The sequence below is a fragment of the Tursiops truncatus genome, chromosome 21, assembly GCF_011762595.2.
Source record: "Tursiops truncatus isolate mTurTru1 chromosome 21, mTurTru1.mat.Y, whole genome shotgun sequence".
Classification (NCBI taxonomy): Eukaryota; Metazoa; Chordata; class Mammalia; order Artiodactyla; family Delphinidae; genus Tursiops; species Tursiops truncatus.
The window spans coordinates 30,828,228-30,900,316 of NC_047054.1; the positions used below are offsets into that span (position 1 = coordinate 30,828,228).

The 72,089-nt window shown below is 42.6% G+C and overlaps 2 protein-coding genes across 2 annotated transcripts in view; both read left to right on the forward strand.

The window, feature by feature from the left end:
* IDO1 (indoleamine 2,3-dioxygenase 1) overlaps positions 1–5,979 on the forward strand; it is a 12,707-nt gene extending 6,728 nt beyond the window's left edge. The window contains exons 6-10 of the mRNA XM_019921635.3: positions 1,224–1,323; positions 1,878–1,995; positions 3,073–3,124; positions 3,576–3,724; positions 4,887–5,979. Coding sequence (XP_019777194.1) covers positions 1,224–1,323; positions 1,878–1,995; positions 3,073–3,124; positions 3,576–3,724; positions 4,887–5,251 — 784 coding nt within the window. The 3' untranslated portion in view covers positions 5,252–5,979. The remainder of the gene's footprint in view (positions 1–1,223; positions 1,324–1,877; positions 1,996–3,072; positions 3,125–3,575; positions 3,725–4,886) is intronic.
* Positions 5,980–20,308: 14,329 nt separating this feature from the next.
* On the forward strand, positions 20,309–55,973 carry IDO2 (indoleamine 2,3-dioxygenase 2). Its single transcript, XM_073798746.1, has 12 exons — positions 20,309–20,324; positions 21,473–21,588; positions 21,854–21,901; positions 23,467–23,562; positions 30,855–30,974; positions 33,132–33,250; positions 34,195–34,209; positions 35,645–35,744; positions 37,034–37,151; positions 47,364–47,415; positions 53,429–53,577; positions 54,840–55,973. Exons 1-12 carry the CDS (start codon positions 20,309–20,311, stop codon positions 55,193–55,195), a joined length of 1,305 nt encoding a protein of 434 aa, XP_073654847.1. The 3' UTR covers positions 55,196–55,973.
* The last annotated feature ends 16,116 nt before the right edge of the window (positions 55,974–72,089 follow it).

Below are 72,089 nucleotides of genomic sequence, written 5' to 3' on the forward strand. Positions count from 1 at the left end.
ATCATTGGAATAAGCCTGCCCTGATGAACCTGGGCTAATGTGGAGGAAAGAAGATATATGAAAATTATGTAAATTACTATATGATTAAGAGAAGGATTAAGAAAGTAAAGTGCTAAGAGTTCTAACCAAACAAAAGGCATGAGGGAAGAATCCTTACAACAAGTTATTGAAGCTGAGTCCTGAAGAGTGACTAGGCATCAGTTAGAAGAAGGAAAGCCTGAGCATGTTCACAGTGGAGAAAACAGCAAGAGTGAGGGCTTTGAAGTAACAAAAATCTTGGTGCATTTCAGAACCGAAGGAAGGCTAGTGTCGCTGATAAATAATGAATGACGAAAGTAACAGTACAGGAAACGGATGAAAAAATAAACTTAAAAATATTATGTAGGACTTTTGGCTCTGATATGGGGTTTAAACAGTATCTTAAATGGGAAGTTACGGAAGGTTTTCAAATGGGAGAATGATATCACCAGTCCCATTTGACAGATGAGAACGCTGAGGCTGAAACTGATGAAATAATCTTATTCAAGGTCACACAGCAAGTCGTCTGGGTTGAGACCATAAATTTAACTGCCATGAAACTCAGATATATACAGATAACTGAGACCACGTTTGCATCAATGCAAAACTTCAGTGAAAAAGAAAATAGGGGGTAATCAGTTATTTGAATTTCCCAGTCAATTCCTTTGTTAGGCAGATAAATCACTGAGAAATTGAATCAGGCTCACAGATAAAAATATGGATATGAATACACTTATTTAAGCCAAAATTCTACTTTTAAAAACCATACCTCACAGATCTCTCTATAAACATTGAGCTTATATATATATATATATATATATATATATATATATGTATGTGTCTATATATATATACAGTAATACATGTGTATGTGAAAAATTGATGGGATAATAGAGAAAGAACTAGTCTTAAAGTTTTTAGTTTCAAGTTCTAGAAAGGAATTTCAAGTCTCAGCTTAATCTACTGTTAATTATATGACCTTAGACAATAGACCTAACACTACTACTCCTAACTACATAATGGATATAGTAAAACCTGCCATACTTATCTCACAAGATTATTTTGAAAATGTAGGATAAATAAAAAGACTTGAAAACTAATAAATATTCAACAAATATATCAATATTTTTGTTAAATTCTTTTGTTTTTAGTGTTTTTGTTTTATATTTTTCTAAATTCTTGACTTCCTGGATTACTTTTCTTAGGAACATGGACATCCTATTCTCATTTCCTGGCGGAGACTGTGGTAAAGGGTTCTTCCTGGTCTCTCTGGTGGTGGAAACAGCAGCTGCTTCTGCAATCAAAGTATGTCCGTCTATCCTGGAAAATGTGTATCTTGATTCACATAAGCAGAGCAATCACTTAGTAGCTGAACTATATTGTGCATGAAATAACTTTATCCTGACTGAATAGAGCGTTTGATGACTGAATTGGAAACAAGGGATCATCTGGAAGAAATAAATATTTTATTTGGTTTTGTGTATTACCTAAAAGATAAAATGTAGAAGCCATATATTTAGAATAAAATTTGAAACCCCAGTAAGAGAGAAGTATTCTCAATGAAACTTGGCATTGGAACTCTATCACACAGTGACATAAATCTAATGGTTTCATCCCTCAGAAATAGAAATATATAGAATTATATAAACTTATCTCTAAGTGATAAGTGAATAAGGACAAATCCAAGCTTAATTAAATATATGGAAATTAGTCAAACAATCAGACGGTACTCAGCCCAAGAAAGAAATGGAAATATGAAATTTAATTGGGGGATTAAGATTTAGGAGAATTCTATTCTATGCCAATATTTAGTGTTAGGAAATCTTAAGTGTTTGTTTTCTTTTTCTTTTTTTTTAAAGGTGATCCCCATTATATTTAATGCAATACAACGTGAAGACCCAGACACTTTGCGAAAGGCATTGCTTGATATAGCTTCTTGTCTGCACAAAGCCCTTGAAATATTTCACCAAATTCATGGCAAGTATTGTATGCCTTACAACATGCCAGGCCACAGTCAAATGTTTCTAGTTATCTAAGATGTAGAGAAAACAGAAGCAAAACCAACTCTCACATAGTGGGTGTGTTTGTGCTTTATTTTATCTCACTAAATCATTATACTTTCCATATGGCAGGTTTTATTATGTCCATTTTACATATAAGGGAATCTAAATTTGGAGGGATAAGATAAATGACTCAAGATTACATAAGTAGTAAATAGTGAAGCCAGAATTCCAAGCTAGGGCTATTTACCTCTGAAGAACATCCTTGTCTCTCACTAAAAACTGTGGAGAAACTTACCAAAAGTACAGGATGTTTTAAGTTCTGAAAAACTTAGCTTTTGCTTGATAGGAACCGTCTGCAAATTCTGCTTTTTCACAAGCTAACTAAAAAAGGAAAAAAAAAAGAAAAATAGAAAAGCCATTGAGCTCAAAAGTTATTGCAAATTAACAGCTAAAACCCAGCAATAACCAAAAGAGTATAGAAACAAGGATTTGCGAAAGGAAATGTGCCCTACTGGGATGCTCCTAACAAACAGGTGACTGTGTATCACTGGGCTTTGGCAAGAAGATAGACCTTCAAACCAAAGACATTAGCAACCTTTGGGGAGGGACACCCGTTGTCCACAGGGCTCCTGGAGGTTTTGTTTTCAGTTTTCTTTTTGTTTCCGCTTGTTGCTTTCTTTATGTAAGGAATTTATCTGTTGTATCAGATAAATTTATCTGTTGTATTTTATCTGTTGTATCAGTAAACACATGAAGTAGCCTTAAGTAAATATTGGCAGCTTAATAGGTCTCCTGAGGATAAGTGGTGGTGGGCCCAGGCTCTTTGTTACAAGCTGTGTGTTAGCCCCAAGGTAGACCCCGTTCAGTGGACACGGGTGTTGAGAGTGGGCAAGTGAGGGAGAGCTTGTCCTCAGGGAACGTCTCTGCACAGGCCGACCTAACGCCTTTCTCATATCCTATGCTGAAATCCATGATCACTTGTTTATAACACCTTGATTTTTCCCAATCTATCTGATGCTACTTAATTAAACATATCTCATCTTTTTTTCAGAATATGTGGACCCAAATCTGTTTTTCAATGTTCTTCGCATATACTTGTCTGGGTACGTAGCCTTATGCTTGAATCTGTTTTCTCTTAGACAATTAACGTAAAGAAGACGACGTTTCCACTGATGGTCCCTACTATCAATCCAGTTTAAGAATCCATTTATATCCTAAAATATACATTGTAAGAAACAACAGACTGTTCTCTGGGTTATTACTTGGCCAGGCATACGCTGGAGTATGGACAGGAAAGCTAGTCATTTTAAAGAGAGTGGAATAATCTTTGGTAGTGCAAACGTAAGGTTTCATGCATAGAATACTTATGTCAGATTTGCTCAGAACCGTATTATTTATTATTCTCATGCATGAACATGAGTAGAAGGGAGAATGTGGAAGAAGTATAATGAAATCTATCTCATTTCACCTTCCATTCATCCTCTATTGCAAGATTTGACATATGAAAATTTGGCAATTCATAAAATAACAATTATTCTTTCCTTCCTGGTTTAGGTGGAAAGGCAACCCTTTGCTGTCAGAGGGTCTGCTGTATGAAGGTGTCTGGGACACCCCAAAGAAGTTTGCCGGAGGCAGTGCAGCCCAAAGCAGCATCTTCCAGTGCTTCGATATTGTGCTGGGCATTCAGCATACTGTTGGTGGAGGTGAGTGGCAAATGACAAATAATCATCATCTCTTATGCTACTAGAATAGTATCTAAAAAGTACTTTCCCATCAGCACCTTATCTGAGCTTATCTGATGCTTTTAGGAGAATAGTAGGGACTTTATTGCAATCATCCCATTTCACAGATGAAGAAGCAGAAACTTAAAGAGGATAATAGCCAGGCTCCCTGTTAACGAGCTAGAAAGCGGTGAAGCCAGAACTTAGACCAAGTTCAACACTGTCTTGATCTTGACCTTTGAACATGTCTGTGAGGTCTGATTGACTGTGGTGAAACCAATATCACATGTTCTGAAAATGTAAGACCAGATTCAGAAAAAGAAAGTCTCCTGCAAATGAGATAAGACCATGAGTTGAAACTGGGGAGTGGAGGGGCTTGGCACTGTCTAGTTCCACCGTCCTACTGCCTTGGGGGTCCCGGGGCAATGCCTGCGCCAGAGTTTAAAGATGAGCCACACTCATTATATTCCTTCTAGAGGATTAAGGGGGCAGAGGAAGAAGCTCCAGGAAGAACTTCTTTCTACTTTTCTTTGTCTTCCTAAACTTCTATTGAATAGTCAAAGGGGAAAGCTTTGGGCTGCACGATAATACGCTTTTTCCTGAGCTCATTCACTTATTTAAAAATGATCCCTTGGGCTTCCCTGGTGGCGCAGTGGTTAAGAGTCCGCCTGCCGATGCAGGGGACACAGGTTCGTGCCCCGGTCCGGGAAGATCCCACATGCCGCGGAGCGGCTGGGTCCGTGAGCCATGGCCGCTGAGCCTGTGCGTCCGGAGCCTGTGCTCCGCAACAGGAGAGGGCGCAACAGTGAGAGGCCCGCGTACTGAAAAAAAAAAGATCCCTTATATTCTCTTGGATTCAGCAACATGATCTGTCAGGTATAGTACATATACTCTGTCCTTCTTAGAAGGATCAAATCCAGTAGGAAAGTGAGAAAGGAAGCAAAACAAAAATATTAAGAGTTTAGTTCATGTGGTTTTCAGAATTAAGTATATTTTACAATAATTACCTTTACTAGTAGCGAGACTAGTAGGATGCTAACAAGATGGTTGTAAATTCGTGGCCGCCCGCTCCGACCTCACTCTGCCCTTCTTCCCTGGATCGGAGAATGCTTTGGCCTCCTTACTAATCCATTTTTGTCTTTAGTTCCTTCAGACTCTGCTGCTAAATTCCTCCAGGAAATGAGAACATATATGCCATCAGCTCACCAGAACTTTCTTCGCTCGTTAGAGTCAGGCCCCTCGGTCCGTAAGTTTGTCCTTTCAAAAGGTGATGCTACCCTGCAGGAAATTTATAATGAATGTGTGCAAGCCATGGTCTCTCTGAGAAACTACCACTTGCAAGTAGTAGCTAAGTACATTGTGATTCCTGCAAGCCAGTCATCCAAGAGAAAACCAACCTCGGAAGAGCCTTCAGAACCAAAAAATAAAGGAACTGGAGGCACCGATTTCATGGGGTTTCTAAAGACTGTAAGAGATACAACTGTGAATTCCCTGTTGAAGGAAGATTAATCCAAGAAAGTGCTTATATTGCTACCACACGTGGTAATGTCACTTCCCATTATATCAGAAATAGCATTAACATTCATAACTTGAGGAGAGGAAAATAAAACTAATGTCCATAAAAAAAAAACCCTCCAATGGGTGTTTATAGCAGCTTGATTCATAATTGCCAAAACTTGGAAGCATGAAATAAACCAAGGTACCCATCCTTACAGTAGAATATTATTCAGGGCTAAAAAGAAATGAGTGATCAAGCCAGGAAAAGACCTGCAGAAACATGACATGCATGTTATTAAGTGAAAGGTGTCACTCTGAAAAGGCTACAGACTGTGTGATTCCAACTATGTGACGTTCTGGAAAAAGGTAGAACCATGGAGGCAGTAAAAGGATCAGTGATTGCCAGGGGTTAGGGCAGAGGGAGTGATGAACAGGAGAAGCACAGAGCATGTTTAGGGCAGTGAAACTATTCTGTATGGTAGTATAATGGTGGACACATGCCATACATTTCCCAAAACCCACAGAATGTACACCACCAGCAGTGAACCTTAATGTAAATTGTGAACTTTGGATTCTCATAATGTGTCAATGTAGGTTTATCAGTTGTAACAAGGGTACCATTCTGGTGTGCAGAGCTGTGCGTGTGTTGGGTAGAAGATACATGGGGACTCTGTATTTTCTGTTCAATTTTGCTGTGGGCTAAAACTGATCTAAAAAAATAAAGTCTGTTAAAAAGAAAACTGCTCTGTGGCCTTCAATAATTCACTTACCTCTCTCGTCTGTTTTCACACATCTAAAAATAATCAGAGGTAAATAGATTAAGATGTTTTCCAGCTATGATTCAATCCTGTATGTGACCTGCAAATTCATCCACAAAAAAAATCAACTGATAGGCTACGTTAATCTATGGAAATTTTAAACAACATACGTTCAAAAGTAGAATAGCTCTTCTATTTCTTCCAGATCATAAAGACAATGATTTTGATGTAACAATTATTTTATATATCTATAATTTTTAAAAGTTTACAACGCATTTTCCCTCAATGGCATTTTTTTTCCTGTCTATAACACTGTCGGTAAGTCAGAACAGGAATTATGTTTCTTATTTTTTGCTGGTGGTTTTCTAACGTGGTGGAGGCGCGGTGAATGAGTAAAGGGCAACACCAGGAAAACTTGTCCTTTGAAGAGAGTGTCGTTTGAAGAGTACACACAACAGGCTGCCTAATTCTCCAAGGATAGTCAAAGCCTCATGGACCCTGGGAAGATCTCCAATGATCATGCCAAAACAACCACTTCCCACCCATATCTATTAGAGACACACTAATTTAGGCCATTACCCAAACCACCTGAATGTAGGGAATTCTCTCTCAACTCTGTCTCTGTCCCCACAGATTTTTTATTCTCTTTTAGTACATGTCGCTTTTCTCTTATGTAGTGATCATGGCTGTGTGTGTGTGTCTTATTTCACCTGCTAATTTGTCAGTTCCCTGTAGAAAAGATCCATGGCTTTCTCATTTTTACATTACAGCACTTAGCAGTGTACTTAAAATATCATCCGTTAAGAGAAGAAATACATTTGACCCTTGAACAACTTGGGGGTTAGGGACACAAACCTTCCCCACAGTGAAAAATCCGCATATAACTTTTGATCAGGCCTCTGTACATGTGGTTCCTCAGTATCTGAAATTCGCATCCTGGGATTCAACCCTAACCCTAACCCTAATCCTGACCCTAACTGCGGAACACTGTAGCACTGCAGTATTGAATATGGAAAAGAATCCACGTGTAAGTGGACCCATGCAGTCCAAACCCATGTTGTTCAAGGATCATTTGCAGATGAATACTGCGTTGACTCAAGTATTGTTTCATTAACCGGGTTAGACCTAACCCTGTAAGCACCAGAATCTCTGCTCTAATGACTCATTTGTTCAATAACCATTTAATAAGCAAACCTAGGATGCTACCTCCTGAGCTAGATAGTAGAAAAGATTAAGGGCACCAACCCTACCTTCAAGGAGCCCACTAGTGGAGAAATGGACAAATGGATTGTTTCAACACAATGAAATAAGGGCTATATAAACATAAGCAGACAGTTTAGCAGTATAGAGTCCCCAACCCAGACTAGAGGGCAGCAGAGGGGGTGGGGCTTTCCATGGACAAAGCAGGGAAGGGGAGGGTACTGAAAAAAGTACGTGGTAAGAATAGATTTTCCTAGTTGAGGCAATACATGAGATGAGTTTTAAAGGGTGATTACTGTACAATATGCAAACCAAAGGCTAGAAAATTCCAGGAAGAGGAAGAAGGGTGTTCAAAGGCTAGCAGCTCAACAAGGTCTATTGAGGAAGACACAGAGCTCAATACGGCTGAAGCATTAAAGAATAAAAAGGGCCATGCGATAAAGGCGTTTCAATTTATCCTGAAAACAGAGGGAATGTATTTAAGCAGAGAAATGACTTTATTATATTCGTCTATTTGAATCATATTTAAATGAAGCATTGCCCATTGTAAAGAAATATGCATTTAAATGACTGGTAGTATTGGGGGAAAAAATAGTAGGGGTGGGATAAAATGGGGAGTGATAATGAAGGCAGGGGGATGAGTTTGGAGGTTGTAAAAGGAATCCAAACCTGCAACGATGGGAAAGTATCATGGGCTTAGATTTGAGGCAAAGGGATCAGTTAAGGATTGGAATATATACTCTTCCAATGGTAAATGGTGAGGAATTGAAAACAATGGCAGTGGCATTGGAGATCATGGAAACATAAGAACTATCATGGCAGTAGGAGTGGCAGGACTGGTGTTCTGTTGGATGTGATAAGGGATGACTTTTAGGTCTCTAACGATCAGCTACGTCAACAGAGTTACTAGGACCAGCCCATGCTGTCAGGTAGGGTCTTGCATGCAGGAGGGCCCACACTTGGCTTCATACTCTACTGTCACTGTCTTGAAATTCTGAATAAGTTTGAACAAGGGTCCTTACATTTTTATTCTTCTCTGCGCCCCACAAATTATATTGCCAGTTCCGAAAGATACCATTCACCAAGACACGGCATCGATGGGGGAGATGAGCTTGGTTCTTATTATCAGAGAATAAGTAATAAGTAAGCCTTGGATTTGTTGCTTGGCAGTGGGCTCTCTGCTCAAGAGCTTGAACTAGTTGCTGGAGGTTTTGTAAGCATTTGCCCTGGTCTTAATGGAAGGTGTCTAGTCTATGACTGATGTGTTAAGGTATTTCTTATGAAGCGTCTACAGAGCAGTTGAGTAAAGATGTCTAGTAGATGGTAGGAGAGACCCAACTACAAACAAAATGTTGGGAGTCCTTAGCCTAGAGATGATGGCTAAAGTCTTTGAACAGAGGCAATCACCCAGCGAGAGGGAAGTCAGGACCTGAACTAGGGAGGGCACCAATGGTAAACTGTAACCAGAACAATGAGAAAGAAAAGCCAGAGAAGAGAAGCCATGCCTTTAGTGGTTAAAAGTGATGACTTTCAAGTCAAATGGCTCCAGCCCTGACTCTACCACTTACAAAAATATGACCTTGGGCTCTTACTTAACTTTCCCAAGCTGCGGTTTCCTCAGTTGAATGATGGGGATAATAATAGCACCTAACTCACAGGGCTGTTGTGAACGTTAAGTAAGGTGCTCCATGGGAGATGCTTACCATAGGACTTGGCACAGAGGAAAAAAATCAGGAGTGTTAAGTATCGGTTTTATCTTATTAGTTTTAAGTATAGTGCAACCAGAAGGAATACATGTCATAGGAAAGGTCAAAAAGAGAAGAGAGTTAAAAAAAAAAAAGCAAAATGCCAGATGCTTGAACAATTAGAAAGGACTAGAAATTCCCATTGAATTTATGAACAAAGGTGTAATTAATGAGCTGTACCAGATTAACCTCAGTGTACCAGTGCTGTCTGGGCTGATTGCTTTTGACAATTCAGATTTGGGACTTTATCAATTTGAAACTAAAGCTGAGTATATCTGAAATCACACACAGAAAATTTTCCATTGTGAATGTTTTTCTTTCTTTTTTGAACATTTCTTGGTACATCTCCAAAAGGCCTTAATGCCCTGTTTAAGAGATGGGGAACCTTCGTTGTGTACTGAAACTACAATAACTCATGGGAAAGCTGATTATAGAACCCAGGACTCTGAAATGACCAACCTTACTATTAGGAGAGGGAGTTCTTGGGCACAATTATGTTTAACCAACTTCCTCTTGGTAAATAAGAAAGATGCCAAGCAAAGTTTCATGAGGCCACTGTGTTCCCTACTTCAGAATATGTCTCTGGGACTAGGGTTACAAGGGTGTAACAGAGAACAGCACAAACTTCTGCCTGGCATCAAGACAACAAATCTAAAAATGAGATGCTGAGAGACATCATTCATTTAACCAACATTTATTGAACTTCAGACACTGAACTTGCTGATAAAGGAAAATACAAAGTTGTGTTAAATATGGGTTCGTCAAGGAACTTACAATCTAATAGAAAAGATTAGAGGGGCTTCCCTGGTGGCGCAGTGGTAAAGAATCTGCCTGCCAATGCAGGGGACATGAGTTTGAGCCCTGGTCCGGGGAGATCCCACATCCTACGAAGCAACTAAGCCCATGCACCACAACTACTGAGCCTGCTCTCTAAAGCCCGCGAGCTACAACTACTGAGCCCGCGTGCCACAACTACTGAAGCCTGTGCTCCTAGAGCCCGTGTTCCGCAGCAAGAGAAGCCACCGCAATGAGAAGCCTACGCACCGCAACGAAGAGCAGGCCCCGCTCCGCCGCAACTAGAGAAAAGCCCGCGCGCAACAAAGACCCAACACAGTCAAAAATCCATCAATAAATTTATATAAAAAAAGAAAAGATTAGATAAATACAATGTTTGAGTGTTAGTAACCGTCAACTAGGTAGAACTTGAAACACGATGTAAAACAGGTTCAAGGTGATAGAAGAATTTTGCACAGCTAGAGGGTGTTTAGAGGTCAGGAGATGGACATCCTTGAATGTCAGGGCAAGGAAATTTGAACTTTATTTAATTTACAGGGAGGAGTTCTTAATGATTTTGTGGCAGAATCTGAGATGTTCACTGACCCACAAGTTCCATGGACCTAGACCTTGGAAGTAAGAAAAGTCAAGGCTGAATATGCAGGCTTGGATACTTGAGCATAGAATTGATGGTTAAGATCAGGTGGAAATACATAAGAATACTGAGGTGGGGAAATGGTTATAATAATGCTGCAAATATCTATACATTTAGGTCTGAAGTAGGGAAAGGAGTCAGCTACTGAAACAGAAAAGATATATTCAGAATGATAGGGAAGGATATCAGAAAAAATAAGATATTAAAAATGTACTTCCAGAATGAGGGGAAAAGAACATGAGAAAAACAGTATTTACTGTTACCCATTTGATAAGTGCTTTACTAAATGTTCCTCATTTATTCACTGGGATAAACATTACTATTTCCTGTAGATGTGGAAACAGAAGCTTAGAATTTTAAGCCACTTGTTTAAAAAGCCACATAGCTAATAGGAGACGGAGTAGAAATTCACACTCGGGTAGGCCAAGCTGAGTGGGCTGAGTGGAAAGTTCTGGGCTGAGAAGTCCAAATTCTAGTCCAATTCTGATGGTAATACCCAGAGTGACATTTGGTAAGTCATTTCACTCCAATAAACCTCAGGTTTTTCATATTTGCTGAGAGCATTGGACTAGGTCGCTTACTCTGTCATGCTCTTTTTAGTTTTGGTATTTTGATGCCACTGTCTTATAATGTTACAGCAAATCCTTAAGAGGCTGCATAGGGAATGGATGAAAAATAACAGGACTAGCGTAAACAAAGATACCTGTGCCTTCTTTTCACCTGAGATTGAAGGAAGAAACAAGAAGATGATTCAACAAATTAAGTTTGACAAACTGCCTTTAGGAGGCATAAGAAACGAATCTTCAAAACTGGTTGGGTACTGGGCTAAGAGGAAGTGGTTAATTGAGGATGGCTCTTAGGATCTAATGAACCATAAATCAATTAGGTTACTTTTGACATCCTACCTTCAAAGTTGAACGCTCCATGGGAACAGTTACAGGAGTTATCAGAGCACTTCCTGCTTTAGCTTTTATACTTATCTTAGAGAAAGGTGGGGAGGAGAAGATGTGTATAGACAAATCAGCTTCCAAATAAATTTGATGACAACCTGACGACCTAAGTTCAGGGTCCAACTGGGCAAAAGGTAGAGGCTTCGGAATTTTCACGGTGCGGATTTATGGCCTGGAACTTATCGATGAGCTCCATACTGATGTGAATTCAAACCACGATGGCGCCTTTGACAGACAGCCTGGCAGCCTGATCGAGTGAACAAAGGAATGGCTTGGAGATCAAGCTACCTCAGCTCTAGTACATAATTAGTGGAGTGACAGTGGACAGGATTATTCACATGCGTATGCCTCAGTGTACTAATCTGTACCTGGTTCATAGGTAAAGTCTTCCATCTCAGTGGTCGGTTCTCAAAAGATGTTTAATAAAAGTAGAAGGTTAAATCAAATGATCTGTTAGGCTTTTCTCAAATTCATTAGTATCTGCTATACCTCATTTGTTAAACTTCACAAAAGTATATATTCTCCTTTAATGTCATGGAAGGTTTCAAAAACAATAATATTTCTTAAGGTAAATCAAAGCAATAATAATCTTTACAATACACTGTTCAAATACGTGCAGAACACTTCTGAGGGTCTGATGTGCGTTCAGAGTCCTCATTCCCACTCTACCCATGACCCATCCACCGAAATATCTGAATGTAACTAACTTCTAGTTTAAATAGTTTACACCTTTGAAATAAAGACCCAGTTGTCAAAGTTTATCATGGACCAGGTTCCCGTCGGGGTGTTTGGGATCATCGACAGCCAAAACGCTTGTTCATTTCCCATTTCCTAAAATAGAGCAGATTTGTCTCTGGGTTTAAAATCAATCTTCTTATATTCACATATATGAAAAGAAAGGAGTTTCCCCCCCTCCCGAGGTGATTTTGTTTGCCTGTTTGTTTTAATCAGCAGTCTTTAATAATTTACTCAACCTTATGTCAGAGGAAGTCTATGGCAGTGTGGAATTCAACCTGAGAGCAAGGTTCTCCCCTGTTCCCGAGACAACTGTACAGCTTACTGGGAGGAAGAGATGCTGTTTTGAAGCTCCCTTACCCCGGGTCTTTGATGTATTTGGAGCAGTTGTCTCTTTGGCAGCAGCCTCTGCGTAGATACTTCAAACAAAATTATGGAGCCTCAAAGTCAGAATTTGAAGACAGCACCATCTTTGACTTTAGGAAGATTTCATATTTCTGAAGATTATGGCTTTCTTCTTCCAAATCCTCTGGTAAGGATAGGGTCTTAAAGCAGGTCAGTATAGGTTTCTTGAGATGCTGACTTGGGTGTTTGTCTGTTTAATTGATGCAATTGATGCAATATAAATGCCAAGCCATTGATTTGGGACAGATAATTCAAATAAGGCACAGTGTGATTACCAACAAAGGAGAAGAGACCGCTGCAGCAGGGGATAGAGCAAATGGAATGTTTTAATGTCAGTTTTTTTTTTTTAATGGATTGTCAATCATTCCAGCAAATTCATGAGCCAATGTGCAGTTGTCAAAAAAAAAAAAAAAAAACGAGAGAGAGAGAGAGAGAGAATTTAGATAAAGATCAATTATATGAGTAAATCAGTTTATCTTGACTTGCTAGTGGGAGAGAAAAGAGATCACAAGGGACCCTGGCTGTGTTCGAGGTTCGTAGGAGGGATTAGATATTCACAGAAAGTGCTGAGAAGAGGAAAGAACTTTTGAGGACAAACAGTACCTATTTCTTTCTTTTTTAAAATATTTATTTATTTATTTTTGGCTGTGTTGGGTCTTCGTTGCGGTGCGCAGGCTTCTCATTGCAGTGGCTTCTCTTGTTGCGGAGCACAGGCTCTAGGTACGTGGGCTTCAGTAGTTGTGGCGCACAGGCTCAGTAGTTGTGGTGCATGGGCTTTGTTGCTCCATGGCATGTGGGATCTTCCTGGACCAGGGCTCGAACCCGTGTCCCCTGTGTTGGCAGGCGGATTCTTAACCATTGCGCCACCAGGGAAGCCCCAGTACCTCTTTCTTAATTGTTCTTAAGGCTCAACCTGTAATGCAATTCCTTTTCAACACTTTAATGGTCAGGTCTAAAATGTCAAAACTGCAAGAGTCCTTAGAAACCATAGCTGAAGGCCAGGGGTTCTTGCCCAAAGTTATATTACTGGAAAAAGCAGAAGTAGTACTCAGGACCCTTGACATCTTTTTTCTACTACATTCTAAATAAGGGCCAAGCCTACTCAGCTAAGAATCTAGGGATCCAAAGTTACAATCACTGCCACCATTTATTAGATCCAGTTTTTCCTTCTAGGGGTCTAATAGGGGGTTTAACTGTGATCAATGATCTGGCATTTAAGGAGCTTTTATGGAATACCTTCTTCTGAGTGTGAATAGAAGAATAAAAATGAAGATAGGATCTATCTGCTGATCCCCAAAGCCCTCTGTAGAGCTGTTAGTTGTGAGACCAAGTCACAGATCTGCAAGTAACTTGAGCATTAAAAGTAATGACTCTAGGGTGTTATGCAGAGGAGGGTTGTGGCCCAGAACACTGGACTGTGTTCTCTGACCCTGCCACTAGGGTGATCAAGAACGTCCATTTGCTACAGGCCGAAGGGGATTCCAAGACGCAGGACTTTCCATGGTAAACCAGGAAAGTCCTGGGCAAAACAGAATTATTTAGTCACCCTAAGTTTCACTTACTAACTCTCGTGACCTAGAATGAACCACCAGCATTGCCTGACCCTCAGTTTTCACATGTACTTGGAGAGATTTAGTGCCCCCCCGCCACTGGATTGCTGTGGAGTATGAAAGCACTTCCATAAATCCAGTGGAAGGATAGAAGCTAGTTTGCACAACCCTCAGTCCAGTGCTTATTCAAAATTCCATTCTGTGTGTATAACTTGATTCAGGAATATTTCTATCATCCCTAGTTCACAAGGAAGAGTCTGTCAACAGGCCAACGCTCTCTTATTGGGATTAAATATATACACTGAGCTGAGAAAAATAATATTTAAAAGTATGTAAACATTGGATAGGGCCACCACGATTGTGTTCCTTTCTTTGCTGTTTCCTTTCTTATAAATAAGAAAACCAGACGGGAAACAAGAGGAACATCAAGTGTTTGTGACTTTCTGAGGAAACACAGGACTCTATCTGCCCTGTAGTTTGGTTGATGGATACTCCTGAGAAGAAATTTCCATTCTGGAGCTCAGAATTTCCTGGCAAACTGGGCCTACTCTTGCAGTCATGTGTCAGAGTTCTGAAGAATGCGATTCTTTGTTTCAGTTTTAATTTTCCCTCACTTGTGGAAGAATTTTAAACATCTCCCTTTCTGGGAAGAGGAAAGGGAAAAGAGTTTACACCAGAATCTGCCTCAGTTTATTCAACTGATCAGGAGAGAATCTATCACCCGTCATCGGAGAACAGTGGTGTCGCAATAGATCACAAATTGTGAAATAGGAGCCGCTGACTTTGCTAAGGGCATGAGTAGGATTTGTTTGCCTTTAGGTAAGTGATGGGCTGGCTATCCCTTCATGTCAATGAGCCCAAACATACTCTTTCAGCAAGCTTGGCTGTTTACCATAAATACTTAAAGCATGTGAGTGTCATCATGTACCACAGGTAGTAAATATTTTGTTATATTTCAATGATTTTATGGATATTGGACCAATCTGTATGCTATTTCTAATAGCATTTTTATGACTAAAACGAACAAATATCGGAAACGGTTCTGATTTTTAATAATAACAAAAAAGAAAAGAAAACACAGTCAAACTAATGAATAAGCAATCATTCTGGCTTTGGGGGAAGGGTCTGACTTGGTTTCAAGTACTCCATCCCACTGTTTCTATAAACTCTCAAACACCTCCAGGGTCTAATATTTCAGTGAGGAAAATGTATAACTTTCAGACCTATGTCCATAAGGAAGCCACAGAAATCCATTGCCAGATCGTGTGTCTGTTGTGTATGTGTGTTTGGGTTGGTGCGTGGGTGAGGAGTAATTTTTCTTTAGGCATAAAGAATGTGAGGAAATTTGCTTGGCAGGAAGGGAGGAACCAAGAGAGTTTATAGCACGAGATTAGATTGGAGTGAGACCAAGGGAACTCAAACGTTAGGCTCAGGAATTTGGATTTCATGTGTCTGGTAAGCAACAATGCCCTGGTGTGTGAATATATTCCTAGCAGAAGGTTAAGTGCAGGGTGGGTTCCAGCAATGGTTCCTGAACTGCATATCAAAATTGGCTGGGAAGCTTAAAAATTACTGATGCCAGAACCCCAGCCGGGAGTTAACTCAGAACCTCTAGCCTAACTAGCTTGGTACTTGAAAACGACAGAATACGTAAAGGACAGTGAAGGTCCAGGTGAGGGCTGAGGGGCTACACGTAGGAGGTTGTTTGTGGAAAGAAAGGTGTCGTAACTATGAGAAACAGTGAGAAGAGCTTGGAAGTAGTTTAACTACAAAAACAAAGGAAAGGGAAAAACAAAAACAAATTGTAAGGGTGCCATGGAGCAGAAGAAAAGGAATCGGGATGCCGGGAACCTTGTTCTGTATAGCGGCCAAGCAACGATTTAGGAAAAATAAAGTCATATATAATCTCCTGTAGCAATTCAAAGCACTTGAGAGAAGCAGTGGTTTTAATTCAGATTTTCAAAGTATTAGCAAAATTTATTGATAGCGTTCTCCTATATTTCATTAAGAATGGAGTTTTTCTTATTTCCTATGGTAACCTTCTTATAATATACAATAAGAGTAGTAATTATTATTTAATAGGTGCTCACTTTGTACTAGGCCTTGTGTTAACTGCACATTTCCCATTTGAGTCTCACAGTGATCTTCATTATTCTCAAATGACTCATGTGCTAATTAAGGAGTTCAGCCCTGTCTCTGAAAACTGTCTTTTAGCTGCCCACCTTTCTCTTTTCCACCCTAGTCCCATCCACCACTATTTCTCCCTGGACTATTGCCTTGTAACCCGTCTTCTTATTTCCCCTCTTGCCATAGTACAGTCTCCGCATGGCAGTCAGAGTGACCCTTTAAAACAAAAATCAAAAACAAAACAAAACAAAACAAAACAAAACAAAAAAAACACAAAAATCAAATCACATCACTCCGCTCTTTGGAACAAAATCCTGTGTTTTAGTGTCGCCTCCAAGGCCCTCTCATGCTGCTTACCCACCCCTTCAAAGTCATCTAATATCTTTCTCCTCTTTAGTTGGCAGCAATGACACACCAGCCTCTTTCCATTGAAACTTGTCTTTTATTTCACTTAAAACCCTCTCCTTCACATTCTACTCTGTCCCATAGTTTACATTCTAATTTTTATGATCATAATACTGTCACCCAACTTCCTTTGTTGACGTTCGCCGGCTTTAATTTCACTTAAACTTTCATTTTTTAAACTTTCTGTGCTATTTTCTTAACCAGAAGCTGGTTTCACTAACTTCATCAGTGCTAATACAGTCTATTTTTTTTTAAAAGTCTCTTCTTCTCTAGATTATAAATGTGTTGGGAAGAATTATCCAAAACAGAGCAAAAGGAGGGCTTTTATTTAGTGCCACGCAGAGCCCTGTCTAACTAAGCAGTCTCCCCTTAAGGTTACTTAACTACCTAAGGGATGCTCCTTTCTTGACATGTTGCTTCCTATCGATTAGGACCGAAGCTGCACATTAGCTTGCAGCTTTTTGTTCAAAAGAGCTGCCAGTGATTTCCGCTGAGTAGAAAATAAAACCCTAAAGCTTACGATTGTCCTGCCATAGAGGACGTTAACCAATTACTGTGTCTTTACCTGAGCAATTTAATTTTAACATTCTTTTTATCAAAACTCTAAACACTTCAGTTTATCAAGTGCTTTTGAATCAACTGGACCATCCTGCTGAGTTCCTCATTAATAAACTAAATATATTTTGGACACACGTTCCATATTTGCATGAGTCTTTTTTAACTTTTTGAAAATTGTACTTTGACAGACATAAAAGTACAGAAAAAGAATAACATAAAATAGGAAACTGAAAAAATAGAAAAGAAGGTCATAGATTTTATTATTTGTGTCCATCCCACTTCTGGGTCTTCTGATTATTGGAATGAGGGGAAGAAAAACATGTAAAGTTTCTTTCGATTTCTTGTCCCTTTGTACTAACCACCTCCGCAGTCACCGTTCTCCATGTGTTTACTCTCAGGAGGTACTGGAAAGTACACTGAACTCTGAGTCAGAAGAGGTTTGACCTGACCACTGACCAGATGTGTAAACTCGGGAAAGTTATAAAACTTCTCTGGCTTGAACTTCCTCTATTTTGAAATGGAAATAATGAGATAATCTATCCTAACTCACAACACAAGTGTAGATAGATGAAAGATGTAAGCACCAACAATTAAACTAGAAATTTTCTAAAAGAAACGATATTGGGATGGGAAGAAATTTCTAAGCATCATCGAAAACCCAATGGCATAAATGAAAATGTTGGTTCATTTGACTACCCTGGCATTGCACACCCGCACACAAAATGCAATGACCAAAGCATGACAAGATATTCAAACTCATTAATAATCACAGAAATGTAAATTTAAACAATAAAATGATAGCATACAAAATTTCTGGAAAACCACTCAAACTTCCAAGGGTCATCATCACTAGATGAGAATAAGAATAATTTTACTTTCCACTTTATAAATTTTGTGCTTTTTGACTGTCTTGCCATAAATATTGATTACATTATTTTAATCATTTCTGTGAAAGGTATATTTTTGGGTGGTTATTTTATTGTTATTAAATATTGAAATAATTATAGAATTTTAGTGCAGATAATACATATTATATCTTTAAAAATAACAAAAAAGTTTGGTGATGCTCTGTTGTTAGAATCATAAATAAACTGGCACTCCCATTATATATTACATACTATAAATGTGATTATAAATTCATGTAACTTTTCTGTAAGAAAACCAAGAAGTAGCTCTTAACCTTTCTATGTGCAAAATCTTTAATCCAGTAAATCCACATTTATAAATTTGTCCTAATAATGAGAAAACATCTAAAAACACATGTATAAGGATGACTCTTTCAAACTTGTTAATGATAGTGAAAAATTGTAAGCAATTACCAATATTCATTAATAGAATATTGAAATTGTATATAGGTTTTGAAATAGATGTGATAGATAAGTATTAACTAATACCAAAAGGGGTGCTATTTAGTGAAAAACTCATCAGCTGATCCTGTCCCCCCATACTGTAACTTAAAACAAGATCTGGCAATCAAAAAGTAAGTAACATAATTCAATATTTTATTCAGTCTCTAGAGGAAAATCCCATTGAAAGGGTGAGTACATTTTATTTTTTAACATCTTTATTGGAGTATAATTGCTTTACAATGTTGTGTTAGTTTCTGCTGTATAACAAAGTGAATCAGCTATACATATACATATATCCCCATATCCCCTCCCTCTTGTGTCTCCCTCCCACCCTCCCTATCCCACCCCTCTAGGTGGTCACAAAACACCGAGCTGAACTCCCTGTGCTATGCAGCTGCTTCCCACTACCTATCTATTTTACAGTTGGTAGTGTATATATGTCCATGCCACTCTCTCACTTTGTTCCAGCTTACCCTTCCCCCTCCCCGTGTCCTCAAGTCCATTCTCTACCTCTGCATCTTTATTCCTGTCCTGCCCCTAGGTTCATCAGAACCATTATTTTTTAGATTCCATATATGTGTGTTAGCATATGGTATTTGTTTTTCTCTTTCTGACTTACTTCACTCTGTATGACAGACTCTAGGTCCATCCACCTCACTACACATAACTCAATTTCATTTCTTTTTATGGCTGCGTAATATTCCATTGTATATATGTGCCACATCTTCTTTATCCATTCATCTGTCGATGGACACTTAGGGTGAATACATGTTTAATGGATTATGAACTAGCTTTAAAATCCTTTCTCCCTTTCCTTTGAGGTCCCCACATCAGTGGTTTTCAAACTTTGGGGTACACCAAACTTTCTAACTTTGTAGCTTCACCTACAGGGCTTGCTAAAGCACAGGCAGCTGGTTTCAGGTTCAGTACGTCTGGGGTAGAGCCTGAGAATTTGCATGTCTAACAAGTTTCCACATCATGCTGATGGTGCTGGATGGGAACCACACTCGGAGAACCCAGAGGTTCTCAAAGCTCACGGTTTTCTTACATTTGCGGGGTGATACCAGAGTCCAAAGACTAGAACTCTTTAAAGAAGGGAGAGGATGAAGAGAAGAAGGAAGGAAAAGAAGCCTCTAGGAATCTAAGGGGAAAGAAAAAGAGATATTCAAGAATAGAGTGCTGCTTAGATTGAGGCAAAGTGTAGTATTTAAGGATTCCCACGCAAGCCAGGAACCAGAAATCCAGGATGCTTGAATTTTTTTTTTTTTTTTTTTTTTGGCTATTCATCATGGCTTGCAGGACCGTAGTTCCTCAGACAGGGATGGAACCTGGGCCACCGCAGTGAAAGTGCCAAGTCATAACCACTAGATTGCCAGGGAATTCTCCAGGATGCTCTAAATTAATTCTCAGAATACGATCCCCTCTCTAGGCATCAAAGAAGGAAGGACAGATTTAGTTACAGCTTTTCTTCAAACCCACTTTAAAAGGGGTTCTGAATACTATGAGTCTGCTTCTGCGATTTTCTTTTATAAATATTATATTCCTTTGTCTCTGTAGATGCATTCAGTTTTTGTTCATAAAACATATGCATCATATAGACGAGAAGAAAAACAAGCTGCCAGTTCAGAGTCAGTTTACCATAAATCTCTCTGCCTTTATGTGTGCGAACATTCTCAGCTGGGCCACTGTTCTGTAAATCCCCAAACTCGGGTCAATTAGCGGCTTTCTTCAATTCTGCACTACCGCTGAGCACTGCTAGGGAAAATTATACCATTATGCTTATAAATGTTCTCTCTGGGAGAAGAGTAGGGGAGCATAGTGGACTCTACCTCTCAGAAGCTGAGGTACTGGATGCGGAATGCATGAGGAGAACGGTGTGATTTCCTCTTTGTGAATATCTGTATTGTTGGGGCCCGGGGCAAGTCACCCACGAATATGCCTCAATGCATATTGATTATTTTGGGTGAAAGTTACTTAAGAAACAGTCAATTTAAGAGGAAACTTGACCCTCTTCTCTGTCTCCCTAAAAGCAGGAAATAAATCTCTCCTATGAAAGGTACCCTCCACGCATCTGGAGATAGGACACCCTTACCACCAGAGGTAGGGAATTCAAGGTGAGAAGCCTGAATAAATAAAACCCTGTTACTTCTTTAACTGACGACCCCAAGACCAAACTCTGTTTAGATAAGCACCTGAAGCCTAAGTTTCTTTGTCTTGTCCATTCCTTACAGATTTATTGTCTCTTTGTCTACAAAGTATAAAAGCCTGCTTTGGCCACTTCTTAGGTCCCATTTCTATGAGACCTCTGTACGCACAAACTAACATTTCTTTCTGTTTCTCCTGTTAATCTGTTTTGCGTCAATTTTATTGACTCCTGACAGAAGAACTCAAGAGGAGTAGAGGGTAAAATCGCCCCCTCCTGCACAATATCTATATTAAAAATGTTAAATTATGATGTTTGGTGTAATTTGATTTGTCGAGAAAGGTAGTAAAGGGTGCCCAATTTGTCCTAAATTGATTCAGGGGCAAAGATAGGAAGCAGAGGATTAAGTAAAGTCTATAATTTTCAAAGATTGTGTATTGGATGTTAGATTCACCCAGTTTTATTTTAGAGGCTGAGAGACGGAGGATCTCCAGCAAGTGACTTATTGGTAACTTACAGATCTACAGCACTCCAAACTTATAGTTTTTAAACTTCCCTGGGTTTTGAAAGTCATTATAGTGTATTATAATACACATATTCTATATTGCAATATATTATGTTGTTTGCATTTTTATGTTTAATTTCCTCTTCCCTTCCCTCCGATAATTAATTGAACACCCACCCCTCTCCCCAAGTCATGTAACCTGAATCTTCACCATTTGCGGAGAAATTGAGTTCATAAGAAATGAATCCCTCAAACTCCAGACTTTCTCCTTCCAGCTCTTCCGCAGCCAGGCGCTGCATTTGGGCTCTTCCTCTCCTCCTCTTCTTCCTCACGACCCTTTACTTTTAATTATTCCCTCTCTCCTTTCTCTTCAGTCTCTGCCTCTTATACACTAGCAGGCTGTAAACCACTCAAGTTTCCCATTCGAAAGTGGAAACAGCTCTCAGACACAAACTGTCGCCTTGTGATGGCTTATGGCTCTCCCAAAAAAGTAATTCACATTTCCAATCTCTGTTTTCTTCCCTCCTCAGCACACTAAAATTTGAACCCTGTTTCCATGACCCTGACCTGAATTTCTATGCCATATACGTGGAAAGACTGGTGTATATATTGATATATTAGTGACTCTTTAGTTTTGTCTTCCAAAGGGGTAACCGTACTTAAATGATGCATTTGGCCATCTGATGAATCCCTGCTTCCGAGAGATCCTCTAATGTCTTGACTTTTATAGGGTGATTCTCTTCTGGCTCATTTAGCCTCTGTACATATCTCTTTGTGCTGGATTCAGTTCCTCTGCCTGCCTTGTAAGTATCCCCCCAGTGCGCTGATCTAAGCCTTCTCCCTCCACTTGGCAACTTCTCCTGAATGGTCTTGTACCCACTTGTGGTTTTTACCACAATGCAGAATTTGCACTACTATGACGCCTCCTGATTGTATATTTCTAATATTAATTCTCTCCTGAGCTTCCAACTGTATATCCAACTGCCGAGTACATAGCCATATCTTGACATTCCACAGATGTTTTAGGTTGGACATATGTAAAAACAAATTCACTATTGCATGTCCTCTCTTTGACTTCCACCTGCATTTCTGTTTCAATCTGTCTTCTCAACAATTCATTCAGTCATCTGATTCAGAAACATGGAAATCATCCTCACTTAACTCCTTCTTAACCCAGAGACACAACATTTCAGTCTTGCAGACTGTACTCTGTAAAAGGAGGCCCAGACCCTGGGGACAGGTCACAAGTTGGCAAACTTTTCCTGTAAAGGGTCAAATAGTAAATATTTTAAGCTTTGCAGACCATATGATCTCTGTTGCCATTATGCAACTCTGCCATTGTAAAGTGACAGCCACTGTAGACAATGTGGAAACAAATGAACTTGGCTGTGTCCTAATAAAAGCTTATTCATGAGTGTAGTTTGCTGCAGTTTGCCATTTCTTGGGATAGAGTCAGGGTTGCTGAAATCCAACCTGTGTTCTTCTTGGCTAAACCAACGACCCAGAGTGGGCAAATAAACTGTGCTATTGGGCTAGGGATCACCTCGCCTTTAGCCCCATCCCTGCCTCTAAATTTAATTATTTCAATTTTATTTTCCAAATATTTTTGAATACATACCTTCTCCTTTCCAAATTCACTGCCATGGCCTAAGCTTAATTTTCAGACAATATTTCAAAGGTTTCCTAATCTGACTTTATACCTTAAAATCCCAAAGCAAAGTTATCTTCCTAAAATTCAGATTGAATCATGTCACCAACACACATAAAAAATAAAGTTCTTATGTAGTCAATAAAAAGCATATTTGATCTGATTTTCTGGTCAAATCTTCCATCATCCTTTCTCTTGAACTTTATATTCTAGTGACACTGAATCATCTGTAATCCCAAGAAGCACAGTTATCTCTATTTATCCACTATCTCCTCTGTTTCACTGGCTTCCCATCTTAAAAGTTCCAACTAGAAAAGTCACTTTCAGACCCTACTACTGGCCCCAACTATCATATTGCTATGAACATTTCCCATTATTCCCTAGCACAGTTTATGGAATTAACTACTTCCTCTTCAGCTGGTTGTTAAGCTTACACATATCCTTAATTGAACATATTATACTGCATTGGGTATGTCTGATTGCATTTTATTTATCCTTACTAGACCATATGCTCCCTCACCACAAGGACTGTATATTAGTCACCTGTGTATCTGCAGTGCCTAGCATAGGGTACAGCAGATAGTGAATTCTCAATATTTGTTGAACGGAATTGACCTGAATTCTGCCTTAAGACTGAAATCTGAAATCTGAAATCTACTACACGAAGCTGCTTCCCAGAGAGCTCTAAAATACTGAGACATTTTTATTTTTTCAATGCAGAAAGAACTCCCTGATCACTATAGACCTTGGATGGAAATTGCCAACCGACTGCCTCACTTGATTGGGAGTCACCAGCTTCGAGCTCAAGTGAACGAGGTAAAAGGTTTTGTATTGTTTTTTGGCGGTACGCGGGCCTCTCACTGCTGTGGCCTCTCCCGTTGCGGAGCACAGGCTCTGGACACGCAGGCTCAGCGGTCATGGCTCACGGGCCCCGCCGCTCCGCGGTATGTGGGATCTTCCCGGACCGGGGCACGAACCCGCGTCCCTGGCATCGGCAGGCGGACTCTCAACCACTGCGCCACCAGGGAAGCCCCAAACATTTTGTATTCTTCTCCTTAACCCCTTCTCACTACCCTATTTTCATCCTCACACCATTTTCCTTTTTCAGCATTGTGGAAGTGGGTCAGCTGACCAATCACTGCTGTTGAGTTTATCCACGAAACTAAAACTATCTCACCCTTCATCATGAGCAGAATGACACTTGCTTCTGGTATGACAAGTGTGTTTCCCTAAAATTTCCAGAGCCTGCACAGAACAGTTCCTGGGCACTCAACAAGCATGTGTTTAAAGAAGAAAGACAGTCTGGTTGAGAAGTGTCAGGAAACTGATGAATAAGACCTAGCTGGGGAAGGACAGGTGTGAAAATTCTCAGTGCCCTCACGCCAAGCCACATGGTCAGGGATCCCCTCCCCATGAGTGAAGCCACATTGATTTACTGTCGGCGTTTCACAGAATAGTTGAGTCAAGAGACTTTCCCAGTTATAAAGTCAGGGCTGGCAGATTCTTCAGAAATCATTGATAAGTCTGTAAATGCCACATATGAGACAAGATGAGCAATGTTTCCCCAAATTATGTAAGGAACGGTGAAACTCCTTGGTCCTGGGAGAACTGACATGACCCCACAGGAATAAGAAGAAGGTGTTATAGGAAGAACACAGATTTGACTCAGGAGGACCTGAGTTGGACTCTTGGTTTTATCACTTAGTCGCTATAAACTTTGACTTAACGAGTTACTTATTCTGTTTCCATATTTATAAAATGGGAGAAATTCGGGGCCCCTAGAATTGTTGTGAAAACTAAATGACTTTTGCAATAGTGCTTTTGTATTTCCTGCCACACAACAGTGTTCGATATTTATATTTACACTTCCATCTCGTCTCTTTTCCATCTGTTTTAATCTCACCAATTGGCGTGCCATGTGATTTTAGACATATAAGAGGTTTTCCCTCCAAAATTCTCCTTCACTGACGTATGCATATTTCATGTCTATAATTACAAATTCATTTAAAAATACTTATGGAATGCCTGCTAAGTGCAAGCACAAGGTTTAAAACCCTGTAAGAGATGTAAGACACTGTCTTCAGTGTCTATGAAGATGGGAAACTAAGCCTAAGAATTTATTTTCCTGCTGCCTAAAGTCTCATTAAAATGACCAAAGAAATACAAAAAGAAGAAAAAAGGAGATATCTGAGTGAGGGAAAACCAGAGAAATGATGGAATAAAACCCTTCAGGACTTTCGTACCATATTAATCAAATTATATCAGATCCAGAAATGAGTCTATTGTACCCATGCCAAGCATTCAACCAAAGCACAAAGAACACCCCCGAGGCTCCCTCTCCCATCTCAGAGTAAGAGCGCACAGAGGCAAGGGGCAGTTTGCAGGAAGGTAGATTCAAGTTCAATATGTGAACTTCACGGTCCTCTGTACAAGGCTTTCCTCGGGCTTTATGTAACTCAACCTCCATAAACGAAGTGAAGAACTTGTTGAATCGGTGCTTCTCATAGGTTAAGTGTCAATGAGGAAAGGCCAGGAGTGTGCAGCTAATATCTGGTCACTGTAAACATGGGCATGGGGGATACAGCTCAGTACTGCAGTGGAATTAATCCCCCTGATACTTCTCCTGTGTTGAATAGTTTCTCTCCAGAAATTGTGTCTTGGAACCTGTGAAGATGACCTCATTTGGAAATAGGGTCTCTGCAGATGTCATCAAGTTAAATTAGGTCATGTGTGTTGTATTAGGATGCACTCTAAGTTCGCGAGGACTGGCATGCTTAGAGCAAGAAGGGAATTTGGACACAGAGACACAGATACACAGGTTAGAACATCATGTGGAGATAGAGGCAGAGACTGGAGTGTTGCATCTACAGGCCCCTCCCAAGAGTTGCTGGCAACCACCTGAAACTTGGACTGAAACAGGGAACAGATTCTCCCCCGAGAGCCTCCGGAAGGAACAAACCTCACAAACACCTTAATTTCAGACTTTCATCTCCCAGAATTGTGAGAGCATAAATTTCTGGTGTGTTCCTTCTTTTTTTTTTTTTTTTTTTTTTTTTTTTGCTGTACGCGGGCCTCTCACTATTGTGGCCTCTCCCATTGCGGAGCACAGGCTCTGGACGCGCAGGCTCAGCGGCCATGGCTCAGCGGCCATGGCTCACGGGCCCAGCCGCTCCGCGGCATGCGGGATCCTCCCGGACCGGGGCATGAACCCGTGTCCCCTGCATCGGCAGGCGGACTCTCAACCACTGCGCCACCAGGGAAGCCCGGTGTGTTCCTTCTTTGGGGCAGCCCCAGGAAACTAGTATAACATCCGTGGCCATTCCCTATGCTTCTAATTAGTTCTAAAACAACTAACTGGATAAAACCACTCTCTAGACTTCACCACCACAGATGGAGACTGAATCCATTGGAAAACCGTCATGAGAAGCAAATACTGTGGCTTCCAGGACCACACATAGAGCTACAGACTAAGACATTTGTCCTCTTGAGGCCTTTACTTGGCACAGACAAGACAGAAAGTGAATTTGCACTTCTAATCTCACAGTACCTCCAGGCCAACCACCTTACTCTTAGAAGGCCCCCAAGGCCCCTATCCGTATGTTGGTAAAAAACAAAACAAGACAGACAAAAACTTGTTAACTGGCTTAGACTCAACCATCTTCTTCCAGGAAGGGTCCCCCTTCTCCAGCCCTCTGGGACAAAACACTACAGACAGCTGGTGGAATCACAGGAAGGTCACAAGAGGAAGCTCAGAAGTATTCTGGAAACATGATAAGGGAAGCTCTATTAGTTACTAATTCTGATAACCCTGGCCTCCATTCCTGAACACGAATGGATAACCCCAAATGACCAAACGATATGAAGAGAATAAGCAAGTCAAGAAGGATGAGGGAGACACAGGACATTTGGTCTCCGACAGAAGCCAAAAGATGAGATCAGTGCTTTTAAAAATTGCATTAATGTCTTCAGTATATGTACTTCATAAAAATCAATAAAGTTGCTCGGTAAAAGGAACTATTGGAAAGCAAAGAAATAACCAAAAAGCTCAATAGCGACCCGAGTAAATGAGGGAAACACTGATTATAGAAAATAATGGTGATTTAGGGACTTCCTTGAAACGGTTTTATAAAGCAGAAAGCAAAAATTAAATGCCAGCATCAGAAAAATAAAAGTATACGAAAAAGAGAAATGGATGATCTAAATTCCACAAAACAGAAGTCCCACAAGTAGACTAGTGTGGGTGAAGAAAAAGCAAAGCTTTAAACGCATAAAAACAGAATTTTTCAGCTCTTATGAAAGATTGGAGTATTTCTATCAGAAAGACAATGGGGGCGGGGGACCACCCATGGATATCCTGGTGAAACTTCAGAGTTTGTAGAATAAGAGGAAAGTTTTGCAAGCCTTAATCAGGAAGGAAGAAAAATGAAACTAGGTGACTTACAGAGAAACATAGGACGATGTATCTATGTTCATAAGTACTGAAAGGCAATTTAAAACCTATTTGAACAGCTAACGTTTTTTTAAAACTCTGGCAACATCAAACACTGGTGAGGCTATAAACCAAAAGAGACTCTACTTCACCTTGCTGATGGGAATGCAGAAGAGTCTGGCAGAATCTTTTAAAGGCAAACATCGACTTACCATATGACCCAGCAATCACATTCCTAAGCATTTACCCAAATAAACTGAAAATTTATGTGCCTGGGAAAGCTTGTGGGTAAATGATCCCGTAAGCCGGAAACCACCAAGATGTCCCGCAACAGGGGAATGGTTAAACCGAGTACAATGGCCTGAGTGTGTGTGTGGTCCCCAAATTCATATGTTGAAATACTAATCCCCAACATGATGTTGTCAGGGCTGGGGCCTTTGGGAGGTGTATTAGTCAGGGTTCTCCCAAGAAACAGAACCAATACAGAGATGTGTAGAATGAGATTTATTGGGAGTGGCTGACTCACATGATTATGATTATGGAGTCTGAGAAGTCCCACAATCTTCCTTCTAGCTGCAAGTTGGAGGCCCAGGAAAGCCAAGAACCAGAGGAGCCAGTGGTGCAATTGCCAGTCCGAGTCTGAAAATCCAAGGACTAAGAGTGCTAATGTTGGGGGAAGATAGCTGTCCCAGCTCAACCAGAGAGCAAATGCACCCTTTTTCCACTTTTCTGCTCTATTCAGGCCCTAAACAGGGTGGATGATGCCACCCGAATTGGTGAGGGTGATGGGCTTCACTCAGTCTCCCAATCTCTTCCAGAATCTCTTCTGGAAACATCCTCAAAGACACACCCAAAAATAATGTATCTGGGCATCCCTTAGCCCAGTCAAGTTGACACATCAAATTGACCAACACAGAAGGTAATTAGGTCATGAAAGTAGAATGGGATATTCATAAATGGGATGAATGCCCTTATAAAAGTGACCCCAGGACTCTCTGGCCCTCTTCTGCTGTCACGTGAGGATGAAGCAAGAAGACAGCAGAACGGTTCTCACCAGAACCCAATCATGCTGGCACCCTGATCTGGGACGTTCAGCTTCCAAAACTGTAAGAATCAAATTTCCATTGTTTATAAGCCAGCTAGTCTATGGTACTTTGTTACGGCAGTCTGAACGAGGACTCCTGTATTCATACATTGGAACGCTGTACAGTGACAAAAATGAATAAGCTATTGATTTATTCAACATATGGATAAACCTCAAATACATTTTGCCAAATGAAACATGTCAGAACCAAAAGGCTACATATCGTATGATTCCATTCATGTGACATATATATATATATATATATATATATATATATATATATATGGTTGGCCAAAAAGTTCGTTCGGTTAGTGAATATGTTGTTCGATAAAGTTCTTCGTGAAAATGAAAAATGTCTTTTATTTGTACTTAAAACCAAACGAACTTTTTGGCCAACCCAATGTTAGGATGAATAAATAAGTAAATGAATGGTGGATAATATTTCACCATCAGAGATGAAAGTTATAAATTAGCAAGGGGGGAAAGATAAGATCAACCTGTGACACCAGATAAGAGTTGGAGACGTCTGACATGTTTAGCATTTTAGCATCATATATACATATGATACTAAAATGTCTATATACACACACACACACACATTTTGTGGATATATAGATGGGTAAACAAACATTATATGTATGTGTACGTAATACGTGTATACACACACACAGAACACACATTTCCTAGCTTTGTCCACTGTGAGGGATCTAGAAACAGTGGCATTCCACTAGCAAAGAGCAAACGCAGTGTCCATTTATTGGAACTCTTTTCCAATAAATGGAACTGGGGCTTCTCGGAGAAAGAGCTGATTATAAACCCGGAACAGGGAAAAATAGAAGGTGACCCCAGAACATCTTGGGACCTTATTCCTTTACCTTGAGGCTGCACTGTAGGTAGCCAGTAGCCACTCATGGCTACTGAGCAGTGGAAATGTGGCCAGGACAAGTTGGCATGTGAGACACGCACTGGATTTTGAAGACTTACTAGAAAAAGAGGGTAAAAATCTCGATATTTTTAATATTGATTATGTGTAAACATTTTGCATACATTGACCTAGATAAAATGTTATTAAAACTAATTCCACCTGGGGCTTTTTTGTTTTTTGCTATTTTTAAAATGTGGCTGGTAGAAAATGTCAAATTACACGTATGGCTCATATTTCTTTCGGGCAGTGCTGACTGCAGAGGGCAAGGCTGTGGTCAGCAGAACTGAACTAGCACCCTGGCTCAGTCCCTCCTGGCTCTGTGGCTCTGGGCAAATATCTTACCCGCTCTGACCCTCAGTTTTGGCCTGTGGGTTTGGGGGAAAATGGAGTATCAACCTGCTTGGGACGCTTTTCGCACTATGCCTTGGACACTTTAGTAACTGCCTTAGAATAAGTGCTGAAGAAATAACTGAATACATTATAACTGTGGTTATAATTCTCAGGCTGGTTCCTGTTAAAATGCAACATCTCAGCAATCCCTCCAATAGACACACACACACCCTAAGGCACAGAACTTTCGCGATTCTGCACAGAACTTTCGCGATTCTATCTCAGAGCCAATTTTAAGGGTGAAATAAACAGTCTGGCACAGTGAGGACAGACTCAGAAAGGCTGCCCCCTAGGGGCCAGCGGAGGAAGGATTACCATCGGGGAGGCTGCGGCTCCGGCTGCCGGGCGCTGGGCGTGGGGAACCGCGGTCCCAGCCCACTTGTCACTCATCGTTTAAGAGCCCGGAGCTTAAAGAGATACACACATCCACCGCCGCCCCTTCCGGCGCTTCGGATCCTGGAGAGGGGCACCTGGGAAGAACTAGATCAGACTGTGTCTAGAGCTGGGGAAGGGATAGGGGACGGAGGAAAGCCGAGGGGGAAGTACAGGGAAGCTGGAGCTCAGAGGCTGTTGACGTCAACCGAGACAGGCAGGGTTGGCCGGGGGAAAACTGAGAAACTGGTAATATTTGCTTAGGCAGGGCTGTCAGTAATAACTAACTTGTGTACAGGGTGTTGCTTTCAACGACATCACCTTTACACCTCTCTATGACGCATCTTGACAGGGAGGGAGCGGGCGTGGAGAGGTCACAGGGTCACGGGGAGTGTTCGGACAAGGACTGAACAACCTCTTATTCCCGCTCAGCAACCTCCCTTAAGGAATTTGATCGGATTCCTAACTCCACTGGCCTCCGTGTACTCTTTACCTACGAATTAAACAGAGTAAACAGAGACAGTAACGCCCACAGCAGCAGGGCTGTTATTAGGGTTAAATGGTACCCGTTACGCAGAGATGCTTTGATAAGGCAGGATTGTAAAAGTTGCCCCGGGAGACTCCCGTTTAATAAATGATGTCAGTCTTGGGACTGAGTTATTCTAGAACACTCTAACCAAGCTGTCAGTGATGGTGACCAGTGTCCGGCCCAACCATGGGGACAATTTGGTGTAGGTACTTCGTGAACAATATCATCTGGGATACCTCCTCTACCGCAGTGTCCTAAGATCAGGGTAGAGAGGGCGTGTGTGGATCCCCGTCACTGAAATATAACCCCTTCAAGCCACAGAACCCCTGCACCCTTCACACCCCTGCAGCTGGTAATCTCTGGAAATTCTCTTGAACAGATGCCCCTCTTGAACTGCCAGTTCCTCACGGGTTACCGGGAACAGCGGCTGGCACACCTGGTCCTAACCTTTATTACCATGGGATATGTCTGGCAGGATGGAGAGGCACAGCCCAAAGAGGTAGGGACAAAGGGACACCTGTCCTGTCATCTGGCAGGTCTGCTGCACCTGGAGGACGCTCTCTACAAAGGTCTGCTGCACCTGGCAAACGCTCTCTGTTTGCCTGGAAAATGGGTCCTTTCTTGTTCTTTCCTTTGGGTATGAGGTGAAGGAAGGGCAAAGGGCCCATTTAAATGAAAACACCTTTTTCCCCTGGCCAGGAGGTTAATTTTCCTTAGAACTGGTAGCCCTCTCATTAGTTTTTGAATATTGTTTTTTCTGGCACTCACCCTCTTCCAAGAATTGTGAAGAGCTGCATTTGAAGGCAAGCTCTGAGGTGTCACGGAAAACTTAATGATTTCCATTTTACAGCAGTTTGTGCTCTTATACACATCCGTAATCACAGTCAATGTTCACAATCCCATAAGGTAAGTACAGCAATGCTGTGCCCATTTTACAGATGGCTGAGGACTACAGGAGTTAAATTCCTTGCCCAAGGTCAGATAGCAAGTTCGTGGAAAATCCAGGGCCACAACTCAGACCTTCTGATTTCACTATGTGACCTGCTTTCCCCAGCGGGGAAGAGCGTGCATTGCCATTTATAACCCTAAACTTCCTTTCTTGAATGTTGCTTGCTATCTACCAAATATTGGTCTGTGTCTCTCAATAGTTCATGTAAATCTCTTCTGAATCTTTTCATAACTGTTTACAGTTTCAATCTGAAACTTGGAACGTGAAGTCTTTGTTTCCCTAACTGCAGGATAAATTCCTATTAGCTGCATTTTTTTATAAATGGACATTCTCCAGAAATGCGGGTGTTACCCTTGTTCTAGTACTTCCTGCTTCTTGAGTCAGCAGCCTGTGCTTATCTTGTTTGCTGGGTTGATTCTACCTTTTCTCTCTCAAGTAAATACAGGAGACTCCCAGTGAGAAAAAGAAAGGAAAGTAAGAGAGGAGAGAAGAGGAAAGCATAGAGCTGCTTCAGACTCTTTAAAAAGAGTCATGTGTCTGATGTTGGAAAGTCTGAGATCTAGGCACATACGACAGGACATCCCAATGGGCTTCCCTCCTTCCGTTCTCCAAACCACAATCCTCAATGAGGGGAAGGGGTGGGAGCCCCCTGTCACACCCCACCCCCGCCTCGGGCCATCTCTTACCTTCTTTGTATCTCCTCCTTTCGCTTCCTCACTGTGGAGACACCTCGCTTCTGCGCTTCTGCGCTGCCCTACTCATCCACTGCCCCCCAAGGGAAGCTGGCCTTAGGTTTGAATCTGACAACTCTTTAAAGCTCTTTATTGTCTTCTACCTGAGAAACAGTTCTGTCCCAACTCTCTCTAAAAATCTAAGGGAAAACTAAGGCAGAAGCTGGACTTCTTTGAGTAGATTAAGGGGAAGGAAAATGGAAGTGGGAGACAGGAAGCATAAGAATGTTCTTTTGGATCTGGACTAGTTTAGCCTTGTCCGTGGTTGGAGTCCCCCACTGGTACCCGCATGGGTCCGGGTAGTTTTTCTAGATTTGGGGGCATATAGGGTTCTTTAGAGTGTCCTAGGATAACTCAGGGGTTGAATGGGGACTGTCTTGAGGTGACTTACTCGAAGTTGTTATTGGGTTTGATGAAGCGTTCTATCCTTCCCGTCCCTCTCCCTGAGGAGAGGATACACACACACACACACACACACACACACACACACACACACACACACGCTTGCATACAAACACATACGCATATGTTCCTAAAACTAAGACTATACACAAAAACACACATATATCTAGATAGCTACATATCTGTCTGATCTATTTCTCTGGAGATATATATATAGATAGAGATTTTTTCCCACTGCTCATCAACTCAGCCCCCATTTATGCTTAAACATTTGCTCAGGCCCTTCTCTGCACAATATTCAGAGATTATTTTATACTCTATGTGTGAGTGTGTGTGTTCCAGTTTCGTAATTTTCACATATATTTCAGACCGCACTCATAAACAGTATACCCACTAGGTCGTTAACAGAATAAATATGAGAACGAGGTGTGTATGTGGATCACTCATATAATTCCAGTTTTATCCCCGGCTCGGCTCGTTGCTCTACCCCAAGATTGCCAGAATAAAAGACAGATTGCTTCCTCTGCCGCATTCTTTCTAGAATGTGCTAATTGTCTGGATTTGTATCTTCAAGGTTCTGCCGAGAACCCTTGCCCTTCCCTTGGTCGAGGTCTCCAGGACCTTGGGGCTCCCTCCTATCCTGCTTCACTCGGACGTGGTTCTGGCCAACTGGGCTACTAGGAACCCAGGAAGGTAAGAGCGGGAGAAGGCGCTTGGGATTTGCACAGATTAAAAGCGGGTAAGGGAGAGTCTTGACTTTTCCTTCTCTCTGCAGGAAAAATCCAGGCTTTGTCAGCTATGTTGTGATTAGGGATGTTCATATTTATTACCCGATTTATGGTGCCAGAGAAGGGGTGAACTTGAACGCAAGTTCAATAATCACAGTTCCCAGGAGCTTCCTCTCAACCCACTCTGAAAACATTGGGGCAGGTAATTGCAAGTATATAAAAGGAGCAATTCCAATTGTCAGGATGGCCACAGGCTAAATGCTCTGGGGCTGATATGTAAATTGAGATCTATCTGCCTCTTTGTTGCTCCGAGGACTGAGGACCGTAGGGCAGGAAAACCTTGCCCTTCTTCCCATTTAGGCTGCTTAGCTGGTCTAATAATCAAATTGACATCAGATAGGGGAACAGGAGAACAACAAATTTAATTTTGTACGTATTAGATCCCCATAAAAAGATGAGACTCGAATATGCGACTAAAGCCGGAAGCTTGTATATCTTCTAGATGAGGCAGCAATGCATTTATGAAGAATTGACAAGACACAGGCTTTGGGGCTTGGGTTAGCTAACTAGGGAAGAAGTAATAAGGTTCGTTTATACAGGCTTCTCAGCCCTGAATTCCTGTCTCTGGTGATAAGCCTGTCTCTCTCTACTTCCTGGTACAGGGAGGGGGGCCTTCACATGGGAGATTTATTTCCTTATTTGGGGTGGTCTATTCTGCTCCCCTCAGGCCCACGGTCTAGTCACAACCCGTGACATCCAAACTGTGCACGATGTGTGTGTGTCTGCGCGTGCATTTGCACACAAGTGTGAGTGCCTGTGTCCACGTGACCCTAGAAGGCACATCAGGTTTGCAAACTGATTTGTTCTCTTCTTTTTCTTTCCTTTTGTCAATAACTGAAATGGGACTAGACCCCTGGAAATCAGGTAAGTTCTCAGAAATCCTTCCCTCACTTCAGGATCCTTGCTAACTGTAAAAGCTTACAATAAAACCAACAAGCAAAAAAAGAGAAAGCATACCGCATTGTACGTATAGTACATAAAACATATAAAAATGCCTGAAAAAATAGTAGAAGGAAATGTACCCCAAATCAACAGCCCCAAAGTTAACAGTAGTTGTCTCTGCTTTGTAGAGATTAAGGGATTAATTTTTCTTGACTACATTTTCCAATTTGTACATAATAAAACAAGTAAAATGCAATGTAAGAAGAGCAAAACAACAAACCAAAACCCCCCCAAACACCAAAACTTCACCAGTTCTCCAATTCTCTGTGATTTTTTGAAGTCTAATGATCTGAGGATGATCTCTGGTCTCACTGTAACTTCTCTGAAAGGCCGAATCGCAGGCTGTGGCTGCTACAGGTACAGAATCCCTTTGAAATATTACATAGACTGGAGCTCGTGGGGCAAGTCTGGTCCAGATGTTCTTAGGCTCCTGTTTCCCCAGGGAGCACAGTTAACCTCTAAGTTGACACTGCCTCTCCGGTCACCAAACCTCAGCTCCATAAAGGGGCTCAGTATAAAAGATGTACCTCAGAAGATGGAGAGATGAAGCCTGAAGACCCCATTTCCACACTAACGTGACTCTGCTGAAACTACGGGGGTCCCTGACTGAGTTATCTTTTGTGTTTGATTTTCATGTCTTCTCATGTTTTAGAGGCAGAAGTGACTTATGGAATGAAGTTTTATGTTTTGTAGACTGGATCCGCCTCTGGGCTATTTGAATCCATGTGATAACAGATCATTTAAGAATGATCCCTCTATAACAGTCTTCAGCTTTCACTATTATAATACAGAATTTGGGGGGGAAAATGACTAATGAGAGAGAGCACTAGCCTGAGCTATGAAACTGCTCTGGACCAGGTCCAGTGACTAAGCAGCTGGATGCAACTGGGGAAGCGATTTTGCTTCTTTGGGCCATAGTTTTCTGTCTGTAAGAAAGGAGCATGGAATTAGCTGTTGCCTGTGGTCACTGCAGCATTAAGACACTGTGCTCCTAACGGGAAGGGTGTGATGGGCCCCGGACTGGCCCTGTGAAGAATCAGCCCTACTTGCCCCCTCGTGCTTTAGCAGTTCCACAGCAGGGGCGGGGGTGGGGGGTGGGGGAGATGGTCTGGGACCATCCGGGCCATGCTAGCTTGGGAGTCCTCAGGTGAACTTGGGCTGGAGCAGATCTGTCTCTTTCCTACCTGAATGTTGCTGGAGGGAAGAGGCCCATCTTCGGGCTGCCCTGTGGAGAGGAGAGCATCAACCTCTGGTTCCACCTTGGACTATAGCAGTTACCTGACTCGAGGCCATCGCTGGGCCGTGCGTACTCACTGCGTCCAGACCTTTCTAACCACGTGGTCATGTCCCTCCCAAGGAACTTGGACCCCATTGTCTTATTCCCAGGGGGAGAAAGCCTGCGTGGTTTTATACTGGTGACTGTTTTGGTGGAGAAAGCAGCTGTACCCGGGATTAAGGTATCTTCCCACACACAGAACTTTTTTTTTTCTAAATGAAAAGTCAGTCTGAGCTTTGCTTCCCACCCAGGCCCTTTCCCTGCATGAATTCATCAATACAGGCCTCATCTTACTTTGTTAGTTGAGCAAAGAGATTTAAGTTCTGGCCCACAGAGGTATCTACCTTTCCTCAACGACTGTAAAACACGCAGTTGACCGTTTGCCCATCAACAAACAAGCATTGTTCTAGGCAATGGGAGATCTGGGGGAATAAGACAGACATTGCTCTGGCTTCCACAGAGGCTCAGGATCCAGTGGAGGAGGGTGCATCGATGGAGGGAGTAACATGAAAAAAAGTGCCGTGTTTCATGAAAAGACGTCTAAAACCTAATTCAGACTTGAAGGGTCGGGCAAAGCTTTCCAAGGGAAATGACAGGTCTGAAAGTTAATACCTGAGTAATGTAAAGGAATTAAGCAGAGAGAGAGACAGAGACAGAGAGAGAGATGCTGATGCCTGGAACCACCATGCAAGGGCTCTGAGCTAAAATGAACCATCCTTGAGATTACCTAGCCCTGGGGTTGTAAACTTGAATTCCTTTAGGGGTCAGGCAGGTCCCAGGAAGGTCAGGTGTCTGTCAGAGAACCCATGCCCTGCCTGAAGATATTGAAGTTAGATCTCTGTCCTTCCTCACCACCTTCCCTGGGTGCCTACTGTACCTACTGTAGGGTGACCAGCTCGGGCTACAATTATTATAGCTCCCTCTTGCACTCTCAGAAGTGAAACTATGGGGTCACTTTACTTCTCATCCGTGTGTTTATTCCATAGAAAGATACAGAATAAAATACTGGTCTTCCAAATATAGCTCAGATAAGGTCGAGACTGCTAATGAAGGGGGGGTCTGAGCTGAGGGCTCCACAATTCTGATTTTCTGTGAGACAGAGCTCAGGGGTGAGGCCGTCCTGAGTCAAGACGCAGGAGTCAAGACGCAGGAGTATTATGTGTAATAACTCAAGAAGCAGAAAGGAGGAAAATGACAGAGTGAGGCCCCTGAGAGGCACACGAAGTATCAGCCAGTGGAAAGATCCAGAAAGACCTAACCAGGTCCATCTGGGAGGTGACCAGGAAGATTCTCCTTTGAGAAGGACCTCATGGCCAAATGTAGTTTAGAAGCACTCCCTGGGGAGCCCTGTCACACAGTCCAGCAGGCGGAGGGCTGCCCTTCCTGGATTCCCCCATCTCTGAGGCTCACTGCATCTCAGTGGGCCTTCAGTGAATGCTAATGCATTACGAGACTGAATCTCATCCCCAGGCCCTGGTTCAGGCGGTGAATGCCGTCTTGCTGCCCAGCCCAGACTCCCTGCTCCAAGCCCTGCAGCAACTGCGGCTCTCCATTCAGGACATCACCAGAGCCTTGGGACAAATGCATGGTAAGGGGCTCCTGAAGGCTGAGGGATCGCTTGCGGGGCAGAAAGGGCCTGGAGGTTGGCAACGTTCATGAGATGGCACTGCTGTGCTAGCTTTGTTTTAGGTAACTGCCGCTCATGCTATTGGAAAATGATCTCTCAGTTGGCAGGGATATTCTCCTGGTATAGTCTTTCTATTTTCATGTGATTAGGCTAATTTCCTCTCTTCGGCTGCCATGTATTTCTTTGTGCGTTGAGGTCTTGCACGAAGCTTGGGAGGAGGGGAAGGGCACACTACATGGCTTGTACCTGCTTTATCCAGCAGTGACCTTGGTACCGGAGGACATGACTGACCTTGGCTTCTTCAGCCCTCGTCTGTGACCAGTGTAGGGATGGGTTACCACAAGTGTGGCCACTTAAGGGGCCCACCCCTGCTGCAACTGGTTACATATTATTCTGGCAACTGCCTTCCTCTCCAATGTCTGGGCAGCTCTTCAACTTCCCCTAGCAGAAGAATCTCAAAAATTTAAGGGGGAAAATGGGCGTGATCTGTTTAGCAAGGGAAAAGCAGCTAAGTATCAGTTCCCCTAAGTCCTTCTTCACTGGAAAACAAAACAGATTCTGGAAAAAGAGAGTGTTTGTAGGAAACGGGGCAGGAGGGAGGGAGCCGGAGACCGGATGGTACTCAGCTTTGTGACTTTTCATTCAAAGGATAGATTTCTTTGTCATCCCAGACTCTCTGGGACGTCCATCGGAAGTCACCGGGTTATGTATTCTTTCCATTCAAGGCCCCTGTTTTACACGTTTGACTCACATCTCCCCATTGCCCTGATTTTTAATTGTAAATTCCTCCCGATCACATCAGTAGGTCTCCTGCCAAACAAGCTCTCCCAGCTCAGGGAGATGGATTTTAGTTTTGCAAGATGGCCTGCGTTTATTACTCAGGATGTGAAGACCGCTAGAGGCGCGTTGCAGGGTCTTCAGATCTTAGGCATAAGCAGCAGTGAGTGGTTTGGAAGGTCACAGGAGGCCCTCCACCCTGTCCCAGGGCGTGTCCCAGTAAGGTGGCACAGCCCTGTCTGGCTCTCACACACTTCCCTAGCACTCATTTTCAAAGTCACGTATTCAACCCAGGCCAACCCTGATGCTTTCTTGATCATCCTCTGCAGGAGGTCTGATGGCCTGGGCAGGTGATGGGGTGATTTCCCTTGTGTCCCCCAAAGGCAAATTTTCCCACACAGACATCATGTATTTTATTTTATTTTATTTTATTTATTTATTTGCGGTACGCGGGCCTCTCACTGCTGTGGCCTCTCCCACTGCGGAGCACAGGCTCCGGACGCGCAGGCTCAGCGGCCATGGCTCACGGGCCCAGCCGCTCCGCGGCATGTGGGATCCTCCCGGACCGGGGCACGAACCCGTGTCCCCTGCGTTGGCAGGCGGACTCTTAACCACTGCGCCACCAGGGAAGCCCGACATCCTGTATTTTAAAGGTTTCACTACTAGTCACTGCAGTGAAATAGATGAATGTATCAGCCTGCAGTTTTCAAAAATGGCCACACCACCGCCATCCATCCTCAGGGCTCCTTTACAATGTGGTCCGGATATTCCTCTCATCAAAGCCCGTGTCCTGGCTTGTGACGTAGGCGGGCTTGTGACATGCTCGCGATCAGTAGAACTCAGCGGAAGTGACACAGCGTGACTTCCCAGACAAGGCTAGAAAAAGTGTTGCGGCTGCCACCCTGTATACTGAGCCGCCATGTAAAAACTCCATCTACTCTGTGGCCACCAGGGCTGTGAATGAAGATGTCAAACCACACAGGGAGGCCAACTGTAGCTGCTCCAATTAGCGCCTAGCACACGGGCGAATAAGCCCTCAGATGAGTCTGAGTTCCCACTCTCCAGGCATCCTCACTCTTCCATTTCCTCAGCGGAGGACCCAACCACTGAGAAGCAGAGACAGGCCATCTCCACTGTGTCTCGCCCTGATTCCTGCCCTGAGTCCGTGAGCATAATACAATGGTTATTTTGTGCCACTGAGTTTGGAGTGGTTTGTTATGCAGCCACAGTAACCAGAAAAGTAAAATTATAAAAATGATAACAGTCTTCCCTGGTGGCGCAGTGGTTGAGAGTCCGCCTGCCGATGCAGGGGACACAGGTTCGTGCCCCTCCCGTGTCCGGGAGGATCCCACATGCCGCGGAGCGGCTGGGCCTGTGAGCCATGGCCGCTGAGCTTGCGCGTCTGGAGCCCGTGCTCCGCAGCGGGAGAGGCCACAACAGTGAGAGGCCTGCGTACAGCAATTAAAAACAAAAAATGATCACGAACAATAAAAACTTCAAGGGGTAAGGAATCACACGGACTTGTTAGTGATTGATTGTGGTTTATGGTTGTTGAATTTCTTCTGCCTGATAAATAGAGCCCAGCTGCACTGCTGTCCTCCCCCAAATGGAGCTTACCCAACCATTCTTCTTTCGGAGCCAAACTTTAGCACGAATTGTGTACTCCCTTCCTGTACAAACCCTCCTTTCCAGGAATTTTCAAAGTCACGCCTAAAGATGTGGTCATTCTAATATTTGAAACTGGTTTCTGTTTCCTTCTTGTTTTTTAACCTTCTCTTCCTTTTTCAGTCCTCACAGTGGTTGCCATGTTTTTTTCTATGCTTGATTTTGTTTTCACCTTGTAATGTTCATTGTCTTTGAAACATCATCTGTAGGCAGACTTTTGGGGCTAGGAGAGAGAAATATTTGTATTTGGTTCTTCCTGGTTCTTTGGCACTCTAAAATTCTGGATCATCTTAAATCATGTTGAACACGTAAGGACCCGACAACTGAACTTGGGCTAAAAATGTGCAAAAGAAAAGGTCACGACTTTTCAGGGACAGATTTTTTTTTTAATCCTCTTTGGCTTGGTGCCAAAGTTAGTTCTAATTCTGTCTCCTGTGGCAAACGGGGGTACAGGGGGGCCCTGATTCACTCGGAGTTGTGAGTATAGGCATTTGGGGCTCTGCGGATAATATGAGGAGAGTCTGGTGTAAAATTCCTCACCAAAGCTGGGACCAGGGCTCCCATCGCACAGAGAAGCCACCTAACCAGAGCCCTGGCGAACCCGGATGGGCAAGTGATTTCAGGGAACACTATCTCTGCTGGTCTTGTTTTCTACCTCCTTGGGTTTCTGCTTTCCCTTGCAATGTTTGCTCGGTGGTTCCTTGCTGTCTTTTGAGCTCTTTGATGGCCTTTAGGATGTTTTCACATTTACCCAGCTTTCTGTTGTTTTTGTCAGGGGAAGGATAGGTCCAAGTAAAACAACATTCCATTACCACAAAGGGAAGTCTCTTTCTGGCGTACTGTTGTCATCTCTTCCTTTCCCTGTGTTTCCACCATCACTTCCTCTGCACCTGGCTATCATATCTCCCGCCAGCACTCCTGCAGTGGCCTTCTCAATCCTTTCTCTCATCTGTCCTTTACCTAGTCGAATCCATGCTCTTCACAGAAGCCTGAATCAACTCTTAGGAGTGCAGATCGGTTGCATCACTTTGACTCTTAAAACCCTCCCGTTGCCCTCCTGGCACAGTCCAATATGGTAACCTCCAGCCACACACGGCCACTGAACACTTGCTATATGGACGGTGTGATTGAGGAACTAAATTTTTTTTTTTTTTTTTTTGGTACGCGGGCCTCTCACCGCTGTGGCCTCTCCCGTTGCGGAGCACAGGCTCTGGACGCACAGGCTCAGCGGCCATGGCTCACGGGCCCAGCCGCTCCGCGGCGTGTGGGATCCTCCCGGACCGGGGCACGAACCCGTGTCCCCTGCATCGGCAGGCGGACTCTCAACCGCTGCGCCACCAGGGAAGCCCTAAATTTTTAATTGTATTTAAATTTAGCTAATTGAAATTGAAGTCGAAAAACTGAATCAGTGTCACATACTTTTCTGTTAGATGCAGCTTCATTGTTAGAAAGATTACCTTTCACTTAACTGTGGAAAATTCAGCATCGAATTAAAATGCACTCTAAGTATAAAATAAATTTTAAATCTATAAGAATATACCCAGGATTTCAAACAATTAATTTTAAAAACCACATTGATAATTTTTATATTGATTACATACCGAAATGATAGTATTTTTGATATTTGGAGTTAACTAAAATATAGTATTGATATTAATTTTTCCTTTTCTTTTTACCTTTTGAAATATGGCTACTAGAAAATTTAAAACTACACGTGTCTATCACATTAGATTTCAACCGAAAGCACTAGTTTATCCATTATTCTAAGGATAAGGCCCAAATCCTTAACCTATTCTGCAAGACCCAAGATGAACTGACCCCAGGCTATTTTAATTTTAATTTATTTCACATCATCTTTCCCTTCACTTATTCTTTCTGACACTAGCTTTTAGCTCCTGAAAAGAACTTCTTCCACTTCAAGGCTCGTGTACGGACTATTCCTTCTGCCTCAGACATTCTTCCTAACTCACCCTCTGCCTACTTAACTCCTGTTTACCCTCAGATTTAAGCCCCGGTCTCATCCAGGCATCTATAACTGCTTAAACCCTATCAGCAATGCTGCCACACCCAGGAATGGGGCAAGGGATGGAGCCACAGGAGAAATAAACAAGACTCCCCGAGGAGAAGGGCTGAGGATTGGCAGAGCTTAGGTGTGAGCCAAGGCAGGAGGAGGGGTCAAGGGTATACACAGACGTATGATTTCAAAGCTGGTTGAAAAAAGTCACGAGGCCTCTGGCAAAGATCTGTTATTTGGAAGATTGAATCAAGTTCTGCTTGGTTGGCAGGTTGATTTTCAAAGTAAATAGGGAACACAGGGAAAGGAAACAATACTTGCTTTGAAACATGTCACATTTAAGGTGATGGTGAGACACTCAGTGGAAATATGTGGCTTTAAAAGTGGGAATTACGGGCTTCCCTGGTGGCGCAGTGGTTGAGAGTCCGCCTGCCGATGCAGGAGACGCGGGTTCGTGCCCCGGTCCGGGAGGATCCCACATGCCGCGGAGTGGCTGGGCCCGTGAGCCATGACCGTTGAGCCTGCGCGTCCGGAGCCTGTGCTCCGCAACGAGAGAGGCCACAGCAGTGAGAGGCCCGTGTACCGCAAAAGAAAAAAAAAAAAAAAAAGTGGGAATTACCCAAAAAAGACAGATTGGTGGTCAGGTCGATCAGATGTATATTTCAGTTATGTACCTACAGGGCTTCGTTTTGGGTGTCAGTAATGGAGCATTGACTGCCTTACCTTTCTGGGTAGGATGACCATAATGAACGTTAATGATGTCATATGAAAATACTGCGGTGATTCTGGGTCTGTGGCTTTAGTACTGACCCAAAGCAAGGATTTGCTGAGTTTTGTTTTGTTTAAAGGCCACTTCTCAGTATAAAACCTAAATCCCTACCCCTGAAAAGTTGAAAAAACAAGTTTCCTTAGGTTTTCCAAGCGAAACAAAAATAATGCTTATGATAGAATGAGATGAGAGTGAACTAATCAAAAGCAGACATTGTTTTTTTCTTGAGAGTCACTTAGATTTAAAAGAACAAGATACTTGACCAAAGTGTTTTGTGTTTTTCTGAACAATAACAACAGCAACTTTGGAAGACGTCTAGCCCCATCCACTAAGTGCACCTGGGCTTGGCCATCGGGGCAGAAACTGCAGTCCATGGGGCCATTTTTCCACTCCTCTAGGAAGACACAGGGGAGGAAAGGGGGGAGACGTAACTCAGGTGTCTTCTTGGGTCTTCTGTGCTCCCTGCAGGATAATGGCACTGGCTTTCAGGAACTGCCCTTCTCAGCCCAAGTGTACACACATCAGATCCAGAAGCAAGAGTTTTTATGTGGCCCTTGTCCCTCACCAGCCCCACGTTAATAGATGTTCTCTATCTGGTTTAGGGAGAGAAATACCTTCCGTCAGCCCCGGTAGGGATTCTGAGGCTTTTTCACACGTCTATGGATACACCTGCTCCAATCTTTTTGCTTCCTCTTGTGGCAGAATTTCTAGTACTCATCGTCGTGCATGCCTTCTTTGGATCCTGTAAAGCCAGGCCAGGAGCTGACATTCTTCCTTTGCTTCCCCTAGGGCAGGGCTAAACTCTCAAGTGTGTTTGCTTTCTCCCAATCCCACAGAGTCCCGCTGTACTTGCTCGCTACCTATCTGCAAAGGCTCACTCTTGCCACCCTCAGGAGTGTGCCAAGAAGGTCTCTCTTGGCCCTGTGCTGTGCTGCCCTGGGGAAGGGGTGATGTGGGTAAAGTGAAATATTCTTCTTACCCTCTTCAGTGCATCTACTCTTAGATTTTTTTTTTTTTTTTTTGCTCCAGTGGTGTTCTGGAACCTTTCGCTGGACTCCTGGACTTCCACAAATGCTGTCTTATCCACGGGTGACTGTCTAAAACAATGTTCTTTGGGGGGAAGACAGTCGAAAACTCTTATTCTGCCATGCTGATGATGTCACTCTTGCATCTCCCTGTTTTCTAATGAGTTAACCGTCTGTGTGTCTGGGATGGGGGTGGAAGGGCCTGTGCTCCTGCGTGCTCATCGCGTGTGTCCCTGATTTGCGAAATGCATGGCTTTCCTTATTTTTGGAAATGTCTTTTATCTTTTACTCATTGCCTTTAATAAGTTTTTGGGTGCACTCTGGAGGGTGATCTTTGTTAGTTATAGATTGCAAGTGTTGTGGTTTTTCTCATTCTGCCTTGTGAAAGCAGAAGTTCTTAATTTAAGTATAGTCAAAGTATTTGTAGTTTCTTTTGTAACAGTTTATTTTTAGGAAGTGTGGCATAAGATATAATTTCATAATCAGAGGTCATAGATATATTTTTCTACATTTTTTTCTGTAGTTGATGTTGTTTGTCTGTCACCTTTCACCCCTTAATACACATATAATTATTATCTCTATACAGTATGACATAGGAAATAAATTCAATTTCCCTTCTGTGAATAATCACTAACCTACAATATTAACACTGTCTTACATCAGATTTTCTTAAATGATTGGACCTCTTTCCAAGCTCCCTATTCTGTTTCATTGTCTGTTTGTCTTTCCCCACACAAAAACCATCTGTCTTAAATGAACCATAGCTTCATAGTATTTCTCATTTTCAGGTAGAGAAAATCCCCCTCACTTGTCTCTTCTCCAGGGGCGCGCATCCTGTCTTTGACCCTTTGCTTTTCATATAAACTTAGAATCAGCTTGTCAAATCCCAATAAAAAAATTCTGTTAAGAATTTTGCTCAAATGGCATTAAATCTGTATATTAATTTGGAGAAAAATTACCTGATTTTGATATTCTATCTGGTCCTTCTGTCCTCTGATCAGGGCGGATGGACAGGTGGAGACTAATGTAAAGACATTAACGTGCTCTCGGAATCATGTCTTCATATTGCTGGGCGTTCTTCTCTTCCCACATGGCCTGAAATTTATCCAGATAGAAAACTCTTCTTTAAAGAAATAAGAAGACTCGTCAACAGAAAAAAAGAAACCAAGAAAATGGAATGGTACCACTGAAGTGCAGGAAGAAAATAACTTCCAATTTGGCATTACACACCTAGCCAAAATATCTTTCAAATTTGAAATTAAAACAAAGATATTTTCAGGCAAATAAAAACTCTGAAAACTTATTGCCAAAGGACCCACACTAAAATAAATATTCGATTGAGTTCTTCGGGCAAAAGTACAAAGATTCCAGATGTAAGCACAGAAATACAGGACAGAATGAAGAGCAAGAGATGGTAACTATGTGGTTAAATTCAGATGATTATTGAATTTATACAACAATAATAATGTAGATTTAAAATGTACGTCGAAATAAAATAAATGATAACAATAGCACAAAAGGCAAAGGGGTTAAAGAGCATAAAGTATTCTACAGACCTTGTATTGATTGGGAAGTGGTCAAAGTACTAAATTTCGTAGATCTATTGAATCAAAGCTACCTGTTGTAATCTCAAGAATGACTACTAAAAGAATAGCATTAAGAGGGGGAAACTAATGATAATAAGGGGGGAAATAAAATAATTTAAAACATCTTTTTCATGAAAGTCAAAAAAGAAGAAAAAAGGGAACAGAGAATAGGAGACAAAGACAAAATAAATAAAAGTGTATATATAACCCAAATATATCAGTAATTACATTAAATATTTGAATATACAATAAAAACAAAATAAACAAAACAAAACAAAAAACTCTTCTTGAGATACATTTATTTTCCTGGATATTGATACTGAGTTTTCTTGTCCATGAACAAAGACACATTTTCTTAAATTACTTTGACTTATTTCAACGTAAGAGATTTAGATACATTCTGCTTTATTCATAGTTACTTTATATTTTTGTTTCTAGCCAATATGGCGTATTTTGACTGAACTAATTCCTGTTTGTTCTTGGTTTATAGAATGAAATTGATATTTAGTGTGAACCTTGAATCTAGCCCTTTGATAAACACTCTTATTCATTCTAATGATGATCTGTTGATTATCTAGGTTTTCTATGTAGAAATCATATTATTTGAGAATAACATTGTTTTGTTTTTTCATTTAAATACTCATAACTTTTTTCTTTCAATTTTTATTCTTATTCTTCAGGCGAGGGGATGCCTAACACGGTGTTGAATGGACGTGCTGATACTTGGTTTTGTCTGACATTTTAAAAGACATTTTTAATATTTCAACGTTAAGTGTAACATGCACTGGAGGCTTTCTGTGGCTTCCTTTGATCAGCTTAAGGATGTTCCCTCCTATTCCTAATTAGCTAAAAGTTTTTGTTTGTCTTAATCATGAATGGATTTTTTTATATCTATTGAAAATTTTACATCAAACTTATCTCACATGTGGGAATCCCCTGGCAGTCCAGTGGTTAGGACTCTGCGCTTTCACTGCCGAGGGCCTGGATTCAGTTCCTGATCAGGGAACTGAGATTCTGCAAGCCATGTGGTACAGCCAAAAAAAAAAAAAAGAAAAAATTATCTCACATTTACTGAAGTAATCATTTGGCTTTTCCTCCTTAAATATGATAAGTTGGGTAAAACATTAAATTATCTCCAGTCATTACTGCTTCAGCAAAAATTTGTACATAGTACTTAGCATATTTGTGGGAACAGAGCACCAAATGGGAAAGACCCAGAAATAGGGCCCAGAGAAAAGTCCAGCACATGGGATGGTGTCGCAAATGAGCAGGGAGGATGTGACAGCCCTCAGAGGCCCTGGGAAGCCCTGAGGCTGATGGGAGATGTGAGTTACCTGAGCCCAGGGGGCTTCAGAGAAGACAGAGATGGAAGACCAGAGATCAGGTGTGATGGTGGAAAAGGTAAATTGATGGTGTAGAGATGCCATTATTTAGGTCTCATCAAAAAGATGTTTCTTTTTTTCTCCGAAACAAAGAGACATAGACAGGAATCTGGATGAGAGGAACATGTCAGCTCCCAGAGGGGCCCCATTGTGAGAAGAAGAGAGAATAACGTTCAAAAGTGGATGAAAAGAAATTCGGTGCAAACGTGAGGACGTGCTTCCTTACACACACAAGTTAACAAGCGAGTGGGATCAGTTATCCCCACGCATTGGCTTACATTCAAAATAGCAGCATAGGGACTTCCCTGTGGTCCAGTGGTTAAGACTAGGTGCTTCCAATGCAGAGGCCGTGGGTTGGATCCCTGGTTGGGGAACTAAGGTCCCACATGTGGCACCGTCAAAAGAAAAACCCCCCCAAACAGAAACAACAACAACAACAGACACACACAACGAGCTGCACGGACTAATGAGTGAGCCTGTGTCCGACCAAGTGTGGCAGAGCCTGAGCAGAGGATCCTCCACTCTCTGCCCTTTGTTGACGACACAGAAATGCACCCAGGGGTTCAGTGGTCCTCTCTTCTGAAAGCCTTGAAGAGACCAGATCCTTTCTCTCTGCTTTTCTCCTTTCTGCTTCCCACATTCTTTCATTCTCTCTGGCTGTTTAAAATACTAATTTTTTAAAGATGGCCTTGACCTCTCTTTTTGGTGATTGTTGTTAAGTGCAGAAGAGGGAAGTAACCACAAATAGAAAAAGGCAGCATTTGGAACCGTTTAACCCTCCCGTGAGGGGGGCGACAGAAGGGAACATTCCTCCCCCTCCTGCTGCTGTGTTCCCTCCAGGTTTCTGTGCAGATCAGATAGAGGGGGTGTCCTGGGAGGGCAGCAGAGCCCGTGCATGTGGAACCAATTGCTTTTTTTGCCTGTAGTAAAGTTCACATTTTGATTGCTCCTCTAGATTATGTAGATCCAGACATCTTTTACGCAGTCATCCGGATCTTCTTCTCTGGGTAAGTACAGTTCAACTCTTCTCCTGCATGAGACATCTGTAGCCTTTCCCAGATTTATGAGGGGAGAAACAGACAGAAGCTTCCCAGAGGAAGAAACACACCAAGTAACCCTTGCTAACAAAGGAATCACCAGGATCCGTTCCTGGATAAAAGAAGTGGGGAACCATTTGCATGATAAATGACACTGAAGGATTGAATATTTAAGTTTAGGGTAATTGTCCTGAGGCCATCACTTTCGATTCAATGTACTCACCTTAGAAAACCACTGGATGACAGAGGGGAACACAGCCCAGTGTGCCACCCACAAAGCTCGATTATATGTATCTTTTCTCCCGCCTGTTATGCAGGCAGGTGGAGGCATAGGCAGTAGCTTAAAAGCTTCCTTCTACCATTCTTGGAATAGCTACAACAAAGACAGTTTTTCATACTTCTGGTGTTCTTCTTTGGTCACCTGGCCTGCAATTTCTCCAGATAGAGAACTCTACTCTTAGATACATGTCTTATTTTAAATACATTTGTCATAACGTGACATGTTTTAATGAGATGGCTTTCCTATTCACATTAACTGAGAGAAACTAAGTTTTTGTTTTTGTTTTAATGGTGAAGAGTGAAAGGTGGAGGTGATGGATGGAAGAGGTGAAAATGTGAACTAGACATCATCTAAAGCACCACCTTGATGACTAAGAGGTGCCTGAAACGCTGCCGGTAGGAAGAATATGAAGCTGTGTCTGGATGTAGCAAGAGTCATGCCGAATTCCAACATCAATAGATGTACGGATTCATCCGTAGATCTAGTGGTATATTCCATGGGTGCACGAAGGGAGTGACCATGTGTATGAAGTATTTTCTCTAGATTGGGTAGGTCTGTAGTATGAGACATTCTCAGGGCAGGCCAGCCTGGGTGGGGACCCCTCATTGTAGGGGTAGTGAGTGGAAGCAAAGTTTCTAGAGAATAACTTGAGAGTAACAGATACCTGGTTTATGGGGAAAAGAGAAGGAAAGGGGAAGAGCAAAGGAATGGAATTGAGAGCGTATCTCACAATTTACACCTTCCTATGTACCCTTCACTCCTGAACCCCCGACAAAGGGACTATTCATCCTGTATTCATTTTGCTCTCTGTATCTTTTGCATGTAGCCAGGGTCAATACAAAGATCTGATCGTAAAATAGAGATTCTAGCAACAAATATTAAGCAAAGCATGCAGCTAGGCTTTGGTAGGATCAGAGGGGAGAACAAAAGGGCCATTTTTCCAAAACGTTTTAAATAGACTGCGTTTTAGGAAGACCTAATTCTGGAAAATCTCCTCATGCTTCAGTTTGCTCTCTGAGTTGGGGTTAGTTGCCACTGTTCCATAACAAATGACCACAACTTAGCAAGGCTCACTTATTACCTCACATCCCTGTAGGTCACAAGTCTGGGTGAGCTTGGCTTGGTTCTCTGTTTAGGGTCTCAAAAGGCTGAAGTCGGGATCTGCTGGGCTTGAGCTCTTATCTGGAGAATCTGGGGGAGAATTCACTTCCAAACTCATCCAGGTCTTTGGTAGAATCAGCTCTTTGTGGGTTGGGAACTGAGGTCTCTCATTCTTTCCTGGCAGAAACTGCTGTCAGCTTCTAGAAGCCTCCAGTATCCTTTCCAAGTCAGCAGTGATATTTCCCATCCTTCTGGTAATTCAGATCTCTCAGAGATCTCCTGTCATCAGCCAGAGAAAACTCCCTGCTTTTAAGATCTTGTGTGATTAGATCAAGCTCCCCTAGATAATCCAGGATAACTGCCTATGTTAAGGTCTCTCATTAGTGACCTTAATTACACCTTCAAGGTCCCTTTTGCCTTGCCTTATGATATATCATATCGACAGGCATGCTTTCTTATCATATTAATAGTTCTAGGAGTTAGAATGGGAATCTTGGGACAACATTTTTAGAATTCCATCTATCATAGTTAAATGGATACCAAAGGGTGACTTCATTTTCATTAAGATAAGTTCTGAGTCAGTGATGCATTTTATCTGTGATCTACATAAAGGCCTCTTTTCTATTTCTGATCCTCAAAATTATTTCCCACGTAGCTCAACTAAGTGGCCAGTAGCCAATCCTAAATGTGTTGGTGGCCAAAAGCATCTGGGTTGTTGAGAGTTCCCAGTAGGGCTGTCTTGAAAAGTCTAAATCTGCTCCTGTGTTCTTGATTTGTCTTATGCTTGACTCATTATTTTTGTTGACTTTTTAAAAAAACATTTTTATTTAGGAGCATTAAGAAATTCCATCTGTAAATGAAACATAGTCCTTTTATTTCTCACTCACATCAAATTCCTCAGGGAAGTTAGCACCTATGGATAAAAGTCATCTCTTTTCCTTTCTTTTTTTTTTTTCCTGTTTAAACTTCCCCTTTTCTGGGGTTTGCTAGAAATATGCTACAAGAAATGTTAAAAATAAACTTGCCTACAGAGATTTGTAAGGAAACTAATTCCTTTTCTTCACAAACAGCAGTTTGGGCCTGAGAATGCATGGGAGCAATCCTTGGGCTATTCAGAGAAACCCAATTTTTCTTCCTCATATTAATCTCATCATAGTTGGAGAATATGGGTTTTGAAAGTAGATGCCTTCCTTTTATTTTTTTTTTGACTTTCATGCTCTTTTTTTCTCGATCATCTTCTTTTAAGCTGACCAGGTCCTTTCAACAAATACACTTGGATTTACATATTCTACGTAGATAATGCCTAATTATAGAGGGCTAGTTTTTCATTCACTCATTGACCAAATACTTAGCGAGGGCTGACAAAATGCCAGGCACAGTTCTAGGTGCTGGGGATGGAGCAGTAAAAACAGCCACTTCATTTCTGTGTGGCGCTTACAGTTTAATCACGGGAGACAGATAATGAATAAATAAATATAACAAAGGCAATACCATACTCGATGTGTTACAACAAGAAGAGATACAGGAAACTTGAAAGTAGGATAATAGAGCATTATGCAGTGTTAGGGGTGGTAGCCGAAGTCCTTATTTATTTATTGTGATCTGCGAATGCCACATTTCTAAAGGATGCTTAAGCAGATATGTGAAGGAGGTGAGGAAGAGTAGCAAACCACCCAGGTACCTGCTCTGCCTGAAAGGAACAAGCATCATAATGACCCTGGGGTGGAAGCACTTTTGGAGGAAGAGCTGCACCGAGCCCAGCAGTGCTCGCATGGAGTAAATGTGGGGAGAATGAGAACTACAAGCGGTGGGGGGACCAGATCACGTAGAGGCTCATTGGCTTCTTTTCTGAGTGGGGTGAGCACCACAGGCAAGTTTTGAGAAGAATGACACAAGCCGTGTGAAGTTGCAAATCGCCACGCTGTCTTCTGAGTGGGGAATAGAATGGACCGAGGAACGCACCTAAGAAACTCTGACTACAGTCCAGGGTGGTGGCCTGGACTAGGCAGGAGCAGAAGAGGCCTTGAGAAACAGGCAGTTCTGGATGTGGACTGAAGTTATCTGCTCTGGGATTGCACGTAGAATGGAAGAGAATGAGGTCCTTCAGAGAGGACTCGAGGTGTGTGGCCGGATCCATGGAAAGAATGGAGCTGCCATTTTCCTTTCTCTGAAGGTGGAGACATGGGAGGGGCAGGTCTGGCCAAAGGAAGGGGGAATCGAGAGGTCAGTTTGGGATGTGTCCCCTCCCATGGAGATGTCTAGCAGGCAGTTGAATACATGTCTCTGGAATATAGGGCAGAGATCCAGGTCCAGGTGCACATTTGTCAGTAATCCTAATATAGTTGGCTTTGAAATCCAGGAGACTTAGATGAGATCACTTGGGAAGTGAGAGTAGTGAGAAGCCCAAGGAATGAGTCCTGAGAGTGTCCAGCACTTAGAAGTGGTCGTGAAGGGAAGGAACTAGAGAAGGAAACCAAAGTGACTATATGAGACCATCAACAGGATTACAGAGAAAAAAACCTGAACCAGTACAGCCATCGTGTTTGGTCCACTTACCACACAATAGTGGTCTGGTCTTCAATATTTCTGCCCCATGAAATGTTGCTTAGAAATTTTATTGGACCAGTGTCCTGAACTCTGCGGAGTCAGTGGACCTTTGTGGAATCCACCTGATTCTTCCAGCAGCTTCAGGAAGTAGGTACAAGTCAGGAGAACTGAGACTCAGAAGGGTTTGTACAAAGTTACAAAAGGAGGGAGCAGAGGTTAAAATTCACTGTGAATAATATGATAAAACGGCTAATATTTATCAAATGCTTAGTAGTTTTCAGGCACGGACCAGGTATTATCTTAATTAGTTCTCACAACCCAGTAAGGTAGATACTAATATTACTGGGATGAGGAAACTGACGCTCCAGGAAGTTAATTAACTCACCCAAGGCTCAGAGTTACTAAGTATCAAAGCTGAGATTCCATTCCATATCTGCTTAAGATAGAGCGCTCTCTCCTAAGAGCTACAGCAGGTTGTGATCTTAGACTCAGAATCCTCCCTGGTTTCCTCTAACTTGTCCCCTGCCCTGCTGTGCATGTGTCAGCTCTTTCCATAGTGATATTGCGACAACTGCAAAGGCCACTATGATATTCATCCAGTGAAACCACAGAACAGGCAACGCAAAACAGCCCCCAAAGAAAACAATAGCATTTCCTACCTCAGGGAAGTATTTGGAGAAGGTCACGGATGCGAGTTGAGCAGTCTGTCTGCGGCTTTTGTGTGTGTGAGATGTGTGTGTTTCCCTTCTCTCTCGCAGAATGACTTGTAGAATTACAGGAAGAAGGAGAGACATCAACATAAGCCTGTTATTTAAAACCATTAACAACAGGGTTCCCGGCAATAAAAGGAAACGATTCTGTTCTTTAGTAAAAGTAGAAATTTACCCGTGGGTGGTCTTGGGAAGTGAAACTAGAAAATGTCAAGTTTGGGGGTCAAGTTCTGGTTCCCTCTCTCTCTAACAACGTGGTCCTAGAGACTTAGTGCCTTGAGTCTTTATTTCTTTATCTGTAAAATGGATTTTAAAATGCCTGCCTTGATGTACTCCAAAGAGGACAAACGAGAAAATGGATGTGAATATGATACGGAAACTGTAAAGCGTCGTAAGGGCAGATGTGGTGTGTTCTTGGCGCTGCTGACTGTCTCATTGTGGAGTCACCCACATACACTCTGTGACGGTTCAAGACCCTATAAAAAGTCAGACAGCGAACTGAGTAAAGTGGCTTGGGTCCTCAGGAAGAGGGGGACTCAAGGACAAAAAGATGAAGACGTGGAATCAGGGCGACAGAAGAGGAGAGAAAAGAAGAGAAGAGAGGAGAGAGAAGGAAGGAAAAACCATTTAATCTGAGCCTTAATTCCGGTCCTTCCTCCTGTCCTTGACCGTAGATTCTGGTGATCTGCATGGCTATATTGTGTTCTGTTTGCGGCTACCCTTATTATTAACACCTACCATCAACAAACTATCTGATAAAGGCATTCCCATGAAGTTAGGTAGCATTTAGAACTGAAGTTTAATGTGAAAACTGTTATAGCTATAACTTTTAGGGAAGGGAAAAGATGTGTGTGTATTTGTATGTATATTTGTGTGTTTGTGTCGGTGTTTGGGGGGTGTGTGTGTGTGTGCACGTGCATGTATTTTCAAAACTCTACTTGTGGAGTTACGGGCATCAAGGTCATCAAGGTTGAGATTAGCAGAGGGAGTGAAGATTGTTCCAGATCCCCTATGTTAATGGTTCCTGTTGATCAGCACTGACGTCATCTTTATAATTGAATTTTTCCAAAAACATGTCATAGGACCGATGCCAATGATTTCTTTCTAAATATCTTTTACTTCTCTGGAACAGTCCTTTATATGAGCAAAGAGAAGGGCTGGCCTGTTAGGAAGTTGGGTCAAGATAATGCTTAAGTACACATCCTACAAAGATATCCAGCCTCTTGCCCTAAAGTTGCCATCGAAATTGTGTTCACTTTCTCGCTCAATCTCTGTTTCCATATCAGAAAATATACTCTTAACTCCTAGCACCCACTTCTTCTCTCTGACTTTCACTCTTGCCTAGCTGGAAGGATAACCCAGCAATGCCTGCGGGGTTGTTATATGAAGGCGTCTCCAAAGAGCCCCTGCATTACTCCGGCGCGAGCGCTGCTCAGAGCACAGTGCTGCATGCCTTTGATGAATTCTTGGGTGTTCGTCACAGCAAGGAAAGTGGTAAGTCGGACGTTTTTCTTTTTCTTGTTTTTTCCTTAACAGGGAGGAAGAACAGTGGTGTTTTTATCGACTGATATGTCCAAGTAAGTAAATGAAACTCTCAGGAAGTCTATACTTCTCCAGATCAACCAGGAGACTGTGCACCTGCCATCTGGGGCTGTCAAGCCAATCAGTATCAGAGCTCAGCTGAATATTGGGTTTTATTTCCAAATCTTAAAACATTCCTATATTTCCAGCTGTTCCCTGTAACTTTGTTTGGGTCCTTAGGCAGTAGCTTGCTTCTGCAGAGTGGGGGAGAGATCTGCAGATCCAGGGCTGTGATACTATGTTGCCAGGTCTGGATGCAGCTGGGGATGTGAAGCCCATTCCGTAAAAATGGTGTGGCCGCGAGCCAAGGCTACGTAGACCAGAAGAGGGGTTCTGCCATTTTACAAGCTTGAAATGGCTTCTTTCCTTACCTGCCGGCATCAAGCCTAATGCTCAACAGCTGCAAAAAGGCACTTCCTGGTACAGAGTTTTCAAGTTGGATTAAGAAAAAAGAAATGACTAGAATTCGGTGTCATAGGGTCCAGTCTCATCCACAAAAGTCTGTTCTATAGAACCATGATCACTTTTCACAGACTTTTGGTTTGATGAGGTTAGTAGTTGATGTACCATGCCTAATATTAATCCCATAATGAGTTTCCTGTAAATGATCTCTCGTCTACCGGTATTTCCCATAAATATCTATTGATTTGATTTTTAAACCATTTGACTTCAAGAGGCTGCTGCTAAAACAGTTGATCGTTCTTTATCTTCCTGTCCTTAGAAACCCTATTACTTTCCTCTTCCTTAGCACTCCCTCCACAACGAAGCACTCAGGAAACAAAATTCAGCAGAGTATTTAGCTCATCAGTTTAAGGGTTCATGCCTTACATTTGTAGATATACCTCATGTGTAACTAGCAAGATATGTGGCCCACATGTGGTAGATGATAAATATTTATACCTTGGCCGGTAGAGCTGGTTCCATCTTAGTTATTTGTGACGGGCTTGCTTCTTTTCCTGCCTCATCTCCAATCTACGTTTGGAGGATCTGATGTCTGTATGCAAAAGAGCCAGCCAAGTTGATTAGACACCATTGGGATGAGCGGTTAGGAGGGCAGCAGCAGCATCTGCTGTGTTGATGTCTGGGAAGGCAGACAGGCTCTCTTACCTTTCCACGTGGAGCTCCAGCATCGTTCTGCCTTGTTTCATGGCATTGCTCTGCCTTGTTTCTTTCAGCTGATTTTCTGCACAGAATGAGGGATTACATGCCTCCTTCCCATAGGGCCTTCATAGAAGAAATTCACTCCGCTCCTTCCCTGAGGGACCACATCCTGTCCTCTGGAAACAGCCAGCTTCTGACAGCCTATAACCAGTGCGTGGAGGCCCTGGCAGCCCTGCGCAGCTATCACCTCGCCATGGTGACCAAGTACCTCATCACGGCTGCACCCAAAGCAAAGGGCAGGAAGACGAGCCATCTCCCGGGGCCACCTCAGGCCTTAGAAGAGAGGGGCACTGGCGGAACGGCAGTCGTGAGATTCCTGAAGAGTGTCAGGGATAAGACGATAGAGGCGATTCTCCACCAAAGTGGCTAAGAGACTGCCCTTCTCCCCAGCAACGCAAACCACACAGGTCTTTCCTTATCCTCCTTTCATTGGACAGCAGGTGGGCCTGGAGAATGAGGACGAGGGTTCTGTCTGGAATAATCTGAAAGGGACCTCAGACCTGTTCATGTTCTCGCTGCACAGAGCACCATCTTCTCCTATGTTGAGAGAATTTTCATGGCCAGGAACTTGTCTTTCCCTCCCTGATCACTGGGTAATAGCAAACAGCTCTGGAGAGCCCCTCATTCAGAACCCCACGGAGGAGTGAGTGTACCCCTATTCTAGAAAACTAACATAATTTCACAAATCAAATAAAATTGCTTGTGGACAGATCACCTTGCTGATTTCTCAAAAAAAATAAAATTTAAATTCCTGCATTCGTTGGTTCACTTACTGACTTATTCAGCCCATACTGAGTCCTGGCTTAGGGGTTACAGCAGGGATTTTACAGCCCTCTCTCCCCACATGTGCAGAATTTGGGGGCAGAAGTTTGGAGATGCTCCAGTGGAGATGTGAAGGGAAGAGGCAGCTGCTGATAAGACTCTGAAATCACCAGTGTGGAAACGAGAAGTTAATGATATGGGAACGGGTGAGGCTTAGCCACAAAGTTCAGAAATTTGTACTTTCTATTTTGGTTTCTTTCTTTCTTTTTAGAAGAATGATTCTTCCTCCTTACGCTGAAAGTTTGTATTTGTAAAATGAATGAACCCTTTGGAAGTAAATGAGTGAAATGGGAATACATGGGAAATCCACATGTGTGGTGGGCAAATAAATGTCACTTTTTATTGACTTGGTTTATATCACAAGATCTCACTCCGCCTGGCAGTAGAAAACTAGAAAACGTTAATCTTCGGATGAATTCCATTAATTTAGGGTTGCCCTCACTGTGCACACACACGTCCCTGGGCTAGTCCTAAATTCCGGAGGGCTGATCTATATCACAGCATCAGGGAGAGGCACCTGATCGTGGGGCTGGTGGGCAAGTGAGCATCTGCGAAGCAGGCCCCCTCCCTGTGTGGGTAGTGGTCTAATGGAGCCCGCAGCGTGCCTCATCCTGTCTAAGCCAGAAAAGCTGCTCAGCCCTCAAGGTCCTATCGCGCCACCTGGAGAAGCACCGACTTATTCCCACAGCCCCCAGGAATGTTGGGCGACTACCAGACCGGCTCAGAGCACCTCACAGAGCTGTAGGCACAGTCTCCACTCTTCAGTGCAGTGGGGGGTGGGGCAGGGGCTTCTGGACTCTCCTCAATGCCCAGGGCCCTTGGTGAGAAGTCACGAACCAGTATATTTCTTGGGGTGCCAGGAAGGCTCCTACTGCCCCACGTCCTCCCAGGGCGTGGCCTTTCCAAAAAAATGGGGAGGTGGGCATGAAGGGGCCAAGAGCATGTGGTCAGAGCGGACCAAGGGAAACTCTGGGTCTGATGGGGTCCTCTCTGCCTACCGTTTAAGTCAGAGTTGCAGCTCAGAAGACCGAGACTCTCATCACTCAAAAAGCGCAGTGGTTGAGAGTCCGCCTGCCGATGCAGGGGACACAGGTTTGTGCCCCGGTCCGGGAAGATCCCACATGCCGCGGAGCGGCTGGGCCCGTGAGCCATGGCCGCTGAGCCTGCGCGTTCGGAGCCTGTGCTCCGCAACGGGAGAGGCCACAACAGTGAGAGGGCCGCGTACCGAAAACAAACAAACAAACAAAAAAAGCATGCCAGTTCAGTCTATGTTTTAAATCTAGGTTTGTATGAATAAAAAAAAAAAAATTTCCCTGAGAGTGACAGGACTAACAGAGATTCCTCTTCCCTGGTATCCTTTCAACAGAGCCAAGTCCACACAAAGAGACCACAGGGCCTGGCTCTGAGCAGGTTTTCAGTAAATGTTGAAGAATTAGAAAACCAGATAGATTAAAGGGGGCTGAAACGGGAGTGAACAAAGTGTAGTCTTTCAAAGCTTTCAGAATGTTTTGTTTGTTTGTTTGTTTGTTTGTTGTCTTTACACAAGAATGAAATCAATGCAAACCAAAGAGCTCCTTCGCCAAAGAACCAACTCCTAATTCACGTTCAAGCTTTGATTTCCAGGGCCAGTGACTTCCATGTGCAGCGTTATGGCATAGTGTGAAAATAAAGCTTCCAGAACAAAAGAGAATGCATTTTCCTCAAGATTTCTAGAGATAAAGGGAATCCGTATCAGTGGGAAAAATAACTAATGGTAGAAATGATTTGATCATGACCATGATGAGGTGAGGATGTTAACGCAAGCTCGAAGAAAAGGCCAAAGTGAAGGCTTAGAAACTCTTTCTACATCTGTATCTGTATCTATACCTATACCTACATCTACATATATATCTGTATCTGTACCTATATCCACATCTATATATATCCCAGGCTGAAGACCCAGGGAAGAACCAATGCTGTGGTTCAAGTCTGAAGGTCACTGTTGGAGAATTTCTTCTCTCTCATGGGGAAGATCAGCCTTTTTGTTCTATTCAGGCCTTCATCTGATTGGGCGAGGCCTACCCTCCTAGGGTTAGGGCAATCTGCTTTACTCAGAGTCCTCAGAATTAAATGTTAATTTCATCCCCAACCCCCCTCCAAAACATCCAGAATAGTGTTTGACCAAATATCTGGGCATCATGGCCCAGCCCAGCGGATGTCTAAACTTAGCCATCCCCAGCTTCCTTGAGAAGTTATGGTGTCTAACGCCACACTCTCCCCACACTCTGTATTAGCAGAAGAATCTTCCTCTGTAACGATGGCAAGGAGGTAAAAAATGGTACCGAGTAGAGCTATTGTCTAAGACATGCCAGGGAGGGATGCAGCCGTGGACTGGGTAGAAGCCACTAGGGGGAAGCAAGGAACACCACCTAGAGGAAGCTGACTTAGGGCACAACTAAAGGCTCCACCACGCTGGGTGATCTGCGTGGAATGGCACCATTGCCTCACTTATTTATTTATTTGTTAGTTTGTCTATCTGGCTGCACCAGGTCTTAGTTGCTGCATGTGGGATCTCGTTCCCCGACCAGGGATCGAACCCGGGGCCCCCTGCCTTGGGAGCCCAGTGTCTTAGCCATTGGACCACCAGGGAAGTCCCCATTGCTTCTCTTAATAACAATAAAACCCCACTGCTCCGAGGTTGAGAATGTAGGACAAATCTTCACCTGAGAAGGAGGGACGAGGCCTTCAAGTGCTAAGCCTCGTACACGAGACTCAGCTTCCCTTTGGCAGCTGCCACCGCCCACCACTGCTGGTGACAAGGAAGCACTGAGTCCTTTCCATCCTGTGCCCTTGTCTGGCTAGGATGGGTGTGGTCATTTTTTAAGAGACTTTAAAGATTCAGGCTTTCAGACTACAGGAAGTTTTGTAACCCCCCCAAAATGTTGGTTATTTATTTATTTTTGTCATGACAATTTTTTTATTTTTGAAAAATGAGTGTCTTTACTTAGACGGGGCCTCAGGGACATGAAGGATTAGCCACTGTTTCATTCAAAATGATGCGTTCATTCGGGGCAAGACTTAATTTTATTTGTCTTTTTCAGAAGAAAGAGCGACAACAATGCCTGAAAGAAAGGGAGGACTTGAAGACTCCGGAATGATTTTACAAGAAAACAAACACAGCTAACATGTCATGCTCTCTCTGTGGGCTCACAAGCCCCGGGCCAGCCTGATCCCCGGCCTGCCTTTGGGTCAAACTTGGATGCAAAGATCTGCAAAGGTCTCTCAACTTATAGGATATCAAGACAGAGAGGTTCAGAGACTGAGTTCCCCTTTCCTCACTGTTAATCTGTACTTTGCTTTCCGTTGTTTCCGAACCAGGGTTAAAATCAAAATGAAACTAAACTATGACAACAAAGAAATGTTTAAAGCCTGTGAGATCTTATCCAATTTAAGATCTGGGATAGAAAACTCTCTGTACCCACAAGCCAATTATTCCTTCCACGACAATGAATTTCACCCACCAAATTGTGTGTTGCATTTCCTTGTGCACAGATGTCCTATTTGCTTTGCTAATGGAAGAAATGTTTTTCTCTTTGTTCGCTTAACAGCAAACTTAATAAAGAAGTCGGATATCATCGCTTTCTGAAATGCCATCTCTAATTTTTGCAGCTTAGCATCTGCTTGCCTGCAACATTAAAAAACTGAGTTCTTGAACATAAGCATCGTCAAAAATATACTTAACTGTGGGAATAGTAGTGGTTAAGAGTAGGACTGATTAAACCAATAATATGTATTTATTCTCACTTTAATTATCTAAACTTTTCAATAGGGTTCAGTAAACATGATTGCAAACACTGTGAAAAATCAAACTCTCTTACTGTCTCAATACAAAGAAGACACCATAGTCAGTCCACAGGCAAAGTTGGACGGATTGTGAACACTTGGAATTATAAGGCACATCCCTCGGAGTGAGCATCCGTGGGGGACCTATGGCTGTGAACCACAGACCACAGTTGCCAACATCCGTGACCACGACTGTAGAAGAGGGATAAGCTACAACACATCGGTTTGACGTTGAAAACAGTGTTACTTTCAGCTCCCATTTAGGCGACTGTCATGTGCATTTTGCCCTTCTCCTTTAATCTTTGGACACAAGATTGAAAAGTGGGACGTTTCACATCCCGATGAAGGGTTTCCCAGGACATGGAACTTCAGTGTTGAGAGCAGGACAGATGCAGGCAACCCAGTCAGGTCACCCTAATTGCCCCCAAGAGTCCACACCACTTCCACCACTGCCACCTTCTAGATCATGCTCTGGGTACAAGAAACACAGAATCCTTGCACAAGGGGTCCCAAGACTGCTTCTGAAACCTGCATAGTCCTCTGCTGGGCTTGGTCCTGATGGGGTCAGTGCTGTTCGTTCCGTGGACGCACAGCGAGTGCGTGGGAAGGAGGGGCTCTTTGCAGAGCAGGGATGGGGATGGTGTTTGGCCAGGAGGCTGGGGTGTCATGGTGCGATGGTGCGGTCCCTGGAGATGTGCAACAGAGCGGGGCTGGGAAGAGTGAGCCACGCCTGACACCCACTGTCTCCAGGCCTCTGGGTTTCATATGGGATTCTCAGGGGTCTGGGAATTTTAACTTGAAGATGGGCCCCCAGCTCATTACAAAAGTATCTTTTTCGAGGTGGGATGATGGAAACCTTTTTAAATAATTTGCTATCTTGATTTATCACTTTTACATATGTGTAGACATGACATGTGGATGTCCATTTACCCCAAAGGCCCTGGCAGACATCAGGGGTGGGGATTGCCTCGCTCTGTCCCAGGCTTGAAAAGTTTAAACTTTGCTTGCAAGTCTGCCCTGTCACCACCAGAGGGCAACAGCGACCTGCAAGACAGCACCAGCCCGAGCAAGGGTGGTTTCCCAAGTACCTTACAAAAGCTTTTCCTATGTTGTAGAATTAACTCTTTCTCCACAGTAGGACTTGGGGAATTTTGAGAGGTTATCCCCCAGGGCCATGGCACCAGACAGAGCCACAGTAATCCATCCAAACAGCTCTCTGTGTGTCCAAAAGCAAATCAGGGCTTCTCTGGTGGTGCAGTGGTTAAGAATCCGCCTGCCACTGCAGGGACACGGTTTCGAGCCCTGGTCCGGGAAGATCTCACATGCCGCGGAGCAACTAAGCCCGGGCGCCACAACTACTGAGCCTGCGCTCTAGAGCCCACGAACCACAACTACTGAGCCCACGAGCCACAACTACTGAAGCCCGCGCGACTAGAGCCCGTGCTCCGCAACAAGAGAAGCCACCGCAATGAGAAGCCTGCGCACCGCAACGAAGAGTAGCTCCTGCTCGCCGCAAGTAGAGAAAGCCTGTGCACAACAATGAAGACTGAACACAGCCAAAAATAATAAATAAAAGCAAATCTTATTTTATTTATTTGTAAATTTTTTAATAGGGGTATTCTGGGTGGTAGAACTGTGGATAACTTGGATTCCTCTTCTTAAGAGTTTCCTTTATCAAAAAGAAAACTCTACTCCCTGTTGTTTTGAAAGTTGGAGAGGAATTCTTCTTCCTACCTCAGTGACCACTGTTATATGAGAATCTTTACTGTCAGGGAAGCTTAAATGCTGGCGGATTGGGAAAAGAAGATTAATAACACAACCAAGGATTGAAAAGGAAGATCACATAAATACTACAAACAGGAAAAGCCAAATAACTGCCTTGGGCTTAGAAAGAGACTAGTTGGGGCTTTGCCTACAGGAAAGGAAAAATGTCATCACTGATGACATATTTCTCTCCTCTTTGCCTCCTTCACCCCCCACCCCGATCCACTGCACGCGGAGCCATGTGTGACTCCTGTGGAATTCCTACTGTGGTAAGAACACAGGGATGAAATCTGCACAGGCAAATAGACGCTTCACTTAAACGTGTCCTATCAGGGCAATCACTGAAATTGTATTCAGACTCTGGAGGGGAACTTTCGGGTGGACAGAGACAGGAGAAGGAACAGACAATGTGACATCCCACCGATCTGCTCCTTGTCACCACGTTCACCCTTCTTCTAAAATACAAAACAAGCATAAAAAGAAAACAAACTTAAAGAGTCCGTATTTATCATCTCCCTTGTCCATTAATTTCCAATACAGAAATTAAAACAGAGAATCAATTCTGATGTGAAGCTAATGAAAAAAGGCAAATGTAGACTCTATGCTGCAAAATGTCCCTTAGCCACGTAGTAAACAAATCTGGGATTACGGATTTCGATACAGAGCACGAAGCCCACGGAAATCTCCTCATAACATCCTCCTTTCCATGTCACTTGCCTGGGTACAAATTCCAGTTCCTCCATTCAATGTGTTTGTGACATCTTTGTGAGTCAATTTCAGGGTGATGACGATTCATACATGATAGGGAATGATGATTATATGAGTTACTATACTGTATATAAAACGTTTGGACCAGTGTCTACAAAGAGCAAACACCATGTAACTATTTGCTGCTATGATTGGTGCTATTAGGAATTTCCAGGGACTGCTAGACTCACAGTTGAACAGTGTGGAAGGAAACGTGCTTTCTTAGACCCGAGGCATAGAGTCATAGAAGAGCTCTGCTCATTTCTGTTCACCTGGAAGGGAATTTTTGCCCTAAGAACCCCAGAGGAAGGCCGCGGGGAAAACTGAGAAATTTCTATGGTATTACATTGTCATCTTTTTAGAGAAATATTTTTCTGACTGTTTGATTACTGTCAAGTTCACTATAAAAGACCTTCTCCAATCCCACTCCTAGATTCTAAATGACATAAAATATCTAGCTTTAAAACATATAACTGAAATCATGTCAGTGTTGTTGTGAGACCTTACAACACTCTTTGAGGGAAGTGGAGATACTACAGAGTTTGAAAAACTAGAACAAGTACTTACAGAGTTAAAGACTCATGAGCTGGTTGGCAAGGGGGAGCTAATTTTCTGGGAGAAGGAATTTAATATCCTACTGCTCGACAGGGTTGGCTAAGCTGTAAGTAGGAAAATTTAGCTTCCACACTCCTAATCCCCCCTTTCTGTGCTGTCCACTCCCATCTTGGCACCATCTTTTATATCATGTTGTATTTTATATAATCAAAAAAAAAATCCCAAGAATAGAAGTTTGTTTCTCTCTCATGTTTTAACATATCTAGGAATGGAATGCTGGTTCCATTCAGTCATTAATAATTCAAGTTGCTCTCTCTCCACTCAGACATCTCAAGACATTTCTGCCGCCTCATGGTTTAATATGGCTGCTGGAGCTCCAGCCTTTATATCTGCCTTCCAGGTGATGGGAAGAAAAAGGGAAATACGGACAATTTCTTTCTTTCTTTTTTTTTTTGTGGTATGCGGGCCTCTCACTGTTGTGGCCTCTCCCATTGCAGAGCACAGGCTCCGGACACGCAGGCTCAGCAGCCATGGCTCACGGGCCCAGCCGCTCCACGGCATGTGGGATCTTCCTGGACCGGGACACGAACCCGTGTCCCCTGCATTGGCAGGCGGACTGTCAACCACTGCGCCACCAGGGAAGCCCCCACAATTTCTTTTTTTAGAAGACTTCCACGAAGCCCTCTATGGATGTTTTACTTTCTGCTGACTATATCTTAATCTCATAGCTTTCCCAGCTACAACAGAGGCAGAATTGCCGTATACCTAACAAAAAATAGGATTCTGTTAAAAAAAGGAAGAAGGCATGAATGCCTGTTGAGGTAGGCAACAAGACATATTTTTATTATACCTTCCTTAAATAGTCTAATTTTCTCTGTGTCTTTCATGGTTCTCCAAACTTTTCCTCAGAAAGGAGTCCAAAACTCAGTTCATTGTATAAGAGATTGGTAAAGGATGAAAGTATTCCTCCCTAAGGTATTTGACGTATAATAAGATTAAAGCCTTAAGTATAGTTATTAAATGTTACTAGTAAACTTTCAAGGGAGGGAGAGGCAAATACAGGGAGCAGAGGCAGTGTCTGATAGGAGCAGAGTATGAAATCACCGCACACTGACAACTCATTCCTCCCCTCGGGCCAGTCAGCCTGCACTAAAAGCTGTAATATTATCTTCACCTTGCAGCTACACTGATATGGAAAAGGTCCTGCCTCGGTAAAATAGCTGCGCTCAGATTGGAAGAAATTCTACCTGTTCTCATAGTCAGGAGTAAATTCTTAAATGGGTTGTATTCCTTAGTTTCCAGCAATCTATTGGGTTGGTCAAAAAGTTCGTTTGGTTAGTGAATATGGTGTTCAGTAAAGTTCTTTGTGAAAATGAAAAATGCATTTTTTTTTTTTTTTTTTTTTTTTTACCGTACGCCGGCCTCTCGCTGTTGTGGCCTCTCCCGTTGCGGAGCACAGGCTCCGGACGCACAGGCTCAGCGGCCATGGCTCACGGGCCCAGCCGCTCCGCGGCATGTGGGATCCTCCCGGACCGGCGCATGAACCCGTGTCCCCTGCATCGGCAGGCGGACTCTCAACCACTGCGCCACCAGGGAAGCCTGCATCTTTTATTTTTACTTAAAACTGAACGAACTTTTTGGCTGACCCAGTATGTCTCAAATTTTAGGCTTACGTCAGAATTGCCTGAAATTTGATAAAACATGGGGTTGGAGCACTCGCAGGGTTTCTGATCCGTAGATTTGGAGTTCAACCTGATTATTTGCTTTTCTAACACGTTTCCAGGTGACGGCATTATAAGCTAAAGTTTGAGACCCACTGGTTAATGGCGTTCTCCTCTTTCCCTTGTTGGCAAGGAGACCATGAACCATTACCTATAATTCACCTCACATTTAATGAAAAAGAGTTTTGTTTTCTGAAGCAGAAAACATAAATTCTTTATCATCATCTGAATAAGAAGCAAAAAATGCCTACGTCTCTTCTGATAGCCTGGCTACCCAACCCTGTCCAAAAACTTGCATAAAAGTGTTTGTTTTTATTATGTAAAAGGCAATTCTTTCTGATCATTCTCTTGCACCATTAAGTCTCAACTGAAATAGAACACAAATTCAAGTTTCAGGAAAAAAAAGAAAAAAACAATACTACTGTTAAACGAAGGACATAGTAAAAAAAATGCAAGACAGCTTGGGCCAAAAGACACAGGAAAGGAGATGAAGAGTTTCCTCAAAATGGTAAAATTCCAAATCAGCTGCTGACTAACCATGATTTTATCTGAGGGGAGACTGATTCTGGTACTTGAGTTGAAACAAGTTTGGCATATTTCTTAAGTGGTGCTAAAATTAATGGATAAAATACACCTTCAAAAGTTCAGACAGAGAAAGACAAATATCATATGATATCACTTATATGTGGAATCTAAAAAATGATACAAATGAACTTATTTACAAAACAGAAACAGACTCACAGACAGAAAACAAGCTTATCATTACCAAAAGGGGAAGGGGGGGGTAGGGGGGAGAGGGATAAATTAGGAGTTTGGGATTCACACTATATATAAAATAAACAACAAGGACCTACTGTATAGCACAGGGAACTCTGCTCAATAATCTATATTAACCTATATGGGAAAAGATTCTGAAAAAGAATGGATGTGTGTGTGTGTGTGTGTGTATATATATATATATATATATATATATAAATATAAAAATATATATATATATATATATACACACACACATATATATATATAAAACTGAATCAGTTTGCTGTACACCTGAAACTAATACAACATTGTAAATCGACCATACTCCAATATAAGGTAAAAATTAAAAAAGAAAATGTTAGTGAGAAAAGACAGCACTGGAAAAATGTTCCATATAAATCAGGATTCTTCTGCAAATAAATATAAACTGCCTGGTGGGATGGTTGTATTACTTCCCTCTGCCTGCCAATCGCAGGCCAGTCACCCCTCCTCACTGAGAGTTAGGGTCCTCAATTGTGAAGAGAGTGAGCTGGGCTGGAGGATCTGCAAGGTTCTGTAGATTGCTTTGGGTAGTTTGTCATTTTCACAATATTGACTCTTCCAATCCAAGAACATCTATCTGTTTGTGTCATCTTGGATTTCTTCCATCAGTGTCTTATAGTTTTCTGAGTACAGGTCTTTTACCTCCTTAGGTAGGTTTATTCCTAGGTATTTTATTCTTTTTGTTGCAGTTGTGAATGGGATTGTTTCCTTAATTTCTCTTTCTGATCTTTCCTTGTTAGTGTATAAGAATGCAAGAGATTTCTGTGCATTAATTTTGTATCCTGCAACTTTACCAAATTCATTGATTAGCTTTCTGGTGGCATCTTTAGGATTCTCTATGTATAATATCATGTCATCTGCAAACAGCGACAGTTTTACTTCTTTTCCGCTTGGTATTCCTTTTATTTCTTTTTCTTCTCTGATTGCCGTGGCTAGGACTTCCAAAACTTTGTTGAATAATAGTGGCGGGAGAGGACATCCTTGTCTTGTTACTGATCTTAGAGGAAGTGCTTTCAGTTTTTCACTGTTGAGAATGATGTTTGCTGTGGGTTTGTCATGTATGGCCTTTATTATGTTGAGGTAGGTTCCCTCTTTGCCCACTTTCTGGAGAGTTTTTATCATAAATGGGTATTGAATTTTGTCAAAAGCTTTTTCTGCATCTATTGAGGTGATGATATGGTTTTTATTCTTTAATTTGTTAATATGGTGTATCACATTGATGGATTTGCATATATTGGAGAATCCTTGTGGCCCTGGGATAAATCCTACTTGGTCATGCTGTGTGATCCTTTTAATGTGTTGTTGGATTCTGTGTGCTAGTATTTTATTGAGGATTTTTGCATCTATATTCATCAGTGATATTGGTCTGTAATTTTCTTTTTTTGTAGTATCTTTGTCTGGTTTTGGTATCAGGGTAATGGTGGCCTCATAGAATGAGTTTAGGAATGTTCCTTCCTCTGCAATATTTTGGAGGAGTTTGAGAAGGATGGGTGTTGGCTCTTCTGTAAGTGTTTGGTAGAATTCACCTGTGAAGCCATCTGGTCCTGGACCTTTGTTTGTTGGAAGATTTTTAATCACAGTTTCAATTTCATTACTTGTGATTGATCTGTTCACATTTTCTATTTCTTCCTGGTACAGTCTTGGAAGGTTACACCTTTCTAAGAATTTGTCCATTTCCTCCAGGTTGTCCATTTTATTGGCATAGAGTTGCTTGTAGTAGTCTCTTATGATGCTTTGTATTTCTGTGGTGTCTATTGTAACGCTTCCTTTTGCATTTCTAACTGTATTGATTTGAGTCCTCTCCCTCTTTTTCTTGATGAGTCTGGCTAAAGTTTTATCAAGTTTTTTTATCTTCTCAAAGAACCAGCTTTTAGCTTTATTGATCTTTGTTATTCTTTTCTTTGTTTCTATTTCGTTTATTTCTGCTCTTATCTTTATGACTTCTTTCCTTCTACTAACTTTGGATTTTGTTTATTCTTCTTTCTCTAGTTCCTTTAGTGTAAGGTTAGACTGTTCATTTGCGATTTTTCTTGTTTCTTAAAGTAGGCTTGTATTGTTATAAACTTCCCTCTTAGAACTGCTTTTGCTGCACCCCGTAGGTTTTGGATTATTGTGCTTTCATTGCAATTTGTCTCTAGGTATTTTTTGATTTCCTCTTTGATTTCTTCAGTGATCTCTTGGTTATTTAGTAATGTATTGTCTCGCCTCCATGTGTTTGTGTTTTTTACATTTTTTTCCCTGTAATTGATTTCTAATCTCATAGCGTTGTGGTCAGAAAAGATGCTTGATATGATTTCAATTTTCTTAAATTTACCGAGGCTTGATTTGTGACCCAAGATGTGATCTATCCTGGAGAATGTTCCATGTGCACTTGAGAAGAAAGTGTAATATGCTGTTTTTGGATGGAGTGTCCTATAAATATCAATTAAATCTACCTGGTCTATTGTGTCATTTAAAGCTTGTGTTTCCTTATTAATTTTCTGTCTGGATGATCTGTCCATTGGTGTAAGTGAGGTGTTAAAGTCCCCCACTATTATTGTGTTATTGTCGATTTCCTCTTGTATAGCTGTTGGCAGTTGCCTTATGTATTGAGGTGCTCCTATGTTGGGTGCATAGATATTTATAATTGTTATATCTTCTTGGATTGATCCCTTGATCATCATGTAGTGTGCTTCCTTGTCTTTTGCAACATTCTTTATTTTAAACAGACCCAGTCCATTAGCGTCAGCTTTCTGTAGCTTTTTCTCCTGTCCCGGTGTCCATTTCTGAGCTTCTGTGCTGCTCTGGCCGCCGAAACACAGAGACACAGGGTCCCAACGTGATGGCCCTAATTGGTGACTCGACACTAAGGGCTTTGGGGAGCGATTCCCCTGCAGTGAATCACCCACCAATCGCCAGTGAGTCAGCCCACTTGACTCCATCTTTAATTCATACTCCATAAACAGTGCCAGTTACTTCAGAAGCCTTTCATTTAAAAGTCGGGAGCAATGGCAATGCCCATTGCCAGAAGTCCCCTTACAGAGAGAAAAGAGAACAGAAGAGGAAAGCAGAGGTCCCCTTTTGTTCTCAGTAAAAATCACCATTAATATAGCATCTTCTCCACCATGCCCATCCTCGTGGTCACCTCCAGGACTCCTCGATGGTGAGAGAGGTAGTAATACAGAGTGCCTTCGTCATCTGTCCTCCTAGCTCTGGGATAAACCAAGGACAGGCATCGCCATAAATCACCCTTTATTGCAGCAGTGACAGAGGAATTCCACAGATGTGGCTTTGAAGTATGTTCCCCAGCTTTCAACAGGGCTGCCCTGGGTGGAGAAAACAGAGCAAGATTTGGTTCGGGGCTTCTTTATGATACCAAAACCTCGGCCTCTGTGCAGCAGAGCTGAATTGAATCTTGGAGACAAGAGTTTTGGATGAAGTAGAAAAGGATAGCTTTATTGCTTTGCCAGGCAAAGTGGGGACACAGCAGGCTCATGCCTCTCAAAACTCTGTGTCCAACTCAGGGGGATTTGGTGAGGCGTTTCATAGGAATAGTTCCAGGGCTGGGTTGCTGCTAAGGATCAGGGTGTGTGCAGGACCTGCACTCCTTTAGTCTGGCCTCAGGTGGTCTCCTGATGAGCTTCTGTGTTTATCAAACTGTGACCTTTTCTCTGGAACATCTTCCATCTGGTGGGGGTTTTGTGCTGTAGAAGCGCAAAGACATTGTCACGTGTGTCCCTTGAGGCAGAACCAGGACCTGCCCCGAGGCTGCACTATTGTTTCCTGGCTGCTCCTCCCTTGTCTCCGCATCCCCTCCCTTCCCTGATGAGCAACTGGTTGAACCGCCCCCTTGCCCCGGAGCCGCACAGGGTTCTGCATGGTTCCATTTAGTGCCCATTTCTGAAACCCTAATGGTATTATCAAAAAGCTATATACCTCGATTATTCTGTCCAAAGAGGAGAGGAAGGCTTGATTTCCTGTCCCAAGCACAGAGGGGTAGATCCTAGACTGAAATTCTCAGCCACACGGTCAAAGAGCCGCCTGAGGTGGGTGCTGCCTACAGCTAAGGGGCTGAATCAGTGTCAGCGTATAATCTTTCATATAGAGCCCAGTAAAATCATCTTGTGATTTTAGAAAGGGCTAGAAACGATAGACACGGGCTTCCCTGGTGGCGCAGTGGTTGAGAGTCCGCCTGCCGATGCAGGGGACGCGGGTTCGTGCCCCGATCCGGGAAGATCCCATGTGCCACGGAGCAGCTGGGCCCGTGAGCCATGGTCGCTGAGCCTGCGCGTCCGGAGCCTGTGCTCCGCAACGGGAGAGGCCACAACAGTGAGAGGCTCGCGTACCGCAAAAAAAAAAAAAAAAAAAAAAAACAATAGACACTAGATTTTATGCTTCCAAACCAAAGACATACTTCAGGTGCCTGTCTTTAGAGCATTCATTTCTGTATCATCTTATGATAAATTTTAAAGCACCTTTCACATGTCAGGCGCTAGATAATATACATTCTATACTCTATACATATAGCATCGTCTCAAGACATGTCCTCAAAGAGCTGTGATCCTACACAGAAAGTCAGATAAAGAGTGTGGATCTAAAGCAATTATACTCCAATAAAGATGTTTAAAAGAAAAAAGGAAGAGTGTGGATCAACTGCTGGTGTTATGGGGCAACTTTCAAAACACCAGAACTAACTCTGTGCCTTGTCTTGTACCTAAAAACCATGAGATTCAGGCATAAAATGATGCATTAGCTTTTGGTGGTATTATCAGGTGAAAAGCTCCAAAACATCCTTCACTGCGTGAGTACTAAGTGTTTTAATAGGACTTGCTCTATGAACTGTACCCCTGACCTGTTCCTTTGCTATTTCACACGTGTTTGAAGCGTAGCTAAAAGCTACTCCAGGGTCCAGATTTTCAGTTTCTTCACTTCAGTGCTGAGGAGTATTCCAGGCTGGCCTAGCACATCTGTCTTCTATTTCTTCCTGAGCTGGATGACTTTTACTCCATGTCAGCACTCCCTAAGGGTAACTGTTAAGTGCAGAGACAGCCTGGTGTGGACACAGGGAAACAGAGCTCCCATGTTTCCTCCTTTGATCTTCTGTGTCACTCTCCCAATGTGGCATCTGTATGTCAAAATTGTTCCACGTGTGGTCACCTCCTGAAACAGGAGGGAAGGGGGCAGGGCACAACCTTTAAAAGAATGACATAGCCTGAGGACACGATATAAACTGATTAGGACCAAATAAGTCCAATATGGAGGACGAATCCACTTCCACTAGACCTTGAGCCTTAGTAGCTGCTCAGTGCCACACATCAGCATGCTAAGTGACACACCCACAGGTGACATGACAGTTCCAAGGCCAACCATAAAGGTCAAAAAGTGGGCTGTGGCTCAATTTCTGGAAATCCCCACCCTTTCCCCAAAATAGCTGGAATACTCTTCCCACTAATTAGCCTATGGAATTACCCACTCCTATAAAAACTGACAACCCCGTCCCGTGGGGCCTTCTAGGTGGCCCACACTCTGTCTGTGGAGTGTGTTTCTCTCTAAATAAATCCACTCCTTACCTATCACTTTGTCTCTCACTGAATTCTTTCTGCGATGAGACATCAAGAGCCTGAGCTTCATTAAGTCCTGAGACCAGGTGTGTGATCTCAGTTAAAAGAATGTGGGTTTGAGTCCCCGTCTGAGTTGCACGGTTTCACTCCCGCACACATCTTTTCTGACAAAACGCTGAAGGAAATGTTTTTGGCCTGCAGTGCCCTCCCCCATCTATGTTTACTTTTATGTCATCCCTCAAGCATTTTAACGCTTTTATGCCCAAGTCCTAATTCTCCAGACTGGGTCTATCTTACCTGTAAGAGCACCTTCCAGTCCCATGAGTCGTTTAAGGTCAAGGTGAGAGTGGCTTTTTTCCATTTCATGTATTACAGTGGAGCCAATTGCAATTCTCCTGCCCACAGAGATGGATAGGTGACATGATCACATTTGAACAGAGTGTTCTGTTACCCAGGCCAGACCCACAGGGTCAATGGACACTTTTCTTACTTTAGATATCTGGGTGCTGAGAGAAATTAATGGAAAAGTCACTTTGGGGATGGCTGTGGACAGAACCTGTCTGAGAACAAAACCAACAGAAAAAGAGAAGGGAGTCAAGAGTGGGAGGGGCAGGGCCTGAAGAAGTGGGAGGGAGAGAGAGTGAACCTAGAAAACACCTTCCAAGCCATAGCAACTGAAGCCAGCTCTGCCCTTGGACTTCCCGGTTACATAAGCCAATAAATTCCATTACATTAAAAAAAAAAAAAAAAAAAGGTCTAGACACAATGAACTGCTGTCTACAGCTATTTCTCCTCACTATGTACCTGTCCTGGAATTTGTACATGGCTTCTTTCTTAAACTCTGCTAGATGTGACCTCAAAGCTATCAAGAGAATTTCACACTCACAGATTCCAGGATAAGGTTTTATATCCTCCCTGGTGATAAGCAGGTTTCTCATGCTGACCACGCCCTTGGCTCTGTTTTTTCTTCATAAGTATGTTTGAGAGTCTCACTTGCCCCCATGACCCCAGCCCATTTAAGCCCACCAGCCCATTTAAGCTCACATTCTATCTCATCCCATTCCTGGTTTTCTTTACTTTTCTCACTTGTCCTGAAAGCACACAGATTGTGTCTATGCATGGACAGATGATATTGAATCCCCATTCAGGATATCAGGTAACCCTGGAAAAGAAAATACCCTAATTGAAGGCGTATGTCCACATTAGTACTCCAGTGGTACGTCTGCATTCTGAAACCCAAGATGTGTTCAACTGAAAAAGGGTACAGATGAGATTTCAAGCAGTGCGACAGGTCAGCGGGGTTGGAAGCTTTCCCAGGCTTCTCCAAGCAAAGCCACGTTCGTGATGTTGGTCACTTCCTGCTCTGTTCACATTCCCTTCTAAGGAAACCTGCTCCACCTATGGTTCCTGATAACTAACGGGTCATGTTTTGTATCGTGTTACCCTGTCCTCTTGGGATCCGGAGTCAAACAGGTGACAGTAGAAAAGACAG

What these genes read in the sequence shown, in the direction of transcription:
- IDO2 (XM_073798746.1), top strand. An exon ending in GAGAGGCACAGCCCAAAGAG is followed by an intron (nt 30,975 to 33,131) that starts GTAGGGACAAAG and finishes TGTATCTTCAAG; the next exon opens with GTTCTGCCGAGAACCCTTGC. An exon ending in ATCCGGATCTTCTTCTCTGG is followed by an intron (nt 47,416 to 53,428) that starts GTAAGTACAGTT and finishes ACTCTTGCCTAG; the next exon opens with CTGGAAGGATAACCCAGCAA.